General features: G+C 39.9%; 1 long non-coding RNA gene across 1 annotated transcript; it reads left to right on the forward strand.

Annotated features, from left to right (window-relative positions):
- The first annotated feature begins 11,716 nt into the window (after nucleotides 1–11,716).
- On the forward strand, nucleotides 11,717–60,233 carry LOC115303363. Its single transcript, XR_003913996.1, has 4 exons — nucleotides 11,717–11,788; nucleotides 13,430–13,523; nucleotides 14,470–14,501; nucleotides 59,982–60,233. It is a non-coding gene; the product is annotated as an uncharacterized LOC115303363 (long non-coding RNA).
- The last annotated feature ends 4,386 nt before the right edge of the window (nucleotides 60,234–64,619 follow it).

Genomic DNA, 64,619 nt, shown 5'->3' on the forward strand with positions numbered 1-64,619 from the left:
ACTGTTTTGTCTGCTCTAAGTGGAATGGTAAATAGGCCCTCACTGCTCCGTTTTGGCCAGAAATGGAAGTTTCACATTATTTTTCTAGACCTTGGTGTCTTCATCTATATAAAAAAACTATTTTTTAAATATATCTTTTAAGATTTTTATTTAGTTTTGAGAAAGAGCAAGAGTGAGAGAGTGCAGGAATGGGTGAGGGGTAGAGAGAGAGGGGGAAAAAGAATCTAAAGCAGGGTCCGCACTGACAGTAAAGGGCTCAATGCAGGACTCAAATTCAGGAACCTGTGAGATCATGACTTGAGGCAAAGTCAGATGCTTAACCTACTGAGCCACCCAGGTGCCCCATGTAAAATAAAATTATTAGATTAGGAGTGGCTTATAAATTATCATTACTCTATGACTTTCCCTCAAAATGATTAGCCCTTCAATAATTAGCTTAAAATTTTTTAAATGTTTATTTATTTTTGAGAGACAGAGCAAGTGGGGGAGGAGCAGAGAGAGAGAGAGAGAGAGAGAGAGAGAGAGAGGGAGTCACAGATTCTGAAGCAGGCTCCAGGTCCTGAGCTATCAGCACAGAGCGTGACACAGGGCTTGAACCCATGAACCATGAAATCATGACCTGCGCTGCAGTCGGATGCTTAATCGACTGAGCCACCCAGGTGCCCCAATAACTAGCTCCTTTAAATAAATCACCGAGAGTGGCAGACTCTGTAGAACATGCTGTACCTTATACCTGACTAAAACTCACACCCTTCTGCTAATAGGAGGGAGATTCCTTAATAATTCCTGCCTCCCTTCCTTCAAGTCTCTTTCTAGATCTCTCTACATGGTCACTAGTCAGGGAAGGTCATATCTAAGTAAGATTTGTAATTCATCTGTTATCTAAACACTGATGAGTCAAGGGAAAGCTTCCTCCCCCTTTCTCCTTCCCTCCCTTCCTTTCCTCCCTTCCCTGCTTACTCCCAACACACACTGAGCCTCTCCTGTGTCAGATACTCTGCTAGACAGTGATGAGATATCCCTGTGTCCTGGGGAAATAACTGCATGAAAATGATTTCTAACATCCAAGAAGTGTCAGAAGACTATGCTGTGTGGGCCTTGGCCCCCCTAGCACCCATGAGCAATGAACAGAAACACTCATTCTCTTAGTCTTACTCTCTTACCCTCTGTGGGATAACTCAACTCAAAAGGCAAAGGGAAAAGGGTAGCAAAAAGAAATACAGACAGGGAAAGTCTATTTTTAATTTCTTTACTGTCTCAAAAAAGTATTTTGATATTTTATTTTCTAGAACACTATGATGTGAAACTTTCCAGTTAGAAAACATCGCTTTTCCTCTTCTTCCTCCCCTTCCCTCTCCCCGCCAACCTTCTTTTCCTTTAAGAATGAAACCTTTTTAGATTATTAGAGCTTCGTCATGCTAATTAAAAATTTTTTAATGTTTTATTTATTTTTGAGACTGTGCAAGTTGAGGAGGGGCAAAGAGGGGGACAGAGGATGTGAAGCAGGCTCTGCACTGATAGGAGCAAGCCCCATGTGGTGCTTGAACTCATGAACCACATGACCTGAGCTGAAGTCAGATGTTCAACTGACTGAGCCACCTAGGTGCCCCACATCATGTTAATTTTAAAATGTCATTTCCTTTGGTGACACGGAGGTGTGATGTGATTCTTTACAAGGTGTTTGCCACTCCCTTTGCACCAGAGTGTTGTCTGAGTCCATTGTTCATAATTTTTTGACTAGGTGGGGAAAGAAAGGCTTCCTCCTGGCTAATTATTTCCCGCTGTTTTGTATGTGATGTGTACACATGTGATGTATGCGTGTCTCAGTATACATTTCCCCTTCCTCATGGCGTCCCACCCCCACTGTGTGCAATGTTGGTGGGACCACTCCTCCCAAATGAAGTGGTGGGTACGTGAACTCAGCTAGACCAATTATATCCTGTTTCCCAAGACCTTGAGCAGAGAGCTGAAAGAGTGAACAACCACAGCATCAGAAGATTAGTACAGTAATTCCCAGAGCAATGGTCAGGAGAAGTGTCCAGAAGCAGGATTGATGCTGATTCCAGTCCTCCTTCTGGGTCCATGCCTAGTACTGCAGCTTCCTATCCATCATGATATCCTTCTTTCCCCATCAGTAGATCAAGGGAGCCAGAATTGGAGTCTGTGTCTTGCTGGCAAGAAATCCAAGGTGAAACAGCTACCCTCAGTGTTTGGTACTAAAATAATGAAAATCTTCCCTCCTCCAAACTTCCAGGGAAACACCACTCTGCTAAATGCTGTGATTTACTGCCCAGAATCCACCCTGAGGGTGAGGCACTCATTCTCTGAGCTGCCTGAAGTGTAGGTGGCTGGTCCGTCTCCAGGAATTGCCCTCTGTGGAACACAGCCACCTTACCCAGGGGGGCGACCTACATCCAATGACAGGCATATATGTAAAAGTGCATAACGGCCTGGGCCCCTTTCCTCAGGGCAGGACAACTCTTAGAAGCCACCTCAGCTCCAGAAACCACCCCATCAGGTCTTCTGAGGCTGTGCGGACTGTTCTACCTTCCTTACTTCTCTCCAGTCACTGCCCTGGACTCTCTGTAGCCCTCCAGTGCCTCCTGAAGAACTGACCTCAGACACTCACCCAGGACATTGATACACAAGAAAGAGCAGTATCTGTTGGCATCTGCTGGCACCTGCCTCTCTTCCTTGTGACTTGGGGTCTCCGCAAGCCTCAGGTAAGCTCCAAGAGATGGCTTCCTCAATTTCAGCATCATTCATTTTAGTCAACAAATTGACAGAGTGCCTACTGTGTAGTAGGCTCTGTTCTGAGTATTGAGTAATATCAACGAACACAAAGATAAAGAAAAAACAAATGCCTGCCCTGTTGGAACGTATAGAATAAGGATATAGTTTAAAGGTGTTTCAAGGGTGGGAAGTCCAGTACTTGAAAGAGGCTGGTCCTGTATGGAGCTGCCGATCTTCACCTTTCTGTAAGTAATTCCTTCTTTTCAAGGATGTAGGTACCACTTCACACTTTCATTTCTTTTATGAAACAATAATTTACCTTAAAAGTCTGATTTGCAGTCTGATTACTCTCACCCTGTGTAGTTGTTGCCCTGATGCACAATTTGGGGAGGAGTGATCCTTATCCCAGGAGTAAGGCCTTCTCTGAGGACAGTTATTATTTTTCTTTCTTTTCTTTCAGAATAGGGGTGTGAAGGGCTCCCCAAGTCTGAGAAGTGAAGCTCCAACAGGACAGTGATAAATGTCTCCCCACAGGTGCTTCTTTGTTATTGACTGGTGGCCACAGTCATCCTCATGTCCCCTGCAGGTCAGAGTGTCACATCCTGACACAAAAGAAATAGCCTGACCTTCGAGAAGGCCAAGGAGAGTAGCAGATTTGCTTGACTGAAGTTAAGAGGCAGGTAGGCAAGGAAGAAGAGAGATGGGTGGGGAGAAGAAATGGGGCATGCTGGGGTGCCTGGGTGGCTCAGTAGGTTAAGGGTCCAACTCTTGATTTCAGCTCAGGTCATGATCTCATGGTTTGTGCAGGGTGCGGAGCCTGCTTGGGATTCTCCCTTTCTCTCTCAATCTCTCTCTCTCTTTCTCAAAATAAACAAGTTTAAAAAAATTTAAAAATAGAAATGGGGCATGCCAATTTGTGGTTTCCCCCAAAATTATAAATACCACAGATGATATAAAGGGATCCTCATGGATGACCCAGGTTTTCCCTCTTTCTTTCCTGGCCATTTTATAGAAAGCTGCCATGGATGCAATTCTAAGCAGTTCTTCTATCAGGGACCATGTCAGCTCATGATCGATGTTTAATAGAAGGGGGAAAGGTCAAACCAAAGCCAATCCTCTCAGTTTCTCATGAGTTTCTTTCACAGAAAGAGTAAATACAGCTTTAGAATATCTGTAAATTGCCTTCGTTGTCTTACTCATGCTGTTTCCCTGCACCTTACCTACTACCCGCCCTCAAGAGTTGACCAAATACAGTAGCAGGGATGACAAGAGGCGTGCTGCTAGTTTGCAACTTAAAAGGTCATGGCATCTAATAATTCAGAGGAAGCCCAAAGTTCAACCATTCGGCTCCCTTCTTTTGTCAGATGAGAAAACTGAAGCCAGAAAGGTAAACGGCTCGCTGAAGATCACGCAGCCACTGGTGAGAGGGCTGGTGTTTTTGACACAGTCACCACCCTCTTTGTCACACTGTGATATTGACTGTCACTCAGAAGGATGGGGGCTACCAGGCAAGGCTTGCAGAAGGTGATGGTTTCCTCTTCCCAGCCATCTCTGTGTGTCTGGGGGGACTGCCCATCTCAAAGAGCACCGGTGCCTGCCCATGCGTCTAGGCTTCAAGTGTCTCCTGCAGGCGAAGAGAAGTAGAAAACCTGGAATTGGCTCTTCAGGGAACTTTCTACCAAAATGTAATTCTTTATTACCTTCCTAACTACCACTCAAATTACTCTTCAATTTCTACGTGGGCAAATCAGATCAAAGTTCAAAATAATATAATGCAAGAGAAAATACCAAGTATCTTGGTGTCTAGCTTCACATTTATTAAATTGTTCTGAATAAAATCTTCACCCACTGTGGGTGTTCAGGTTTATTTATTATTTTTTTAAAAATTTATTTATCTTTTGTCCAAATTTCTTTTTAACAGTCACTAACTAGTTTTTCTATTCTGTTGAGGGTGTCTATCAGGGTTAAAATGTCTTTAACTCTCAGCTCTATATTTTGCTGCCACAAGAAAGTTCTTTTAATGTTTAGCAGAAAAACGCATCCTGCTTGTCGTGCTGGGTTTGGCTTTCAGCTGGCCCCTGTCTGTGTCTACACTGTAGGAAGTAAACTTATGTCAGGCCTTTGTGATTGTTTTTCTCTAGAGAGATTTCAGTTTAATTTTATAACTGGTTAAGTTCCCTTTAACTTATTGCCAAATCTCATTTTAAAACAAGCAAACTAGGGGTGCCTGGGTGGCTCAGTTGGTTAAGTGTCTGACTCTAGGTTTTGGCTCAGGTCATGATCTCACGGTTCGTGGGTTTGAGTCCCACATCATGCTCTGCGCGGTCAGCTTGGGATTCTCTCTCTCCCTCTCTCTCTGCCCCCTCACCCCTCTCAAAAATAAACAAACATTAAAAAAGATAAAAAATAAAACAAGCAAACTAACTTCACTAGAAAACTTAAACATTAGCCAGCATCACTAATCACTAAGTAAGCATTTACAAAATGCAAGAGTTGTGACATTTCTCACTAACAATGCTGGTTAATGCCAATAATAATGAGCCCTCTATTAAGTGCTTCCAACCTTTTAATCATTTCATTAACCAATATTTGGGAAAACCCTGTTAAGTAAATATTTTTATTGTGTACAACTTATAGATCATGAAATTGAGGCAGAGAGAAAAGAAGCAGCTTGCCCAAGGTCATACTTTTGTTAGTGGTGGGGCTTGGATTTGAACTTGTGCAGTCTCCTAGTGTCATTCAGGATGCTGTACCACAGCCAGCACCTGCCGCTTTGCCCTGGACTTACTCTCCTCTCACTTCAGAAACTTTAAAAAAATGCTTATTGCTGCTATATAATGATTGCCACTTCAGATAGCTGTGAAATTAGGTGATTAACTAGTTGTTACTTAACCTTCTAATTTCTGTATAAGTCTAATTACATGAAATAGAAGTTGGGGTTCTGATTTTTTACTTTGCTTATCCATTTGGAGTGTCACTGTAACTACTGTATTGTAAATGATGGAAAATAATTGCATATGTTAAAAAATAGTGTTATATTCTAAAAAAAAAAAAGTTACAAAAAAAAAGAAAGAAAAAGAAAATGACAAGAAAAAAAATGCTTATTTATTTATTTTTGAGAGAGTGAGAAAGAGAGAGAGCGCTGTGCACATGGGGCAGGAGCAGAGAGAGGGGGAAATAGAAGATCCTAAGCAGGCTCTGCACTGACAGCACAGAGCCCGATGTCGGACTCCAGCTCACAAACCATGAGATCATGACCTGAGCTGAAGTCGGTCGCTTAACCGACTGAGCACCCTCAGGTGCGCCTCACTTCAGAACCTTTTCAGGGGAGGCTGAGTCCTTCCCCATACCCCCACCAGAGTATTAAAAACCCAACAGAAACACCAGAGTGGCAGGTAACCTGGTTACTAAGTCGTCTGTTAGAAGTAATAGAATACGTGAGAAAGGTAAGATAGCACGAGATTTTTTTTCTTAGCTTTGGAAATGGACTCGTTACCCTCCGTGCAAAAGCTGCTGGGAACGTAACGCTAGTCCAGGGGTCAGCAGCCTGTCCCTGTCAAGGGCCAGAGAGTAAATATTTCAGGTGTTGCGGGTCAGATGGTGTCTGATGCAGCTCCTTAGTCCTGCCTCTGTAGGGCAAAAGCAGCTGTGGACAACTGTGTTCTGATTACGTTTCAACTCTGGATGTTGAGATTGAATTTCATGATTTTCATATGCCACAACGTATGATTCCTTTTGTGATTAAAAAAAACAGGTAGAAAAGTGAGAACCATGCTTAGCTGTGGGCTCTCCAAAACCAGACAGTGGGCCACATTGGCCTGGGGGCCACAGGGTGCCAAGCCCTGCTCTAGCTGGGTGCTTCTCCCACCGCAGGTGGGCACAGCCATGCCTCTCCGCTCACCCTCAGAGTCATTACAGACACTTAGTACAAGTTTGCTGGGTCGAACTGAATTGAACCTGGAAAGAAGGATAAGGAGGGGACATTTTCAGAAACCCCATCCATCCCGCCTCAAGCCCAGGCAGGATCTGAACTCAAACAAGTATGGGACATTCTTCTTTCCTGCATACCTCCCTTGCTTTTCGTAATCATTTTGTTCACTTCTGATTGCACTGGTACCTGGCTTATCCAGGGCTCTGCATGGGCCCTCTCCCCATCACTGTCTGGCAGGTCTCATACTGCAATTTGTAGATAGAGATCTTGACGGAAAGAAGAAGAGGCTAACAGCCTCCTCAGCCGGGCTCCCCGCCAAGCTGCCCCGGCTGGCACTGCAAGCAAGGGGGACCATCCAGGGGATTTAGTGGTTCCTCATTTGGCTGCATAGTAAAGCAGAATGCTTCTTTCTGATTTCTGCTCCTGATAGCATGGCACACAGATCAAAGAAAGAAGTGTTCCGGATAATACTGAAACCTTCTGCCTCCAGCTGCACGGTAACTATTTGGGAAGTATGTGAGTCTAGAAGGTTTGCAGCTCACAGGAGTAGAGGGCACCTCACCCAGGTCCTCCGAAGACGCACAAATTAGAGATCCCTGCAATCCTGGGCCACGTTAAGATCAGGGAAATTCCATTTGTCTTGGGATAGAGACTGACCACTAAAGGAAGTTTTCTCTAGGTTGGGAGACTCAGTTACTAGAGACAAAAGCCTCATCCTCATCTACAGGAAGTGACAGGTGACTCTGGAGACCTTAGTCAATCAGGTTATTGAGCATAAAGCTGATTTTTAGCTGCTTTGAGGGTTTGGGACGTCCAGTGGATGCCTCTTTCAAGTGCCTGGAATTGGTTCTTGACAGGCAGAATGAGGAAAGTGGAGTCTTTAGTTTGGGTGGTACGCTTCCCAGCTGAGCATGAGATTGCCTCTCCCTCTACCCCCACCCCCCACCTATATTCCCCAATAACACCTGCTCTGAACAGTAAACTCCACAAGACAGCTTACACACTGTGGTTTTCCCCTCCTCTCTGTTCAGGTCTGCTTTTCAGAGTGCTCACTTGATTAAGGAGGGAATTTCCCCACCAATGTTGCAATATGTTTCTCTCTTCATGAGACGCACTTCCAGTTTCTTGGCTTTTTTCAACTGAAAAACTTGGCACTCCTTTTTTATTTTCCTGCCCACTCTTACTGTATTTTCTTTTTCTCAGAGTTTGTCCCCGACTAGAATTATGCACACACAGAGTAGGGGGTTGCCCAGTCTGGAGACCTGAAGGGATCCCAAAGATTTTTCCCCAGAACTGCCTGATATCCTACTATCAGTGAGTCACTTGTTTGGGTTAAGCATTGACTCTTTACTGTAAGTTTGAAAACTCAAAACAAAAACAAATAAAAACTCAACAAGTACCCATGGATATGTTTGAAAGGGTCCAACTTAAATTTGGAACTCTTAATGATTTATTTATTGACTTTAACAGTTTGTTTGTTTGCTTATAATCCCAAGGGGGCTCCACAGTGTCAGCACAGAGCCCCACACAGGAATCCATCTCACAAACCATGAGATCATGACCTGAGCTGAAATCAAGAGTGAGACACTTAACTGGCTGAGCCACCCAGGTGCCCCTCATTCAAGTTTCCAAACACCACTTGCGGGTACCCATAGGTGTTCTCCATCACATTGCCTCCTATTATTTTTAGAGTGGTTATTAGTCTCTGACATGATCTTGTCTTTTACATTTGCTTCTTTCTTGTGGTTGACTCTCCTTAGACTGCAGACCCCATGGGAGAAGGACTCTTCTCCACCTTGCTTATTAAAATAAATGAATGACAGAATGAGAGTCTGATCTTCCAGCAAAGACCAAAAGCAGAGATAAGAAGTTCAAGTGGAAGCTTGAGGGGAAGCAGGGCTGTGGCCTAGGGGCCATAGATAGGTGGCCAAGTCAACACCGGGAGCACCAAAGGGTGGTGTTCCTTAGGAGGGATAGTGGGAGCATTAATGTAGAGGTCTCTGAGAGGGTTCCATAAACAAAGCTCTTCTTTTCCATCTCAATTCAGAGCCATCTGAGACATAAGACAAAGGAGGAACTGATAGGGGCTAAACTGTCACTTTAGTATGGATAAATTGGAGAATGTAGTTTATATCTGTGGGCAAGGGGGCTAACTGATATGAAACATCAGCACTGGGCAGACTGCCCACTTAGTCACAGCAGCGTCGAGCCATGCTGCCTTCCCTGGGGATGGGCCTTGTGTAAATCCGAGGGCACAGAGGAGCAGGGCAGAAAGCATGCTTTTGTGGTAGCCATCCAGGTTTTCCTTCCAGACTCACCAGTCAAGTCCACCACTCCACCTCCCCTGTGACAGAATGAGTGGGGGCAGGTGCAGAGAGGCAGGGGTCAGGGCTGCCCTGTGACAGCTCTGGGTGGAAGTACTTTCACATGGAAGAAACAACAGAGGTGGAGAACATTGGCTCTCTGATGCCAACCACCGCTAGTCTCAGAGGTGGGAATGGATGCCTGAGAGGGGATCACTCAGGACAAAACACCTGAGGACTTTGACCACCTGAGTGCATGTGGCACTGACTTCTCTGCCTAACCACAGACTGTTCATTCTTTATTTATTCATTTGTGCATTTGTTCTGCAGACGCTAGAGACCAAGGCTAGAGATGAACAGGACCTACTCGTTGCCTCCTTTGGTGGTCCCTGGCTAGTGGAGGAGGAGATCTGGTCTGGCCTTTACTTTTCTGGTGTCTCTCACAACCTCTTGTCTCTCCTCCCCAGGGCTCCAGTCACTTTGGCATCTTTCAGCCCCCGGGTGTGCTGCTCCCTCCAGCACAAGCTCTACACTCTTCTGTCCCTCCCGCTGTCCTGAAGCTTCTTAGTAACTGCTCGTTCTATCTGAAATCAGGTCACTCGTTGGTTCATCTGAGAAGAGCCCCCCTCCCTACAGGGATCTCCTCAGTGTGTGCTCTTATTGCACCATCCATGTCTCCTTTGGGACACTTGACATAGAGGCAAGTTTGCATTTAGTTGTGTGATTCTTTTATTCATTAAAAAAACCTTTTTTAATGGAAAATTCTGAGCATTTGCAAAAGTAGAGAGAACAGTCAAAATAACTCCACAGATCCACCACCCAGTTTTAACAATAATCAATTTATGACTTTCTTATTGATTCTTCTACTGCCTTATTGCCATACTGGTTCTCTATTGCCTTCTTACCAGTGAGCTTCTAATACCAAATTGTATTTCTTTAAGTTTCTTTATTAGAATTTAAGCTCCAAGAAGGCAAAGAGAGTGTTTTTCTTACCCTCGTATCCCTAGTGCCTAGCACAGTGTAAGGCATACCATTTTGAATGAATAATGGCTTGAATTAACGATATAAATTATGTAAAGGCATAGCCCAGGTTACTATGAGAGCACAGAGGAACAGCATCTAGCCTCAACTGAGGAGTTTGAACATGTCCTAGTTACCAGCCTGTTCTGACACTGAAGCTTTGTCACAGCAGAGGGGAAGGCATGCATGATGCAGAGGGGGGTCTGAAAAGGAGGGTCCACAGGGCATCTGTGTGGCTTAGTCCATTAAGCGTCTGACTTTGGCTCAGGTCATAATCTCATAGTTCATGAGTTCGAGCCCCTCATCAGGCTCTGTGCTGACAGCTTGGAGCCTGGAGTCTGCTTCAGATTCTGTGTCTCCCTCTCTCTGTTTTTCTCTCTCCAAAATAAATAAATATTTAAAAAAAGAAAAGAAAAGAAAAGGAGGTCTACAAAGCACAGGAGAGGGCAATACAGACCTGTTCATGAGTCCAGTCTAGCAGCAATCGAGTCCACCTGCCTTGCCTAATTGATTTGTCTCCATTCTTATTCTTATTCTTCTCTTAGTGTTTTTTTTTAATTTCTCAGAGAGAGAGAGAGAGAGAGAGAGAGAGAGAGAGAGAGAGAGAGAGAGAGAACAAGTGAGGAAGGGGCAGAGAGAGAGGGAGACACAGAATCTGAAGCAGGCTCCAGGCTCTGAGCCATCAGCACAAAGCCCTATGAAGGGCTCCAACCCATGAATGGCAAGATCATGACCTAAGCTGAAATCAAACACTTACCCAACTAAGCCACCCAGACACCACCCAATTTATTGTTCTTTATGCCAAAATTGATATTTGGGCAATGTTGGCCTCTAACAGTAATTCCAAAGGAGTGCTACCCTGAAGAGCTACTTAAAGAAGGGATCATGGGTGTGGTATGGTTGGGAACGTTGCGTACTCTGCTCTCTTCTTGAATATTCACTTTTGCAGCTTTTTCTTTTCTTTTCATTTAAGTTTTAATTTGGTCTAACACAGATCTAGATTTATTCATCACAGAACCCATCACCACTACCACACAACTCTTAATAGCATTGGGAACCAGTGTCTGAAGAATACACTTTGGAATGCATTATAAACATGGTTGCTCCATGACTAACCATTTCTAGAAACTAATATTTAAAAATAATGTTCATTTATTTATTTTTGAGAGAGAGAGAGAGAGCAGGTGAGAGAGGGGCAGAGACAGACAGAGGGAGAGAATCCCAAGCAGGCTCCGCGATTTCAGCACAGAACCTAGCACAGGGCTTGAAATCACGAACCGTGAGCTGAAATCAAGAGTTGGAAACTTAACTAATTGAGCCACCCAGGGGCTCTAGAAACAAACATTTTTAAGTTTGTTTTTTCTTAACCTTTTTTCCTTTTTATTATATCATTAACATGGGGTCAACGCAGGAGAAACAGTAAGTAAAATAAAATAAAGGAGAAACAAAAACTTCTTATGATCCCACTACACAGAAATCATCCCCTTATTGGCTTGGTGCATCCATTTCTGGATTTTTGAAAAAAAATACATAATCACTACACATATTTCTTAAAAGATATTTTAAAAAAGTGATCACTGACATTAATTTCCAGTGACAATGACAAAACACCCTTGAAACTAGAATGTGTTCCCTGACAACTTAAGTAGGGGGTTCTTCCTCAAAAATTCCACTGTGCTATTTTACCCTTTGTTCCTTTGTTCTATTTTGAGTGCATTCCACTTGCTTTCCTCTGTCTACCTGACATCCCCCAGGCTAGAATTAGTCCAGTTTAACCAACAGATCGCTAGCTCCAATACAGGTAGGTCGCCAAACTTTTAATCCCGGTAAGGGTTTGGGGAAAGAATGCAAACTGCTTCACTTCTTGATACTGAATGACTTGAAAAGTTTCCTAACAGTCTTTTATGGTGGAGCATCGGGGGGGGGGGGGCACTCCTCTAACTATGGTTATTCGAAATGAGACCAGGACCCTTGGGAATGAGCTTCAGTTACTTCCCCAACGTTCGCTTTTGTAGTACCCTAAAAGTAGATCTCATCTTGCATGGCCTCCTTTCCCTTGGTAGCTGGGTGACCCAGCGTTTTTTACTTTTCAGTGCTTCCTTTTCCTCCCTTGTCTTCTTCGACAATGTTATATAGCATATATTTATTTGTATGTGAATTCAAAGTGAAGAATTTTGAAAACATTATCACAATACCCTGAATTGATGGGAAGCCTATTTTGAGAGTTTTAAGATGAGTCGTGGGCATTTTTCTCTTCGACTTCGCACTGTGGTAGGTTGGTCACCAGTCTCAGCCCTCCACTCCTGGTAATGACATCATGCACCTCTCCCTTACTGCGGTCTCATTGTGGTCAGGGTGGACTTCCCTGCCCTGGACCTTGAGCTTGGCCACATGACTTTCCGGCCAACATGGTAGAAAATGTAACATGGGCAAAGGCTTGAACATGCTTAGATGGTTGGTCTTGTCCTCTCGTGCACCTGTCTTTGCCCCGAGATGAATTTACCTCGGAAAACCAGTGGCTCAGGGAGGATGAAAGACACATGGAGCAGCTTAGAGACCAAACCTCGCCCAGCTGAGCCCACTCTCTGTATCAGCTGGGTCCCTGCTGACCTGCAGATGCATAAGCAAGAATAAATTCTCATAGTTGCATGCCACTGGATTTCAGGACGATTTTTCCTTTCTCCCACAGTATCATTGTAGTATTGCTAACTGATCCACATGGGCTGGGTCAGTGCATGTGAAAAGCCAAAATAGGATGTCAATTAACAACCATTAAATAGTAAACATTTAGGAGGACTAGTATTTCCTAATACCAAATTGCAAATATTTGGTCCCATTTCCCTCTGAGACATTTTCATCCAGGTATCTGGTGTCTCACACTGTGCTTTGAGGGGGACGTTGTTTGAAAAGGAAGAAGTTTGAGTGTAGACTGAAGTTGGAAAAATGCAATTTGAAAAATTTTTTTTGTTTATGCTTTTTATTTATTTTTGAGAGACAGAGAGACAGCGCAAGCAGGGGAGGGTCAGAGAAAGAGGGAGATACATAATCTGAAGCAGGCTCCAAGCTCTGAGCTGTCAGCACAGAGCCCGACGTGGGGCTCGAACCCACAAACCGTTAGATCATGACCTGAGCCAAAACCGAATGCTTAACTGACTGAGCCACCCAGGCGCCCCAAGGAAAATGCAATTTTTAAGTTACATTTTTTTTTTTTTTTGCTATTTGCTTGCTATGGGGCCAATGGCAAGCCATTTAACATCTCTGAGATGTAACACACAACACAAACATAATAGAATTTAATGTATCCCTGTCTTGCAGGATGTAAGCATCTGGCACAATGTTGATACAGAGGAGGCACCCAGTAAAATAGTCACTCTAAAAACTATTTTTGTTAATTGTAGCATCTCGAGTTAATGGTCACCTAACATACAAACTTATCTCATAGAAGCACACATAAGAATGTCAAACAGGATATGAGTAGAAATGTTGGCTGAAATGGAAAGACCATGTTGGAGTCAAGAGAGAAAAGCCCTGAAAAGGTAAATGTGGGCAAAAGTGGGTATTTTCATAATGTTAAAAATTTGTAGTTTCAGGCCCCTGCAGTGCCACAAACCCCTTCCAAGACCATGGGAAAATACGATAGGTGTTTTGTATTCTTTTTCTTAAAGAGGGTCCCACAAATTGCATACGCTTCGGAGACCCTCTGTTCTACAGCCCTGGGCATGTCACGCTGCAGAGAGTCTCACGGCCAGTGAGGACTTCGGATTTCTCATGTAAACCCTGAGGGTTACCCAGTGGGGAGGAAGTGGCATGCTGGTGCTCCTGGAAACAGCTCAATTGCTTGGCATCCAGGGAATTTGCTCCTCCCTCTGTGTTGGTAAAGATGCTTCACAGAGCATACCCGGAGGAGCAGACTGAGAGAAAACCCTGAACTCAACTCTCCTCCCTCGGGCAAGCCTCTGCAGGCCTCTCTGTTCGTGTGGGATCTGCTGTGGCTCACCCACGGCCTCTAACAATTTAGGGAATCTAAAGCATGGTGCTGCCTTCCTGCTGGCTCCCAGCAGGCTGACACCACCATCCGGCTAAGGAGATTAAGCAGGCTTTATTTACAGAAGCCTTCTGGTGACAGCAGCGCCCACCACACCCAGGTAGAGCCTGGGAAGAATGAAAGCACATTCCTTTCTTGTTGCCTCTGAATGCCAGGGCAAAGGCTACATCTGCCACAGAGACGATCGACACAGGTACGAAAGAGTTTCAGCCAGAGGCTGCCCTGACAAGGCATCACGGGAAGATCAACTCCAGCGGAGCCATGAACATGATGGTGGCCAGTGCAGAGACAGGGTCTCTCGTCCAGGGAGGCCTGCATCACCTGCACTGTGTTTAGCGCAGGAAAGGGACTCAGTGAACATTTGCAGAATAAACAGATGAATGAATAGGGACGGCCATGACTAACCCTGTTGTCTCTGTGTCATATCTTTCCCCCAGGCTTCATTTCTGGAAGAAAGAGTTTTTCAACAGTAAGTATTTTATAAGCACAAGTATTAACACAAAACATATTATTTTATTAATAAACAATCGCAATCCACCCCTCAGGTGTGGAACTTCCCCTCAAAGAGTTTGAATAGACACAAATCAATGACTCCCTTGTCCCTCCGCCACATGCCTTCCAGTTGTGCACAAGTGGACACACACACACACACACACACGCACATGCACACACATGGAAAGACAGTGCTGTGTAGCGTTCAGAGTATAATCTCTGGAGTTAGATGCTTTGGGCTGGGGTCCCAATTCTTCTGTGTATTGATGTGATGACCTTGGGCAAGTTACTTAATTTTTTTGAGCCTCAATGTTCTTTAAGATGAGCTGATGATACCAACTACTTCACAGGGTTTGTTAGGAGGGTTAATGAAGGCAATATAAAGTGCCATAAACAATGTGAAGGGTTTTTGCTACCTAGAGGGCAGCCCATAATGAGATGAAAATGAATACTCTCTGCTTTGGCTCTTCCTGTCATTCCATGTGGACAAGAAAGGAATATGCATTCATACCCACTCTGCACAGAAGGGGCTTGGTGGATAATGCTGCCACTGGAAATACTTCTGTAGAGTAAGTTTCTAAACCTGCAGGGAAGGAGCCACGAAAGACTTCCTAAAAGAACTGCTTTGGAAGAGCAAATGAGTTGCCTAATCTCTCAATACTTAAGCTCACTTTAAAAAACCCAGATATGTTAGGTATGTCTGACCTCTATAAAGATGTTAGTGCTACATTATGACTTGTGCTTCTGATTTCTATCCTGAGATCCATGTATTTTTAAAAAATTTCTCCTTATCCATGTTTGCAGATTTGTCTGCTGTAAGCTGTGTAGCCAGTGGTTTTCTTTTTAGGGATCCCAGCAAAAACCCTTTTGGTTGTTGTATTAGTTGGCATGAGCCAACAAAATACCAGCAACAGGGTGGCTTAAAGAGCAAACATCTATTTCTTGCAGTTCTGGAGGCCAGCAGTACCAGATCTAGGTGCTTGAGGATTCAGTTCCTGGTGCAAGCCTTCTTCCTGACTTTTTGACATTGATCTCCTTGCTGGCTCCTCATGAGGCAGAGAAGGCGGGAGGGAGAGAGAGATCCTGTCTCTTATACGCACACTCATTAATCCCATCATGGAGGCTCTACTCTCATGACTTCATCTAAACCTAATTCCCTTCCAAAAGCTGCATCTCCAAATACTATCATATTGGGGGTTAGAGCTTCAATATACAAATTTTGGAAGAGATAAAATTCAGTCCATAGAATTCTCTCCAATTCCTTTTGTATTGTAACCAAAATCCTTCCTGCATTTGGCTTAATGTTTTGATCTTGGATTCCTAGCATCCCAGGGCTACAAGTTGACATTTTTTCTTATCATATAGAAAGTCAATATCTTCGTCTGACATTTTTTCAGTAGTTGTGCAGTCTCCTGAATTAGTCCATGCTGGAAGGCAGAAATAGACTATAACAGAGGGAAGCAGTACAGAGTGATCTGCCCTCTCAGAGATTGGTCTGGCTCACCCTGGGACACCCTTGAAAGCCTGATACACAGAAGGAGAAAAGGGCCTACACTTTAATCTTGTTTTTGCTATCAAGTAGCTGTGTGACCTTGGGTGAGTTGACTCATCTCGCCGGTCCTCAATTTGTTTATCTGTGAAATAAAATTTGGGGGTTAGGTACATTCATTCTTGCCCTAAAGTTCCATGATTCATATGTTTTGCAACAGTGAAGGGAAAGAAAGAATCCCTGACCTTTGAATTCCTCCAAGGTACCATCCTTTCCACAGCCCAGAGAGCTGTGGCTTATGCTCTATCAAAAAGTTAATTTTTTTCTATTTAAAATACTGTTTAATTGCAATTCAGCATTAATTAGCCTTACATCTAAGAGCAGTACCAGGTAACATTTATATATTTTCTACAGGATATAGAGGCTCATTTTTTATGCCAAAGCAAGTAACTAGAAGCATTATCAAAAGATGCAAATAGTTCACTGCTGTGTTTAAAAAATATTTATTCATGTCACATTCATTGCATATATATATTACACATTATATATACACATGTTATATATATAGCACACACACAAATATATATACATCTATATCTATATATACATATACATCTATATCATCATTTACTACATAATTTCTACACATGTAGAAACAATAACCTGTGGACTATTCTTTTTTTTTTTTATTTTTTAATGTATTATTTATTTTTGATACAGAGAGAGACAGAGCATGAGAGGGAGAGGGGCAGAGAGAGAGGGAGACACAGAACCAGAAGCAGGCTCCAGGCTCTGAGCTAGCTGTCAGCACAGAGCCTGACGCGGGGCTCGAACCCACAAACGTGAGATCTGACCTGAGCCGAAGCCGACCGCTCAACCGACTGAGCCACCCAGGCGCCCCATGGACTACTCTTTTCTAGAACACTCTCTGTCTTTATGTACATATATATCTATATATATAGATGTAGCATAGCCAAAGGTTATTGTTTCTACATGTGTTCTAATGTAGTATAAATGTTGTAGAACATAAAAAAATTCTCAAATACAGACTCAAGCAACTGAAAATCTCCACTAAGAGATTAAAACTCTGATTTCAGTAGATAGATCTAGAATGAAATTTCCAGGCTGTTTTACCTTTGCATCATCCTACACATATAGTCAAAGAACCAGCTCCAGAACACATGTAGTCAATGCAATTTTTACATACCAATTCACTATCCAGAAATACTTAGGATTATCTTTACCCACCGGATATATTGGATCATTGATTTTACATTGATTTGTGACATGACTTGGATGAAGGGGGAAGAAAACCACCTATATTAAGTCTAGATTTAAGTTGATATTTCCATTAGAAAGAAAGTTAAATGAGAAGACAACAATTTTGTGAAAACTTAAGAAGTGGTAGTTTTCTCACTGGGGGATTAATTAGACCCACTGCTTTCTCTTCTTGCTGCTTTCTAAAGGTGAAAAGATTTTACCCTTTTAAAACTCATAAATCAACCAAGAAATGCAATGATTTTGGCAGATTTGGGAAATTTGGGACATGTTTCAAGTAAACTACACTTTGAATCCTATTGTGACTTTGAGTCTTTATCAAGCTAAAATCATTCTTTTCACGACACAGCTTTTGTTCCCTTCATTTTTCACTAGCTTATTCTTTCCCTTTTGATTTGGTTGTCCTATTTGTTTATTTTTTGAGAGAGAGTGGGGGGGTGGGACAAAGAGAGAAGGAGAATTGCAAGCAGGCTCCACGCTGTCAGCACGGAACCCAGCATGGAGCTCCAGCTCCCAAGCTGTGAGATCATGACCTGAGCCAAAGTTGGTTGCTTACCTGACTGAGCCACCTGGGTGCTCCTCATTTGGTTACTTTATGAGAGCTTCGTTCACTGGTAACACTAAGAGAAAAATACATTACAAGGTTCAAATATGAATCTAGTTATACCTTGAATTCATGCTCTAATTTCCTTTTGATACCAAGTCCCTGGATTCCTGAATTATATATTTCAGTACACTCAGCTCCTTGGCACTGAATATACTGAAATATATAATTCAGGAATATGCTCTACTATTAAATGATTGATTACTATGTTTATGGAGCATTTATCCTCAATGGCATACAAATATCTCAACATACAAAAATTGTTTTTGCCAGAGTTAAACTTAATAATCCTTGTTATGTGTACAAAACCCCTTTGTTGAAAAATCAGGGGATTTCTCAACTAATTAAAAAGGAAGTTTTCAGAACTTATAGTTCACTAAAATGGCCCTTTTTTAGGCAAACAAAGTTACTTCAGATGAAGAAATTTCCTTAAATTAAATGAATCTTTTCTTAAATTAAAAAACAAATCATGTTCCAGTGTATCTTACTGTTATAGAAACTTATCTTAGAAGATGTTACAGCACTCTGTCAATCAATGCCCACTGAAACAATGGAAACCCAAAAGGTATGGTCAATAACCATGGTCAGATACCATAATTGAATTACCAAGTGAAGTGGATATTGAGAAATAAAAATTCTCAAGGAGCTAGTTTCTTGCTCATAGGCAGCACACGGACTTTGCACCGGGTCATATAGGGATAGAGGCACCTTCCACTCATGTCCCATTTTTTCTAGGTCCCCTGGAGCCAACAAATTGAGGATGGTATCTTGTAGGTTTCTATTTGCCAGGCTGAGAAGAAGTATACATCATTTTGTTCCCATTCTGTGGGCCATAATTTACTCCCATGATGATATCTCACTGGAAGGGAGGCAAGAACATGTGACCTAGTTATGTATCCAGGAAAAGGAAGAGAACATGGCCATGGGTGAATGCCAGCAAAGCGGGGATACTGAGGCACCAGCTTGCCTTAATGCAGTCCGAAGTGGATGGCTTTCTGTGAAGATTCTGAATCTCTTTCTTTCTGCATAGAGGCTCTTGCATACTAGTTTGGGCCTGCAAGCTGCAGTGAAAAATACGTTTGAATTGTGGCCGTGCTCATTCTTTCACTCATATGGTCATTCAGCAAATAGTTATGAATATCACATTTAGACTGGAAATTACACTCCTAAAAATAAATAGGGGCGCCTGGGTGGCTCAGTCAGTTAAGCCTCCGACTTCGGCTCAGGTCATGATCCCACGGTCATGGGTTCGAGCCCCACATCGGGCTCTGTGCTGACGGCTCAGAGCCTGGAGCCTGTTTCAGATTCTATGTCTCCCTCTCTCTCTGCCCCCCCCTTCTCATGCTCTGTCTCTCTCTGTATCAAAAATAAATAAAACATTAAAAAAAATAAAGATTTCACAGTCCAACACTTCAAAGAGCTCACAGTCTAGAAGATGAACCAGGACAACTACAAAAACAATGGTGATATGCAGTGGTGTGTGGTAAATAGCATAGAAGAGGGACAATGTGTTATAGGACATCTGGAGATATCTTATATGGAGAATATTGATTTATTTATGCTGTTTTATGCAGGCATCAGAGAACAGTGAAGGTCTTGCAGATGGATTTGTGATCGGGAAAGAGGGTGGAGAGTGAGCAGAGATGGGTAGAGAGGATGGAATGATTTGATGTTGAAGAAACCAGGGAAGCCAACCTCAGGAGGCCTTGGAAGAGTCTGTATTGTATTTGTCAGAACATGAAGGCCACTGCCAGTCTCTAACACTTGGGCAGGTTGGCTCTAGAAGAGAAAGGGGCCCCTAGTGTACCACACTCTATCCTTGGCCCAGAGCTTTGCCTTGCCAATGCTGCCTGGTTGCAGAAGGGGTGACGGAGCAATAGTCATGGTGCGGGTTCTGGGAAAGCAGACCAAGTGTGGATCCACTAACGGAAGGTGGTGGCGGGGGCACTGTGGCTCATCTGGCTGTGGATAGTACCTCTTCCGAGGAACCCACACTCCATTGTTAGCAAACATTCCACTGACCTCTAGTGGTCAAATGGTGGCCAAACGGTCCCACTTAGCTCTGTTCCACAAGTGTCTCCCCAGTGGTATCCGTTGAGGAAGAAATTGCTTAAAGTAGAAGTTTTCTTCTTCTAGCGTCATCTTTTTGGTCCTACAGGGGCTTTTCCCTTTCATTCAACTAAATCTCTTCACCCTCAGTCTCTCAGCCTGACTCAGGCTTCTGGGCTGGAGGAGACGTGACACTTCACTTGTGTCCAAGTTGGTCACAGCCAGCTGAAGCTCTTTTCACCTCATGAAGCATCCTGGTTACAGTAAAGGATGTGCACGTACTACAAGTCAGTGTCTTACTCACAGTTACATTATACTACACTGTGAAGTGGGTCAACTTCCTACAATCACCAATATTTGAAAACCCCTATATGCTGTTCTAAACATTTTCGATATAAAAACTTATTTAATCTTCACAACCCCCCCTGGAAGGATCACTGTTATTCTTCATTTTAAAGATGAGGAAATTAAAGGGCACCTGGGTGGCTCAGTCGGTTAAGCGTCAGATTTCAGCTCAAGTCCTTATCTCGCAGTTGGTGGGATAAACACTGACAATGCAGAGCCTGCTTGGGATGCTCTCTCTCTCTTTCTCTCTCTCAAAATAAATAAATAAACTTAAAAAAGATGAAGAAATTGAGGCACAAGACAGCGGGGGAGTAACTGGTTTAAGGTTACATACATAGCTAGGCAGGGATAGAAAAGACACTGGACCTGAATGGCATAATTGCAGAACCTGTGTTTTCAGAGACCACAGGATACTGGCTCCTAGTGCCATTTCAGAATAGCCCTGTGACATTTCTACGGTCCCTTGGCCTCTGCTTCTTCATCTGCTATATGAAAGGCTTGAACTAGAGTGAGATTTCAGATTTCCCTTAGCAGGGGACATGCGTCAACAACAGAGAGCAGAGCGTCTGATTTAGCAAAAGCAGAAGAGGCCAACAAACCACCACGTGTCTCCTTTCTTCCCTGCGCCCTTTCCCCCCAAGGGGCTCTTAAACTTCTAGAAAGTATCTCAGGACTCCAGATAATTGCAGGACACCAAAGAATTGTTTAGCTAGTATTTATTTAGTACTTATTGTATTTCTGGTGTTGCATTAGATGTTTTAGAAATATTTTACACTTAATCTTCACAAAAATCTCATGAAGTAGTTGTTACTATTCCCATTTGGCAGATGAGCAAGCCAAAGAGACAATTAAAAAACTAGTTCTAAGTCACACAGCTAATAAACAGCAAAACTGACTGCGGGTCCAGGTCTGATCCCAAATCCCACGCCTTTCACAGCAAACGTGGTGGTCCCGCTGACAATGAGACTGTGTCCTGGGGTCTGGTTTCAAGCCTATCCTTCATTCACTATGGAAGCTAAGAAGGTGAAGTCGATCCTACCTGCAGGGCAACAGGGAAAGCTGACGGTAGAGACAAGTTCACAGGAAGAACCCAAATGCCATGGGAGAATTCCCCACTCCAGCTCTGGTCAGCTCAGGCAGACAGCTAGCCACCAGGGCCACTATCAATAAGAATGGAAGCCCTGTTTACCTTTACAGAATGTTTATGTCAAAGAAAACTGCTCTGATCGAAGTTTCTGCTTTTAAAGCCCTTTTCTAGACTCTGGCTCCCACCCTAGAAAGCAGTAGAAGCAGTCAGCAGCCCAGACATGAGTCGCCTCTAGGAGGAAATGGCAAGTCCCAGCCGAGCAGGGCTGTTGGATCAGCCCACGTCGCCTCGCCCACTTGGTGGTTGCCTATCTGCACTTGGCAAATAAGAAGACATTGTTGGTTAGAGCCCCCCTGGGAGGCCCCCTTTCTGGAAGGCATGTGTTGTTCCTCAAGCTTATGGTTGCTGCCCTAAATCTAACGTCTGGATAGTGACTATCAGTGGTCTTTGATGCCCTTTCCCAATTTAAAAAAGACTTGATTTCTAAGCAGAAGAGAATCAAAAGATCTGCATTCTAGCCCTAGTTCTGTGCTTACTAGTTATATGAACTTGGGTAAATCTTATTTCCTCTTTGTCCTCACAGAGGGGAAACAACTGACCAAGTTCACCGGACAAGCTAATGACACAGTGGGGACTTAAAGCTAGGTTCCTATTCCTTCTTTAGGATCACGTGATTGATGGATTCACGACATTATTAGATTAATTCACTAATGCAAAAAATGTTTATTAAGCTCTCCCTCTGTGCCAGGGACTGTGCCAGGAACCAGGAATACTGTGATGAACAGGACACACTTCAAACCGGAGGGAAACTATGAAATCATCAAGTTGCTCATTTCCCATTGCAGTTAAAGAAAGGGGTAGATATCCAAAGGGGGAAGCGTAGTGACTTGATCAAGGTCACAGAGAAAGCAAAGTGGTAGAAATAACCTGATATGCAGTGAGCACAAAAGTGGATTATGTAAAATAATTTAGTATATTTAACTGAATTTTGTGTATGAAGGGGACAAAAGGGCTGATTTAAAAAAATGAGAAGAGAAAAAAAAAAGCCTTATTTGGAGGCCCAGAAGCCATAGGCTGAGAGGTCAAGACTGCCAAATGAACCCAAGCAAGTCTTTTATTCCCCACTGTGGCTTTTTGTTCTCTAAGAATAGTAGGAATTTCTGTGTTCAGAGGACTGTCCAGTATAAGATTTGATTTCCCTAATATGAACTATGGCTGGGAGTGAAAGCAGGGAAAATGATACTGAAACAAAGTTTAGGGACGTTGTTCCCCTATAAAGTCCTTGCTCAAATGCTGGGCATGTGATAAAGAGCGAAATGCCCTTGGGTGGTTTTCTGCCTGAGTCTGGCAAATCCACGATGCATCTGAGAATGGTGAACAAAAGGCTCCTAGGAGACACACAATCTGATGGTGCGTTACAGCCAAGACTTTGTGCTTTGTGGTCACAAGAAACATGTTGCCAGCTGATTTCTGGTGACAATCATTTCTCCCCACTTGTATGTAACCTGAGCATAACAGTGTAAGACTGGGAGCAAGCTGACTTTACCTGAACCGAACCACACACAGTTTTGAAGCTCACCATTTTCAATTAATCTACTGTAAACCCAAACATCACACCTTAATTTATCTTTTCAGCAAATATTGATTTTAATTGTTTTCTTTAATTTTTTAACTGTTTATTTATTTTTGAGAGAGAGAGAGAGAGAGAGAGAGAGAGAGAGAGAGACAGAGCATGCGTGGGGGAGGGGTAGAGAGAGAAGGAGACCCAGAATCCAAAGCAGGCTCCAGGCTCCAAGCTGTCAGCACAGAGCCCAATGCGGGGCTCGAACTCACAGACCATGAGATCATGACCTGAGCTGAAGTTAGACACTTAACTGACTGAGCCACCCAGAGCCCTTAATTTCAATTGTTTTACACTAGATTATTTTTAGTGTCTGAACTATTGGATGTGACCATAGTTGAAATAGACTCTGAGATAAATCCAGAGAGAGGCAGAATAAAAGCTGTGTTCATTCTGTATGAGCTATCAACATAGCTATCCCCTTCATCATTCACTTACAAAAAATGATCAGTAAAGGGCCCTCATCTTTGAAGTGCTCACAGCCTAGCAGAGGAAATAAATGCATGAATAGTTCAGTATGAAGTGATATGTGTTCTCAGAGAAGCATACTCAAAGAATGGTGGTTAAAACCATAGTTTTTAGAAAAGATGAAGCACTTTCACTTCCCTGTATCATTAGCCCTTACAAAAAAGAATGCGTTTTATGCCAACTTGTATAGCAGCCATATGAAGCACAAAGTAATTATGCCCATTAAAGCAAGAATTCAGTGCTCCTGATGCTCTAATCACCACCCCACTCACTCTCCAACAGACTGCCCAGCTGCAATCCAGAGAGCCAGTGTTCCTTCCTGGCTTGGCTCTCCCTTGAGAGTGATGGGCCTTGGCCCAAGGAACTTTGGGGGCTGGCACTGGCTGAGATCTCTTGTCCGAGACCCTGTAATGTTGCCAGTGACGTGTTCTCATCAGTGGTTGCCCATGGTCCTGTATGGAACTAATTTCTCCCTTGAACACTAACCTCAGAGAAGTGATGATGGTGTCTTAAAGTGCCTGAAGAACAAACAGGACTGGAAGTGAGGAAATTGGAGGTGCAGAAGGAAACAGGGTGAAGAAAAGGGGGGTGTCAAGCCAAGGAATATGATTCTATAGTTTCTGAGTCTAGTGATGTCCTACCTGGTTTGCTTAGTGATGATCCACCACGATAAAGGGGTATGTCTTGGTCCTGAGCACTCATGGTTGCGCTGGACCACAGATGCCGTCTCAGGCTGAATCCATCTGTGGAGGTTGGCCCCAGGGTGACCTTGGCCTCTTCCAAAAACCTGTTCAGTCAGACCAGGCTAAAGGAAGGGGGGAATGGCAGGAGGCCAGATGGCAGGGGCTAAAGTCGGCGTGGATGTGGTGGCTGATGGGATCAGGGCCCCTGGGCTGGACTTCTGTCCCTGCCCCACCAAACTCTCTTGCTTGTGGCTGGCAGGAGGAACCAAGTGGCTGTGGGGAATTAGTAATGAGATATGGAGTCATTCACCTCCAGGTCACTAGTTCAAAACCAGGTCAACACTGAATCAAAGTTCCCAACAAGGGGAGGACATGGTAAGTGGCTTGAAGGCAGATATTTGCCCTCCCAGAAGACAGCCCAGGCAGGTCAGTCTGGGCCACAGGGCAAGAAGCTCTGTCCCTGGTGACATGCCATGCAGGCTAGAGAGGCCTCCGTGCGGGGCTTGTCCTTCTGGCTCCATTCTATCCAAGATCCAGATTCTCTGCCTCCAGGCCAGGTCACACTCACAGAAGCTCACATAGGGCTTCAAATGTCAAAGGAATCCAGGTAGCCAGCACTCAGATCATCTGGCAACAGCTCTGCTTCCTTAGAAATCTCTGGCTCTACATATACATATATATATGTATATATATGTATATATATATATATATACATATACATATATATATATATCAGTCACTCTCTAGCACATCCCAATTTTACTGTTATTTTGCCTTATCACTTAAACTAATTTAATTATTTATTTATTTGTCTATTGCCTGAACCTTACCATTATTATCATGTAAGTTCTTCAAAAGCAGAGACCCTATCCATGTCTGGCACTTATTAGGTGCTTAAGAACTATTCATTGAATGGATGAATGTATAAAAGAAAGAATGAATCCCTGATGCCTCACATAGTGTCTGACAGAGAGGATATGCTCAAAGGTAATTTGCTAAATAAATGAATGAATGAATTCATGGATCACAGAATGAAAGTTTTCAGAAACATTAGCTTCCTATATACTAATGATACCATGTCTTCCTGAACACCAAACTAAAATCTCCAAATCAAAAGCACAGTGCTTGGTTCAGAGCAGATGCTTAGGAAATGTTTCTTGAGTGAACGAATGATAAATGGGTGGATGGATGGATGGATGGACAAGAGGATCAAACAACTAAGGCTAGCATACATGAATGAAGCAAAACCCAAAAGATTTATGAAAGTTAATTTTCCCTTTTTAGTCAAAATGTTGGCCTTTTGTGTTCCCACCTTCTGTAACTCTAGATCTGGAATGTTATCACGTGTTCAGGCTCAACCTAATTAAGTTTTTTCAATCATTTATTCATTCATTTATTTTTTCAATATTCCCTGTATGCCAGGCATGTGCAAAGATGAGTAAGACACAATATAAGCAGTGGAATCAGACCAGTCTTGTAACTTTCTTTGCCTACCATTTTGATAAAATATCTTTTCTTTATCATATAACCTCTAACCTACTCATGCATGTGTTCACTGGGCCCTTGCTCCATGCCAGTCCTCTGCAATGGAATTACAGCCCCGAGTAAGACAGTCTGGTTGTGTTTTGTGTGATTATCACTATGTCTTGCAGCTGGGCTTTCTTTCCTAGATTATAAGTGACTACTCATTCAGACACAGAAATGAGAATTAATCATAAATCAGAACTAAGTTCTAATAAAAATTATAGGCAAAAGCCATATTGAGCATATTTGCTCTGCATCATGACTAACCTAGCACCACAGACAGTTAGCTGCTATGTGTAGATTTTCAATATTAAGACTGCTTTAGCACATAAAAGTATTACAACTTCCAGTTACATTTCTCCAGGCAAGAATTGAGTAGTCTCATAATTCAAGAAAATTGCTGTAACATTTAGGTATGTCTGCTATATGGTATATATCAAGCTATGTGTTGCGAATGATGGATAAAACTGTACTCTGGCTCTCTAAAACATCTAAATCTAGTTAAAGACGTAAAAACACTTTGGTCAATATGATAAGGATTATAAATGAGGTACATTTGAATGCAGTGGGAGGAGAGGAGAGCACTTGATGCATTACATTTTGGGAAATTGGAGTGGGTTTTACAGTGGAGCCAATATTTGAGGTTTGCTTTGGTCAAGGAATATGTTTATGAAATGAGGGGCTCCTGAGTGGCTTGGTCAGTTAAATGTCTGACTTCCGCTCAAGTCATGATATCACAGTTTGTGGATTCGAGACCTGCATCGGGCTCTGTGCTGACAGCTCGGAGCCTGAAGCCTGCTTTGGATTCTGTGTCTCCCTCTTTCTCTCTGCTCCTCCCCCACTTGTGTTCTCTCTCTATCTCTCACACAAAAATAAATAAATAAACATAAAAAAAGAAGTTTGTGAAATGAGAGAAGGATCCTTCAGGAGAAGGGTAAGGCATGGCCTAAACATCTGCTGGGTGTAGATGTGTGAAAGTTTGGAGAACTATATGTAACTGTGTGTCTGTGTGGTTAGAATGTAGGCCATTCTCTTCTGAAAAGAATGGAACTAGAAAAGCATTTATGAGCCAGACTAAAGGTCTCCTAAAAGTTATGCTATAGAGCTTGATGTTTAATGTCTAGGTAATAAGGAGTAGTCAAATTAGAGCTTTTGACTATTTAGTCTTGGGGCGGGGGTTCCCCATTTCCAACAACATGGCAGATTACATGACCTTAAAACTCGCCTACCTCAAAATTTCTAGAAATGCTAAACAGAGTATTTAAAAAAACATTCTCCCTACTACCCAAAGCTGAGCTCACAAGAGAATAAGGAGGATCTCCCAGGGGGAAAACAAGTAGGACTTGGGAATGAGTATAGCCTGGAAATGAACAGATGTGAGGCAGCACTGGTTGTTGAGGCAGGTAGAGAAAATTGGGATTTTAGGATTCTTTTAGTCTAAAATTTAGATTGGATTGTTCAGATCCAGAGATATATTGAATATGAGGCCTTGGGTCAATGGCCAGGTGGAGAGTTAAAATTAGGACTTCTGGTAAAGCTAGGAAAAGGTTTATAAGAAAACATCCTGCTCACCTACAAAGGGAGATGCCACACAAGCTTGTCTGTTGAGCCTGGGCTAGGAGTAGAAGGAAAAGAAGTGTCCATCGTAATCTCACTCCCATATGCTCACCTCCTTGTGGATCAGGACTTTACATTTTCATTACTTGAGTGGCCCAGGAGACCCCAGGTCAATGAAGTAATGACTTCTCCTCTTGGGTGGATGATACTGCTGGGACTCCATGGTACATAAAATGGCTCTTGCAGGACACAAGCTCAGTGCAGGTCATTCAGAATTCTCATGGGCAATGTAGTGAATTCCTAGCTCTGAAGTTATAGTCTCAATTGGCAAACATCATCAGACACATGAACAATAGGTATAGAGCTCTAAGAATTGGGGCGCCTCCGACTTCGGCTCAGGTCAGATCTCACATTCCTGGGTTCGAGCCCTGCGTCAGGCTCTGTGCTGACAGCTAGCTCAGAGCCTGGAGCCTGCTTCTGGTTCTGTGTCTCCTTCTCTCTCTGCCCCTCCCCCTCGCATGCTCTGTCTCTCTCTGTATCAAAAATAAATAAAACATTAAAAAAATTTAGAGCTCTAAGAATCATCATTCAGAAAATAGAGCTGTTGGTGAAAGACTGTAAATTTATATATTTTAAAAATAATTAAAGATATGTAAAGGGAAAAAAATTAAAAATCATAGGATACTATGCAAAAAAACCCCAGACTTCTTTGAAAAAACAAATAGAATTTAGAAAAACAGAAGTGTAGTAGTTGATATGGATTAGGCATAGCAAAAGCAAGAGTTAAGAATGAACAGCTTTCAGAAAGTTGGCCCAAATGCAGCAGAGACATAAAAAGATAGAAAATGTAAAAACAAGATTGAGAGACATGGAGGATAGAATGAGGGTAAACATATGACTAATAGGAATTTCAGAAGGAGAATATTAAGAAAATGAGAAAATAAGCAAAGAGAAAAATACTGCGAATTTTCTAGAACCTATGAAAGAAATGAATCTTCAGAGGCAGGAAGTGAGTTCTAAGAAAGAGAAAATGAAATCTGTACCAAGTAACATCATAGAAAAAATTTTTAAAAAGCCCAAAATATAGGGGCCCTGTGTGGCTTAGTAAGTAAAGCATGCAACTCTTGATCTCAAGGCCATGAGTTCAAGCTCCATGTTGGGTGTAGAGATTATTTAAAGATAAAATATTTAGGGATGCCTAGGAGTAAGCATCTTGACTCCTGATTTCAGCTCAGGTCATGATCTCCTGCTTGTGGAATCAAGCCCACATCAGACTCTCTGCCAGGTGCTGAGCCTGCTTGGGATTCTCTCTCTCTCTGCCCCTCCCCTGCTTGTGGTTTCTCTCTTTCTCCCTTAAAAAAAAAAATATATATATATATATATTTAATTTTTTAAATGTGTATTTATTTGAGAGAGAGAGAGCACGCGCAAGTGGGAGGGGGACAGAGAAGGGGAGACAGAGGATCTGAAGCTGGTGCTGCATTGTCAGCACAGAATCTGACGCAGGGCTCAAACTCGTGAACCAAGAGATCATGACCTGAGCCAAAGTTGGTCACTTAAGTGACTGAACCACCCAGGCACCAGGCCCATTAAAAAAAATAAAGTCTTTAAAAAAACAACCAAAAATAAATAGATCTTAAGAGCATCCAGAGAGAAATATGGATTTCTCACAAAGGAATGATAAAAAGACTGATGAATGACTTCTCAAAACCAGCAATGAAAGCCAGAAGTCTGTGAAATAACATATTTGAAGCGTTGAGAGAAAAAAAACTGAGAGAAAAAGCCTTCATTTTTACCTCCTAACTATCATTTAAGAACAAGAGAAAATAAAGATATTTTAAAGCAATAACCAGGAGAATTTACTAATCAAGACCTTTGTGGAGATTTCTAGAGTATGCATTTTAGGATAGAAGAAAATGAACCCTGAAGGAGAAATTCAGAAGCAAGAAGCAAGGGTTATTAAAGAGGTCTATAAGCATCTAAGCAAAGCCAAAAAGTACATTTATTGCTCAAAAATAGCAACAGAAAAGTCAGATGGAAATACCTAAACTGCTGGATGGTAATAACATATAAGGTTAAACTGTTCTTAATTCCTTATCTCATTTGGGAAGAGGTAGCAATGTTAACTTTAGACTTTTGGGCCAGCATACTTGACCCAGGTTTAAGGTTCACCATGAAAAGGGTAGAAATAGAATATGTAGTTTTGAAATTAATAAAGGAAAAGGGAGAGATACAAAAAACTTGGCCCAAAAAGAAGACAGGAAAAGAGCAGGGAAAGGCTTGCATAAAAGCAAAGTACAGAAAGAAGTAGTGAAAATAAATCCAAATAGCTTAAAAAACACAATCCATTTAAGTGCATTTGATTTACTGGTTAAAAGACAATTGTTAGGTTTGGTGTTTGATGTAAAAAAAAAAAGAAAAAGAGAACTTGCTTCTTCTGTTTTCCAAATATATACCTACACCAGAAGGATTCAAAAAGTGGAAAGTGAGAGGATAACAGGAGGAATACCAGGCAGGTAGTACTTAAGACAAAACTGTAGCTATTACAACTGCTGCAGAGTCAAAGTCTCTAAGGCAAAAATAAAAGATCATTATATAATGATAAAAAGGAACAATTCATAGGAAGATATAACAAATACAAATTTGTATCTATTATAGACTCTCAGAATGTATAAAAGCAGAAGTCAACTGAAGTATAAGGAGGAGCTGACAAATCTCTATAGGATATTAAAATTTTTTCTTTATAAGCTTTTTTATAGAATATTTAAAAAATTTTTAATGTTTTTCTTTTATTTATTTTTGAGAGAGAGACAGACAGAGACAGAGAGAGATAGCATGAACAGGGGAGGGTCAGAGAGAGGGAGACAGAGAATCCAAAGACAGGCTCCAGGCTCTAAGCTAGCTGTCAGCACAGACCCCAACGTGGGGCCCAAACCCATGAACCACGAGATCATGACCTGAGCCAAAGTCGGACCCTCAACCGACTGAGCCACCCAGGCACTTTGTAGGATATTTTAAAATACCCTTTTCTGGTAATTGATTGTTAAAGTGACATGAAAATTGGCTTTAGTTTACAAGATTTGAATGATACCGTGAACAAGATTGATCTAATATATCTATAATCTTGCACCCTACAACTGAAGAACATACATATTTTCAAATACCCAAGAAATGTTTGCAGAAATAAAGAAGGTTCTAATCCAGAAAGCAAGTCTCGACAGACGCCAAAGAATCATACAACCTACTCTTTCTGACCAAAATCAAAGTAAGTTCTAGAATGCCTGGCTGGCTCAGTGTCTGTTGATCTTGGGATTGTGAGTTCTAGCCTTAATATGGGTGTAGAGATTACATAAAAATAAATTATTTATAAATAAAAAACCCCCAAAGCAGAGTAAGTTCTAAATGAACAACAAAAAGATAACTAACAACAAATGTTCATCATTTAAAGCATTTCTACATGATCCACAGGTCAAGGACAAATTGTAATAGAGATGTACTTAGAACAAAAGTACTTAGAACAAAATTTGAAATCCTACTTAACAAAACTTAAGGGATATAGTTCAGAAGTATCAAAAGCAGTGGGCAACTTTGCCCCTCAGGGGACATTTGGTAATGTCAGGAGACATTTTTGTTTGTCACAACTGGGGGCAGATACAACTACATTGAGCAAGTTGAGGTCAGACATACTGCTACCCTACCGTGCAAAGGCCAGCCACCTACAATAAAGAATTATCTGGCCCCAGATGTCAATAGGACCAATGTTGAGAAACCTGACTTAGAGGTAACTTTATGGTCCTAAAGATTAATCAGGAAAAGAAGAATAATGACTATATTGGCAAAGTGGGGCTTGATTAGAAAACAGAGCCAGTTGGCAGAGAAAGTTAGTAGGTTATTATAATAGTTAAGGTGGACAATAATGGGGACTTAAACTGAGGCAGTGGCAACTGGGCCAGAGAAAGAATTTTAGGGTGAATTAACAGGATCTAGAGATGGGTAAAGGAGAGAGAGGCAAAGAAATGAGATGCCTCAGTAGGACATCTCAGGCTAGAAACAAACTGCAAAAGTTCACAAATTTCTTAGTCAACCGTGATAGTCTCTTTGTGGGGCCAGTGTTGACTGGGCATCCACAAGTGTCCAGCCCAGGGAACAGGGTCAGAGATCCGTGGCTGAGTGCCATGGATCCCCAAAGAGGAAATGAGGTCGAGGTCACACCCTAGGAGGTGGGAAGCTGGTGGACACCGGCTCCCAGAGAAAGGAGGAGACAGCAGGGAGATCAGATACAAGAGCACCTGAGGAAGGGGTGTGAGTGGTGAAATTCACCAGCTCCCAAGAGCTCGCCTTGTTCACGTGGACTTGGTGCAAGCCACTGAAGAAGTTTCCAATTCCACCATGGTAAAGAAAAAGAAAGAGACCTGCCCACACATACCACAGCTCAGAGTTTCAAAGACCACATTTAAGGTTCACTTCAAACAGCCATTGTGCAGTCAGAAAACGCCCTAGACTGGAGTCAGTGTAAACAGAGTTATATTTACTCACAGGAGGCCTAAAATAGTAATCTTGCATGCAGCAAGCTCTTTTTCATTAACACTGTCTCTTAAAAAAATTTTTTTAAATGTTTATTCTTGAGAAAGACAGAGTGTGATCAGGGGAGGGGTAGAGAGAGAGGAAGAAAGGGAGAGAGAGAGAGAGAGAGAGAGAGAGAGAGAGAGAGAGAGAGAGAGAGAGAGAGAGAATCTGAAGCAGGCTCCAGGCTCCCAGCTGCCAGCACAGAGCCTGATGTGAGGCTCAAACTAGTAAACTGCTAAATCATGACCTGAGCCAAAGTCGATCCTCAACTGACTAAGCCACCCAGGTGCCCCAACACCGTGTCTTTACATTTAAAAAAAAATGCTTATTTATTTTTGAGACAGAGAGAGATAGAGTGTGAACAAGGGAGGGGCAGAGAGAGAGGGAGACAGAATCTGAAGCAGGCTCCAGGCTCTGAGCTGTCAGCACAGAACTTGATGCTTGGCTTGAACCCAGAAACAGTGGCTGGTGGGCAATTCTTTCTCACATTTTATGGGGAAATTTGAAGGGCACCAGCCATAGTCTGGCAACAGCATTTGGTGGAAATGCTCAGATATTTCTCTCTTTGGATCTAGCTGGTCTCCATGGGTTGATGTTCAGTATCTGAAGAGCCTCAAATGGGTGGCTGAGGGAACTTGTAGGTTCATTGTTCAAAAGAATGTTTACAACAGTCACAAAATTAACTTCTCTGAGCCTCTTTCAGGGTCCTATGATGTTTCTGACCTACTGAGGTTTTGGGTTTTTTTCCATCTAGATAAAAGACAGTCTATTGGTCAAAGTAACTGGTAATTTTTATTCATTTGTTTCCCATCAGATGCTCTCTGACATACACGCAGACCTAGATTTGGTTTGTCAGTGTGTGGGAGAGATAGACACACAGACATAGGGTAGCTGACACAAAGAAAGACAAAGCGACAAGGGACTCATCTGTTTGTGTTGCCTCCTCTGTTCAGTTGTCTGTCCTTTGAACCATCTTCTTTGTGAACCTTAGAATGAATAGAACTTCCTCTAAGTAAATGGTGGTGGTGGTGAGGAGATGGGAGTGCAGAGAGAAAGACCAGGGCATGTGAAGGGAGAGAGGCTGAGGAAAGGCGATCATAGAATTAATAGACCCCAGTGTAAAATGAAAATGTAGGGTTCCCTTTCAAAATGTATTAAGAATTTCAAGATGATGAATATGTATATATATATGTAGATGTATATATATATATATAACCAAAAATATTTATTTATAATAGCTTATTTATTTACCTGGTAAGGAAAAGAGAGAGCATGTGAGTGTGTGCTTGGAGGAGGAGCAGAGAGAGAGGGACAGAGAATCTCAGGCAGGCTCCACTCTGTCAGCACAGAGTCCAATGAGGGGCTTGAACTCATGAGCCACGAGATCATGACCCAAGTCAAAATCAAGAGTGAGATGCTCAGTTGACTGAGCCACCCAGGCACCCCTGCAGAATTCTTCTGTAGTGTTATAATCCTCTCTTCAATATTTTATAATCATTTTACTCACTCCTAAGCAAATTTTGGTGTCTTATCTTTATCAAGTCTTCTAAATTATTCAACTTAGTTTTCATATAAATGAATACCTTTTTGTTTTCACATTTCATTGGCTTGTGTAATATCAAGTTTAGTTACATAAATTACAATAGCATGTACAATTAGTATGAGTCAATTTGGGAACAAATACAAATGACTCTTGATAAAAAGACTAAATAAGAGAGAAATAGAAATATCCAACCATATTAAAGAGTGACCTACCAGCTTCCAGCATTCAGGGCACTGTGGGCATTAATCAGCATGCCTCTCAGAGAGCTGGGAAGAGTTGGTGAATCTGGGAATTCAGTTAAGTGGAAGTTAGTTAAGAGAATTTTTACTGTCATTAATGCTATGACAGCATACAATGAAATTCAACTAGGTTTCAGAGATCACAGATGGCTTCCCTGAGGTCTTTATGATTAGGAAGAACTCTTAAAAAATAAAAATAAAGAGTAAGAGTTGCTTAGATGAAGAGAGAGGAGTATTCTAGGCGGTAGGAACAGCATGTACAAAGGCCTTGTTAAGGGGAGGGGCAAGGCATACTTAGAGACCTGAAAGAAGGCAGGTGTAGCTGGAACCTACAGATTTAGGAGAAGAGGGCACATAATGAGCTGGAGCTATAGGAGATAAGGTATGGGACTAAAGGTAAAGCAATTGCAATTATCTTTCTATGAGGGAAATAAGATTTCTTTCTATGAGGAAAAAGAATTAAACCACCTAAAGTGAGAATACAGAATGAGAAGGGAATCTCTTAATGAAGTCCAATATTTAATTGCTGGATAAAAAATAAAGAGCCTATAGGGGAGAAAGAAAAATAGCTGCCAAAGAGGTTGGAAGAGAGTTAAAAGGTTTTGGGTAGTGAGAATCATGTACAGAGAGTAATCTTAGAAGGAAAGAGGTCAAATGCCTCACAGACTTTAAGTAAAATAAGGACTGTACCAACAACAAACAAAAAGCAAAAAAAAAAAAAAAGTCCAGGACCACATTGCTTCATTGGTGAATTCTATCAAATATTTAACTAATTCTTCTGAAACTCCTCAAAATGGAAGAGGTGGGAATGCTTCCAAACTCATCTTATGAGGCCAGTATAACCCTGACACCAAAACCAGCCAAAGACACTGAAGAAAATTATAGGCTAATATCCCTGAGGAATATAAGTGCAAAAATCTTTAGTGAAATATTAGCAAATAAAATTGAACAGTACATAAAGGATCACATACCATGCTCAAGTGGGATTTATTCCAGAGATGCGGGGATAGTTCAACACCCGCAAATCAATAAGCATGATACACCACATTAACAAAAGAAGGATAAAAATCATATGATCATCATAATAGATGTAGAAGAAGCATTTGACAAAATTCAACATTCATTTGCGATAAAATCTCTCAACAAAGTGGGTGTAAAGCAAATGCATCCCAATGCAATAAAAGCCATATATGACAAACTCATAGCCCGCATCATGCTCAATAGTGAAAAGCTGAAAGCTCTTTAGGATCATTGAACAAGACAAGGATGCCCACTCTTGCCACTTTTATTCATTATTGTATTGAGAGTCTTATTCAGAACAGTTTGGCAAGAATAAGAAATAGAAGTCATCCAGGGGGGTCTGGGTGCCTCAGTCAATTAAGCATCTGACTCTTGGTTTCGGCTCAGGTCATGATCTCATGGTTTGTGAATTCAAGCCCCACATCACGGAGCCTGCCTCAAATTCTCTCTCTCTCTCTCTCTCTCTCTCTCTCTCTCTCTGTTCATCTTCTGCTCTCTCTGTCTCTCAAAATAAATAAACTTAAAAAAAATTTTTAACAAAAAAAAGCCATCCAAATCAGAAAGGAAAAAGTAAAATTGTCACTATTTGTAGAAGACATGATATTATATATAGAAAAGTCTAATGACTCTGCCAAAAAACTGTCAGAATTAATAAACAAATTGAGTAAAGTTTCAGGATACAAAATCAATATACCAAAATCTGTTGTGTTTCTATACACTAATAACAAACAATTATAAATAGAGATTAAGAAAATCTCATTATAATTGCATTGAAAAGAATATAATACGTGGGAATAAATTTAATCAAGGTAGTGAAAGATCTGCACAATAAAAATCATAAAATATTGATGATATTAAAGAAGACACAAATAAATGTAATGATGTACTGTGCTTATGCATTGAAAGAATTAATATTGTTAAAATGTCCATACTATCCAAAGCAATCTATAGATTCAAGCAATCCCTATCAAAATAGAACATTTTTCACAGAAATAAATTTTCAAATTTGTTTGGAACCACAAAAGACGCTGAATAGACAAGGTAATCTTGAGAAAGAAGAACAAAGCTGGAGGCATCATAGTTCCTGATTTCAAACAATATTACAAAAACTATAGTAATTAAAGTGGTGTCATATTAGCATAAAAACAGACACACAGATCAATGGAACACAATAATTAGAATAGAAACAAACATATATGCTCAATTAATTTATGACAAAGGAGTCAAGAATATACAATGGAGAAAAGACAGTCTTGTACATAATGGTGTTGGGAAAACTGGACAGCCACATGCAAAAGAATGAAACTAGTCCATTATCTTAAAGCATATACAAAAACTAACTCAAAATGGATCAAAAACTTGAATGTAAAACCTGAAACCATGAAACTCCTAGAAAAAAACATAGGCAGTAAACTCCTTGACATTAGTCTTAGTGATAATTTTTTGGATTTGGCACAAAAAGCAAAGGCAACAAAAGGAAAATAAACAACAGGGACTACATCAAACTAAAGAGTTCTTCACAGCAGGAAACCATCAACAAAATGAGAAGGAAATCCTAAATGGGAGAAACTATTTGCAAATCATATATCTGATGAAGGATTGATATTCAAAATATATAAAGAACTCCCACAACTCAATGGCTCAAAATTAATCTGATTAAAAATAGGACAGAGTATCTGAATAGACATTTTTTTCAAAGAGAGCATACAGATGGCCAACTGGTACATGAAAAGGTGCTCAACATCACTAATCAGGAAAATGCAAATCAAAACCACAATGAGATATTACCTCACATCTGTTTGAATGGCCACTATCAAAAAGAAAAGAAATAACAAGTATTGGTGGGAGTGGAGAGAAGGGGACCCCTGTGCACTGCTGGTGGGAATGTAAATTGGTATAGCTACTATGGAAAACAGTATGGAGTTTTTTCAATTAAAACTGGAACTGTCATATGATGCAGCAATCCCACTCCTGGGTATATATCCAAAGGAAAAGAAGACATTAACTTGAAAAGATATACACAACCTCCCAGGGTTCATTGCAGCATTATGTACAATAGCCAAGACATGGAAACAGCCAATGTGTCCACTGATGGATGAATGGATATGGAATGTTATTCAGCCTTAAAAAGAAGGAAATCTTGCCATTTGTGACAAGGATGGATATTAAGGGCATTAGCCTAAGTGATGTAAGTCAGTCAGAGAAAGATAAATATCATGTGATCTCACTTACATGTGGAATCTAAAAACAAAACAAAAGAAAACAACAACAGCAACAACAAACAAACTCATAGATACAGAGAACCAATTGGAGCTGCCAGAGGTAGGGGACAGTGACTGAATAAAATGGGTGAAGGGGATCAAAAGGTACAGGCTTCCAGTTACAAAATAAGTAAGTACTGAGGATGTCATATGCAGCATGGTGACTATAGTTAGCAATACTCTATTGTATATTTGAAAGTTGCTAAGAGAGTACATTTTTTAAAATATAATTTATTGTCAAGTTGGCTAACATACAGTGAACACAGCGTGCTCTTGGTTTTGGGGGTAGATTCCCATGATTCATCGCTTACATACAACATCCAGTACTCATCCCAACAAGTGCCCTCCTGAATGCCCATCATCCATTCCCCTCTACCCTCCCCCATCAACCCTCTGTTTGTTCTTTGTGTTTAAGAGTCATTAAAAGAGTATATTTTAAAAGTTCTCATTACAAGGGAAAAATTTTGTAACTATATGTGGTGATGGATATTAACTAGACTTACTGTGGTGATCATTTCACAATATATACAAATATTGAATCGTTATGTTGTACACTTGAAAATAATATAATGAAATAAGTAAGGACTATAAATACCCATTGGAAGCAGCAACCTGGAGATCACTGATAACTTTAGCAAAAGCTGTTTCCTGGAGAGATGAGATAGAAGGCAAATTGGAGCAGGTTAGTCAGGGAATGGGGGTATATACACACACACACACACACACACACACACACATATATATATATATATATATTTCTATCTCCTTATCTCCTCCAGAAGGATTTTCTGGAGGACTTTCAGCAAATCATATAATTTCTCAGAAATTGTTTTTTCAGAAAAAAGTAGCAATTTCTGTGTGTGCATAAATATATATGGATATGTATGTATATGCATACGGATAGTCATATCCATCTCTGTGTATGTATACACCTGTACACACACACAGATCCACAAATCCCTATTTTATTGTTGCTAAAACAGTTTCAAGGAAATTATCCTATTTGTTAAAAGTCACACCGAAAACTCATAGTCAATCTCTAACTATACACTCATCAGAGATGGCTCAGAACAGGGAATGAAGATTGGATTTCAGAGCTCTGGCAAATCACTCATTTTCTTCAAGCCTCGGTTTCTTTCATTTTACCTCATTTGTCATGAGGCTCAAATGCAATAACTGTGTAAGGAACATGACACTAGGAGCATTTGGTGTCACTTACCCCAGAATTGCCTTCTCACCTTTTCTCCTTAGTCTAAGAAGAGAAGGATCACATGAAAGGAGAGAAGGCATTTGGATACGTATTTTGAAAAGGCTGTTGAGCTGGAAATTAGGCTTAAATCAGCTGGAGAGATGTAGGTTAGATGAAACAAACAAGATATTGGCTGCCAAAGAAACAAAAGAGTACAGAAAGTGGCATCCAGGAGAGCTAGAAACTGTCTTTCCCTGGAAGTCTTTCAACTAAGGCAATAATTCCTTTTTGGGTTCTTCAAGCCATTTGTTTAGTGCCACTGTCTCTGGCCTTCAGAGGCAGTGATACATTAACAAGTCTGAGAACTTTGTTAGCAATTCTGAAATCAACTCTTCATTAGCATTTCAGAGGAATATCTAAATGCCACCACTAAAGTGCAGGCTTTCTTGGCCTCCTCAAAACACATGCGCAGATTCCTGTGGAGCCAGGCCACTAAGATGAGTCTCCAAGGGTGACCGGAAGGAATGAGGCTGCTCCCTCCCATGTGCCCCACCTCTTCATTCTGTCCCAGAGTCCAGAAAACTCCAGTTACCCAGGCACCTATGACCGGTTGTCCTCTGCCTCAGCCCAAAGATGTTAAACCAATTTCGATGGCTGGGTTTGGGCAGAGGCATTGATTTGTTCCAAGTCATTTTCAGACATGTTGTTATTTCCCAAGTGTAGCCCATTTTAAGAAGAGAAGAGTTCTTTATCAGCCTAAACCAATAAATATATAGATTTACCTAAAGGTTGGAATTGAGTTGAGGGTGGCCGCTGAATGACCCAACACAAGGGGCATACGTGTTGCAGCCCTGCAGACTGCATTTGAGTTTTCCAACCCAGTGATGTTTTGCTTTTGTTTTTCATGAGAACCAGCTCCAGAAGTTGCAAATTCCATTCAACATGCTTGAATAAACTATTTCCAAATAATTCATTCCACATCACAAGTTATAGCCAGGGGCTTTATTTCCTTCTGGTTGGGGGAAGGGATGGAGGGAGAATTGGAGGAGTAAAAAGCCCAACTGGATGTAGTTAGAATGAATTTGAGAATGGAAGAGATGCATGGCTGGTCAGAACCTGCTTGTAGGAAAGGTTAAGTAAATAACCTTCAGCTACAACCTGAGTGAAACAGGAAACTCAAACCTCCCATATCAGAGAGGTGTCTACAGTTCACGGATTTAGCTATCCTTAAGCCCCACCGTCCTCCCACAACACACATGGATGTTTTCTTTTTACCTCACAAACACTTAGGCTCAAAGCATTCAATCCTTTTTTTCATGGCTTGGGTACTCAACCATGGCCTCTTTTTCTCTGGTGAATTTTAGGGAGTGGTTCACCATTTGGTTTACAGTTTAAACATCAACCTTAAAAAATAAATGTAAGTGCTTACAATCAGGTAATGCTTAGTCTTCTCATAGAATATTAGAGATAAAGAAGGTCTTAAAGAATATAGGACAATTTGAACATAAAAATAAATAATAATGCTAAAGAAATATAACCCATTATTAGGTAAGAATCCATGAGTCCACTGTGATAGGAATAAATATAGAAGAAATGATGGAGAGTCACCATTTGGCAACCACCAACACAATAACTGAGGCAAGAAATCTCAATGGGTGTTGAAACTCATAGGTGAAAGTTTGAGGAGTATTAGAATTTTATACAATCTGTGTCTTTTCATAAGACACAAGAGGGGGAATGGTCATTTACAGTGGAGAAACCTGGCAGACACCACATTAATGGAGCAATCAAAATTAACATCACAGTAATGGAACAAATTGATGTTATGTGCCTGCTGAAATAATGCATTAAGAAGAAAACAACATAACTTCTGTGGTGTTTTTGCCAAATATGTTAAATCTAATCACCAGGAAGCAGTAGACAAACACAACTCCAAGGGCATTCTACAAAAGAATTCAGCTGTATTTTACAAAAATGTCTATGCCATGAAACACAAAGCCAACTGAAGAACTATGCCAGATCAAGAAGACTAAGTTAGAGATGTGATAAATGAATGCAAGTCTGGATTTTCTTTTGCAATAAAGAACATCATTGGGGTGATTGGTGGAATCTTTATAAAGTCTGTAGTTTAGATAGTAGTGCTGTTATCAATGTTACTTTTTTTATTTTTATACTTATATGATGATAACATCAGAGTATTCTTGTTTTTAGGAAAGATATTCTGAAATATATAGTGATGTGGGGGCATCATGTCTGCAGTTTATTCTCACACAGTTTACACACATGTGCATACATACACACAGAGAAGGAAAATGATAAATCAAATAGAGTGAAATGTTAAGCTTTGAAGAATCTGGATGAAGGGCATATATGAATTCTTTGTATAATTTTTTGCAACTGTTCTGTATATCCAAAGTTATATTTTAAAAACTTTTAAAGAACATCTTATAGGCCAGCTGCCAAATCCTCTTATCTGATGATGGAGGTCATTCCTAAGAACAATCAAGGAACTGGTGGTAGAGTTAGGCTCAAAGCCTAATTCGGGTCTCATGCCATACATCCAGAGAGACAGAGATGCAACCTATATTTATGATTTTTATTGCCAACCACTTTACGGGCTCTCCTTTGAGGCCTTTCTGGATCCCTATGACCTGGTTTAACCTTGGATAAGGTAGCCTATGACAAAAGAGGACATGCAGAGCAGTACTGGGGACTCACGTTGAGATCAGGACTTCTCTGATGATTTCTCCTCAGAACTGTTCTTGATTCAACGATTTGTAAGTGCACCGTGGGGCTGCGAATAAATCTATTATTTAAAGAAAGAATGTTTGGGGCGCCTGGGTGGCTCAGTCGGTTAAGCGTCCTGCTTCGGCTCAGGTCTGATCTCATGGCTTGTGGGTTCAAGCCTCACATCGGGCTCTGTGCTGACAGCTAGCTCAGAGCCTGGAGCCGGCTTCAGATTCTGTGTCTCCCTCTCTCTCTGACCCTCCCCTGCTCGCACTGTCTCTCTCTGTCTCTCAAAAATAAATAAAAAACATTAAAAAAAAGAAAGAATGTTTGAATCCTCTCCCTGGCATTATTGTAGGCAGATCCGTGACCTTGGGCAAGAAATTGAATCTGCGCTCCTTAATTTCAACTCTGCAAAATGAACACTTTTCTTTTTTGCCCTCGCTCAGTTATTCAGGCACGCCTTGATGTGACATTGCTAAGATTTAAATGTGTTCAGGTCCTTAGAGAAAGACACTTCTTAAAACAAAGTGTAAATGAATGTGGCCTTTGTATTCAGTATCCTTAAGGAACTACCCACATATGGTTTTTCTTCCACCACAAAACATCCTGGTAATGTCTATATTTTATCTTCATTTGATTTGGGTGGAAGAGTTAGAGAGAAGGGAAGTGATGGAAATCCAATTCCCAGCTGGACTGTGAAATCTGCACCACATGGCCCTTCCTCCTCAGACCCTCCTACTGCCATCAGCAAAGCCAAACTCCCTACCAAGAGCTCAGAACTTGTGGTCAACTGTTTTTCTTCTTTCAGCAACTGGGATGGGGGAAAAGTGAAAATGGAAACAGCCTGCCACCTGTATAGCAGCCTTTCCTTATCCACCCACCATTCCCTTCCTAGTCTGTCACCTTTAAACTCTTGGTTGAAGTACACTTTTTCTATGGAGACTTCTCATTTTCACACCTCTCTATAACAGCAGTTCACATTGACTGCCTTGCAATTTGTGACAGGTTTTATGTGCATCCAGTGAGCATACAAAGCAAAGGGTGAAGCACCAGGCTGAGAAAATAACAAGTATTTCATACATTTTAGCATTTTCAGGTGCTTAGTCCTTAACCAAAACCCTCAGGACCAATTGAGTTTGGGAATTAATTAATTAATATTTATTTTGCAGGTATTAGGAAGATAGTGAGATGCCTGTACTACATATTAATAAAATGTGTAGCACAGTTGGGTCTGGGGCAGCCTTCTCTAATCAAATGCATTCATATTGCTATGGTGAAATGTATGACTATTCATATTCAGTGGAATAAATAAAGAGTGTAAGTAACTTTATTTCAGGTCACTCAGGTTGTGCAACCAATGAATTGCCACTAAACTCACAGCAGAACTTTCTTTCAGAGCTTTTGGGGACTGGAGATAAGATTGTGGTATATTGGTCCTCCTGTTTTACGAATGGAGGACCTATGGTCAGAGAGAGGAAGAGATTCTTGCAGCTGAGGCAGGGCTATAAGGCAAACTCAGATTCTTGCTGAACCGGGAGCCCTCACTCTGACCAGTGGGTTGCTCTTCTCCCCTCCAGCTATTTTGGCCTTCTTTTCCTTTGCAAGTGGATTTGAAAGTCCTTAGATTGTGAGCCAGAAGTTCTGCCTTTAATGGGCATTCTCTGACGACGCATGGAGGATTTTCAAAACTGGTGTGTATACTTCCCCAGTGAAACTGAGGGCCCAAAGAAGCTCAGCTCCACGATTTCCTTTCGTTTTTTAACATATTATGGAGAATTTACAAATTTTTATTGGCAATTCACAGAACACAAAATTAATCATTTTATTTTTTTAAGTTCATTTATTTACTTTTGAGAGAGAGGGAGAAGGAGAGAGAATGCAAGCTGGCAATGTGTAGACAGACAGGGAGATAGAGAATCCAAAGTAGACTTCAGCAGAGAGCCTGAGGTAGAGCTCAAACTCAGAAATGGTGAGATCATGACCTGAGCTGAAGTCAGTCAGATGTTTAACCGACTGAGCCACCCAGGCACTCCTAAAATTAACCACTTTACAGTTTTTTTAAGTTTATTTATTTTATTTTAAGGAGGTGCAGAGAGAAAGGGAGAGAGAGGGAGAATCGCAGGCAAGCTATGAACTGCCAGCACAGAACCCGATGTGGGGCCCCAACCCATGAACCCTGAGATCACAACCTGAGCTGAAATTGAGATTCAGACACTTAACCAACTGAGCCACCCAGGTGCCCTTAAAATTAACCATTTTAAAGTGAACAGATCAGTGGCACTTAGGACATTCACAATGCTGTGCAACCACTAACTCTAACTAGTTCCAAAATATTTTCATCACTCCAAAAGGAAATCTCATACCCATAAAGTTACTACTCAGTTCTCCCTCCCTCCACCATTTAGCAGCCACCAATATGCTTTCTGACATGCATTTACCTATTTTGGATATTTCACATAAATGGAACCATACATTATGTGATCTATAGTGACTGGCTTTTTCACTTAGCATGATCTTTTCAAGGTTCATCCATGTTGTAGCCTATGATAAAACATCATTCATTTTTACAGCTGAGTAGTATTCCATTGTATGGATATACCACAATCCATTTATCCATTCATCTGTTCATGGACATTTAGATTGGCTATTATAATAATGCTATGATGATGAGCATAGGTGTTAAGAAATTGCACAACCCTTGGGGCACCTGGGAGCCTCAGTTGGTTAAGCGTCCAACTCTCGGTTTTGGCTCAGGTCATGATCTTATGGTTCATGAGATCAAACTCTGTATTGGGCTCCATGTTGACAGCACAGAACCTGCTTGAGATTCTCTCTCTTCTTGTGCCCCTCCCTCACTCACTTTCTCTCTCTCACTCTCAAAATAAATAAATAAACTTAAAAATAAGGAGAGAAATTACAAAATTCTTCTTTTAAAAAATAAACAAACTATTCCAGTTATGTGTCTTCTTTTCCATTTCCCATCTGTCTCCGGGCTCCTCTGCTAAGGTTTGGTATAGGCTGGAGTTGGTTGCTTTGTCTACACCCAGGCAGAGAGTGGGAAGGTCTGAGAAGGAGTGAGCAGGTGGAGGAGAGAGACAAAAGGTGCTAGTTTGTGTTGCCTTGGCTTTAAATTGTATTTTTTAAATGCACCAAGTAATGCATGTTCATTATGAAAACTTTGAAATATGCAGAAAACACGGAAAAGAGACACTTGAAAATTCTTTTTAAGTCCATCATTCAAGGAGAGCTTTCTGGTCTTTGGCAATTTGTATTGTTTATACTGTTTGTTCTTAAAAATAGACTTTACTTTTAAGGACAGAAAACATTGAGAAGATAGTACAGAGAGTTTCCATATACCACCTGACCCAACTTCCTCTCTTACTAATATCTTACATTAGTATCACACATTTGTTACAATTCATGAAGCCTTGTTGACACATTATTATTAACTAAAGTCCATATTTTATTTATTTTTTAATGTTCATTTATTTTTGAGAAAGAGAGACAGAGAATGAGTGGGGGAGAGGCAAAGAGAGAGACGGAGACACAGAATCAGAAGCAGGCTCCAGGCTCTGAGCTATCAGCAGAGTCTGACATGGGACTCAAACTCATTAACTATGAGATCATGACCTGAGCCAAAGTCAGACACTTAACCGATTAAGCCACCCAGGTGCCTTATAGTTTATTTATATTTCCTTGGTTTTTACCTATTGTCCTTTTATTTTTCTAGGACTCTATCTGGAGACCACATTACATTATTTAGTCATCACATCACTATGTAATTTTCTTGGCTATGACAATTTCTCATAGTTCCCTTGTTTTTGATGACCTTAGCAATTTGGGGGGGGGGAGTGCTAGATAGATATATTGTAGAATTTCCCTCTATTGGAATTTGTCTGACGTTTTTCTCATGATTTAACTTTAACTATTGCTATAAGTTAGGGGAGGAAGGTCACAGGGGTAAAGTGCCATTCTCATCACATAATATCATCAGTATATATTATCAATATAACTTATGACTCTCAATGTTGACTTGTGTAGTGTTTCTCTGGTTTCCCCATTAAAAAGCCATTGTTTTTGCTCTTCTTCTCATGTGTACTCTTTGAAAGCAAGTCACTATGCATAGCCCACACCAAAGGAATGGGAAGTTCCCGTAGTGTTTTAAACACTATGATTTTGAACAGAAGTTTACTAAAGGAAGCTACACTAATATGATTAACCTACTCTCTTATTCTACCAAGTATAACAAGTATATCACATGTTGAATACTCACTGATTGTAGTTACTGTCCAGGACACCGACATTATTCTGCTACTACTCATTGAGCTATATGGCTACCAGTCATTTCTATGTATTCCCAAACCTACAAATGTTAATTGTATTTGTCATTATAACTACATTATTTAATTTTTAGGCAATTCAATAAACTGAGAGTGATAAAACCTATTAACAAAGCAGTGAACAAGCCAAATTGAAATTCATTAAGAAGCCTCTATGGTAGGGGCACCTGGGTGGCTCAGTCAGTTAACTGTCTGACTCTTGATTTCAGCTCGGGTTATGATCTCATGGTTCATGAGATTGAGCCCCGTTTGGGCTCCGCACTGACACAGCGAAGCCTGCTTGGGATTCTCTCTCTCCCTGTGCTCCTACTCTGCTCTCTCTCTCTCTCAAAAACAAACAAACAAACAAACAAATAAACTTTTTAAAAAGCCTCTATTGTAATATTGTTTTAGGTTCAAAAAGTCTTGCCTATATTCATTTGTTTTCTCTGGTAGATAAATTTTAGAATCAGTTTGTGATTCTAAAGATACATTAAAAATTCTGTTGTGATTTTCAATTTTGTTTCTGTGAGGATGAAATTGGATGATTTGGAAGGAGCCCCCCCAAAAAGGTCATTTTAAAATCACTACTTAAATTAGAAATCATTGGCACAACCATATCTGCTTACATTCTCATTCTTAAAAAAGAAAAAACCAACAACCCTGAAACTGAAAATTGTATGTCATATTATGTGTATGATTTTTGCAAAGAAGATTATGCAGAATTCCAACCAGCAGGCCTACACTCATATTGGCCTCAGCCAAGTTTGGTGAATAAATATGCACATATATGTTTTAAGTTAAGGTAACATATTTAAAGTAGATATTAATTATTTTTTGTTATTTCCCATTTTATTAATTGTGCTTATTAACCAACCAGTTAGTAGGCCTAATCAAAGTTCATTACGCAGTTTCTTTATGTAATATTGTTCTATGTCAAAAATGCTTTGACAAATTTATTTATTTTCTCTGCTAGATTTAATTTTAGAAGCAATTTGTCAAGATATGTAAAAAATTCTGTTGCAATTTACATTGGGATTTTTTAAAATTTATGCATTAATTTGAAGAAATTGACTTTAAAATATACATTTTTCTGATGGCACAGATATCTCTCTCCTTTTATTCAACTCTTTTTTATATTCTTTAGTAAAGTATCATAGTTTCACCACATAGCTGTTCTATTTTTCTTTTAAAGTGTATTTATTTATTTTGAGAGAGAGGAAGTGTGAGCAGGGAAGGGGCAGAGAGAGAGGGAGAGAGAAGATCCCAAGTAGGCTCTGTATTTTAAGTGCAGAGCCCAATATGGGGCTCAAACTCATGAAATACAGGATCATGACCTGAGCCAAAACCAAGAGTCAGACACTTAACTGGCTGAGCCACCCAGGTGTCCCATGTTCTATGTTTTTTATTAAGTATATGCTTCAGTATTATAAAAATTTTGTTCTTATCATTAATATTATTAGATTTTCTAAGTGGTAGTTGCTGATTTACAGGGAAACTATTGATTATTGTGTGTTGATCTTGTACCTAGCACTGACATCTATTGACTTTAATAATTAAAAAATATATTATCCTGAAGTTTTAAACTAGATGATCATGTAGGCTGCATGTAATGACAGTTTTGTTTTTTCCTTTCAAATATTTGTATCATTTACTGTTAATGTACTGAATTGGTCTGGATTTCTGGTAAAATTTTGAACAGCAGCAGTAATTGAGACATCTCTGTTCCTCATTTTAATGGGCAAACTTATGTTCAATATTTCTGGTAGATACTGCACATAAATGGAAGAGTTTCCTTGTATCTCTATTTTGAAAAATAAGACTTTTCTTCATGATGTTAACATATAAATTATACCCTAGTGTTGAACCATTTTTGCATTCCTGAAATAAATCCTGTTTGGTCATATTATTCCAATATTACATGGCTGAGTTAAAAAATTTTACATCTAGTTCATAGGTATGATTGGCTTATAATTTGTCAGGTTTTGTCATTAGGATTACTATAGACTTTTTAAATGAGTTTTGCGTCTTTCCATCTTTTTTCTTCTGTTCTGGAACAATTTATATGTCATAAGGCTTATCTGCAACTTTTAGGATAGGTAGAGTTTACCCATGGATACACCTGGGTCTCATGACAAAAAAACGTTTTAAACATTATACTTCATGAATATCATACACAGATAATTACTCAATTTATAAGTGTGTGGCTTGATGAATTATCCCAAAGTTAACATACTCCTATAACCACCAATAGACCAAGAAATAGACCATCACTTATGTCCCCAAAGCCCTCTCCTGTCTTTTCTCATTTGCTATCCCCACTTTCCTCTCCAAAGACAATTACTGTCCTGACTTCTATCACTTTAGATTAGTTTTGTGTGATTTTGCATTATAAAAGGAAACATATAATATATATATACTTTTGTGTTCTTTTGTTTGGTGAGATTCATGTTGTGGTATGAAGCAAGACTTTGCTCAGTTGTCACATGGTATTTCATTATATAAAATTTGCCACAAGTTATTTATCCACTCTGCTATTGAAAGATATTTGAATGAATACTTTTCAGTGTTAGACTATGAGAAAATCCTGCTTTGAATATTTTTGTACATGTCTTTTGGACATACATATACATATTTCAAGTAAAAAAGAAACAATAGGATCAGTGGGTAAGCATGTGTTAATCTTTAGTAGGTCCTAACAACCACTTTCCAAAATGGTTGTATAAATTTATATTCCTAAAAGTAATGTATGAGAATTTTAGTTGTTTGGTATGTCGACCAGCACTTGGTATTATGGTCTTTTTAAATTAATATTATAGTCATTCTGGTGGATGTTTGGTTATATTTCAGTGGGTTTAAATTTGCCACCCCTGATGACGGAGTTAAGCATGTGTTCTCACATGCTTTGGCAGCTTGGAATGCCTATTGGTGACATTTGTCCACTTCTTTCCCACTTGGTTGTCTATCTTTTTGTTAGCATGTGTAAGATCATTGATTTTCAAATTAACTTCATTTTCCCCCAAATATATGCACTTAAGGCCACATACTTTCCCCTATTCGCTGGGTCCAACATATTTTTATATGCCATATTTTCATAATAACTTTTTATAATATTTACTATTCTTTGTCCTATGGGTTAGTTAGAAGCATATTACTTAATTTCAATTATATACAGATTTTATCATTATCTTTAATTTCTAGTGTAATGTACTGTGGTCAGAACATAGTCTGCATGATTTGAAAATGTTTTGAGACTTGCTCTACAAACTAACATACAGCCAATTTTGGCAGATATGTCTTGTCAAGACCGTGTACGCTTGAATTCTACAGTTATTGGGCACAGCACTCTATGTATGTAAATTAAGTCATTTGTTCATTATGGTGTTTGAATCTTTTATATTCTCATTGGTTTTTGTCTGCTTATTTTCTGTTTTTTAAAAACACGTCATAACTTCCCACTATGAAGCTTTCTTTATACTTATAATTTGTGTACTTTTCTGCATAAGATATATTTTGATAAAATATTTACTAAATATCTCCCATTGAAGTTGTTAGTTTGTCTATTCCTCCTTTAAGTTTTGTCAATGGTTGCTTTATATATTTTGAGATTATGGTTTTCTTTTGGTAAATGCAAATTTATAATTTTTATATCTTTCTGGCAAAATGACTTTCTTGATCATACTAAAATATCTTACTTTTTCCTCTGCTAAAGCGATATCTCTGTATTTCTCAATTTAAAATTTACTTTTTCTGGGCACCTGGGTGGCTCAGTCGGTTAAGCATTCGACTTTGGCTCAGGTCATGATCTTATGGTTTGTGGGTTCGAGCCTCGCGTCAGGCTCTGTGCTGACAGCTCAGAGCCTGGAGCCCACTTCAGATTCTGTGTCTCCCTCTCTCTCTGAGCCTTCCCTGCTCATGCTCTCTCTCTCTCTAAAAAATAAATAAAAATAATATGAAAGAAAATAAAAAATAAAATTTACTTTGTCTGATATTAGCACACCTGTAAGTTTTTTTTTGGTTAGTGTTTTTATGGTATCTTTTTAACCCACTTATTCTTAACCTTTCTGTATTATGATACTTAATGTATTTATTATGTAAGGAATATGAATTTGAATTTTGTTTTTCATTCAGACTGAGCATAGTTGTTTTGTCAGCTGGACATTTTATGTAATTATAGATCTGTTTAAGTCTAAATATATCATCTTACTACTTAACAGCAGATTAGATACAGCTGAGAAGAGGATGCTTGAATGGAAAAATAGGTCAGAAAATAATTAAGGGTGCAAGTAACAAGAAACAAAAGGGCACACAATATAGAGGGAGAGTATATAACAACAGGATAGGTGAGAGGCATAATATATGTGCAGTTGGAGTTCCAGAAACAGCAAATTCCATGTTTTTCTTTTTTCAACTTTTTGGAAAGTACTTGATTTATTCAATTTATATTAGTTTGTAAATATATATACTTAACTATATATGTTTTGTTAATATGTTATTTAATACATATATATGTTAATATGCATATAAATTTAACAAATTAATAGAACACACACATGTATATATTTACTGCTTACTCTAGATATTATAACCTGCAATCTTTACCTTATATATACACCTAATATATATATATGTACATATATATATAATATAAATGAGTACTTTCTCTACTTTGAGGAAAATCACAGGTCCTTAGAGCACTTTAACTCCATTTATCCTTTTGTAACTTTATACTATTATTGTTGGTAAATTGATTTCATATCTATTTGAACTTAAAAAAATTATATTTTATCCAGTTAATATTTATTTAAATTTATCCACATATTTTTCCTTTCTATGACTTTCATTTCTTTCTGAAAATCTGTTTCCATTTAGAATCATTTCCTCCCACCTGAAAAATTCCCTTTTCTGTTTCTTTTAGCATAGGCTTGTTAGTAAAGTTTCTCCAATTATTGCTTGCCTGAAATTTCTTTAATTCACCTTTTAAATTTTTTTAAAAGAGTTGTTTAATTTTTTTTAATGTTTATTTTTGAAAGATAGTGGGGAAGGGGCTCTCAAAGTCAGCACAAAGCCTGTCGCAGGGCTCGAATTCATTAACCATGGGATCATGACCTGAGCCAAAGTTGGATGTTTAACCAATTGAGCCACGAGGCACCCCTCACCTTTATTTTATTTATTTTTATTTAAAGTTTATTGTCAAGTTGATTTCCATATAACACCCAGTGCTCTTTCCCACAAGTGCCCTCCTTCATGACCAGCACCCCCCTTTCCCTTTCCCCCTCTCCCTTCAGCCCTCAGTTTGTTTTCAGTATTCAAGAGTCTCTCGTGATTTGCCTCCCTCCCTCTCCCCCAGTTTCCCTTCCCATAGTCCTCCATTAGGTGTCTCCTGTTAGACCTATGAGTGACAACATATGGTATCTGTCCTTCTCAACCTGACTTATTTCGCTTAGCATGGCACCCTCAAGTTCCATCCACTTTGCTAGGAATGGCCAGATTCCACTCTTTCTCATTGCCATATAGTATTCCATTGTATATATAAACCACATCTTCTTGATCCATTCATCTGTTGATGGACATTTAAGCTCTTTTCATGAAAGAGCTTCGCTATTGTAGGAAGTGCTGCTATGAACATTGGGGTACATGTGCTCCTATGCATCAGCACGTCTGTATCCCTTGGGTAAATCCCCAGCAGTGCTATTGCTGGGTCATGGGGGAGTTCTACTACTAGTTTTTTGAGGCGCCTCCACACTATTTTCCAGAGCAGCTATGCCAGTTTACATTCCCACCAACAGTGTAGGAGGGTGCCTGTTTCTCCACATCCTCACCAGTATCTATAGTCTCTTGACTTGTTCATTTTAGCCACTCTGACTAACATGAGGTGGCATCTCAGTGTGGTTTTGACTTGTATTTTCCTAATGATGAGTGATGCTGAGCATCGTTTCATGTGCCTGTTGGCCATCTGGAGGTCCTCTTTGGAGAGGTTTTCTATTCATGTCTTTTGCCCATTTCCTCACTGGATTTTTCGTTTTTTGGATGTGGAGTTTGGTGAGTTCCTTGTAGATTTTGGATACTAGTCCTTTATCCTACATGCCATTTGCCACTATCTTTTCCCATTCTGCTGGTTGCCTATTAGTTTGATTATTTCCTTTTCAGTGCAGGAACTCTTTATCTTGATGAGGTCCCAATAGTTCATTTTTGCTCTAATTCCCTTGGCTTTGGGGATGTGTCAAGGAAGAAATTGCTGCGATTGAGGTAAGGAGGCTATTTCCTGCTTTCTCCTCTAGGGTTTTGATGGTTTCCTGTCTCACATTCAGGTCTTTCATCCATTTTTAATTTATTTTTGTGTATGGTGTAAGAAAGTGGTCTACTTTCATTTTTCTGCATGTTGCTGTCCAGTTCTCCCAGCATCACCTGTTAAAGAGGCTGTCCTTTTTCCATTGGATACTCTTTCCTGCTTTGTCAAAGATTAATTTGCCATACATTTGTGGGCCCAGTTCTGGGTTCTCTATTCTATTCCATTGGTCTATGTGTCTGTTTTTGTGCCAATACCATACTGTCTTGATGATGACAGCTTTGTAGTAGAAGTTAAAGTCTGGGATTGTGATGCCTCCCGTTTTGGTTTTCATCTTTAATATTTATTACTTTGGCTATTTGGGATTTTTTTGTGGTTCCATACGAATTTTAGGATAGTTTGTTCTAGTTTTGAGAAGAATGCTCATGCAATTTTGATTGGGATTGCATTGAATGTGTAGATTGCTTTGGGTAATAATGACATTTCAACAATGTTTATTCTTCCGATCCATGAGCATGGAATGTTTTTCCATTTCTTTGTGTCTTCTTCAATTTCTTGCATAAGCTTTCTATAGTTTTCATTGTAAAAGTCTTTTGCATCTTTGGTTAGTTTTATTCCTAGGTGTTTTATGGTTTTTCGTGCAATTGTGAATGGGATCAGTTTCTTGATTTCTCTTTCTGTTGCTTCATTATTGCTATATAAAAATGCAACCGGTTTCTATACATTGATTTTGTACCCTGGGACTTTGCTGAATTCATGGGTCAGTTTTAGAAGACTTCTGGTAGAGTCGATCAGGTTTTTCATGTAAAGTATCATGTCATCTGCGAAACGTGAAAGTTTGACTTCTTTGTGGATTCTGATGCCTTTTATTTCCTTGTGTTGTCTGATTGCTGATGATAGGACTTCCAACACTATGTTAAACAACAGTGGTGAGAGTGGACTTCCTTGTCATGTTCCTGATCTCAGAAGAAAGGCTCTTAGTTTTTCCCCATTGAGGATGATATTAGCTGTGGGCTTTTCATAAAGTGCTTTTATGTTTAAGTAAGTTCCTTCTATCCCAATTTTCTCGAGGGTTTTTATTAAAAAGCGATGCTGTATTTTGTCAAATGCTTTTTCTGCATTTATCGACGGGATCATATGGATTTTATCTTTTCTTTTGTTAATGTGATGTATTACGTTGATGGATTTGCGCATATTGAACCAGCCCTGTAACCCAGGGACGAATCCCATTTGATCATGATGGATAATTCATTTTATGTGCTGTTGAATTCGATTGGCTAGTATCTTGTTAAGTATTTTTGCATCTGTATTCATGAAGGATATTGGCCTGTAATTCTCTTTTTTGTTGAGTCTCTGTCTGGTTTGGGAATCAAAGTGATGCTGGCTTTGTAGAATGAGTTCAGAAGTTTTCCTTCTATTTCTATTTTTTGGAATACCTTGAGAAGGATGAGTATTAACTCTGCTTTAAATGTCTGGTAGAATTCCCCTGGGAAGCCATCTGGCTCTGGGCTCTTATTTGTTGGGAGATTTTTGATAACTGATTCAATTTCTTCACTGGTTATGGGTCTGTTCATATTTCTATCTCTTCCCATTTGAATTTTGGTACTGCATGTGTGTTTAGGAATTTGTCCGTTTCTTCTAGATTGTCCAGTTTGTTGGCATATAATTTTTCATAGTAATCTCTGATGATTGCTTGTATTTTTGAGGGATTGTTTGTAATAGATCAATTTTTATTCATGATTTTGTCTATTTGGGTGTTCTCTCTTTTCTTTTTGAGGAGCCTGGCTAGAGGTTTATCGATTTTGTTTAAATTTTTAAAAAACCAACTCTTGGTTTCATTGATCTGTTCAACTGTTTTTTTGAATTCTATATTGTTTATTTCTGCCCTGGTCTATATTATTTCTCTTCTTCTGCTGGGTTTGGGGTGCTCTTGCTGCTCCTCTTCTAGTTTTCTTAGGTGCTCTGTTAGATTTTGAATTTGTGCTTTTTCTAGTTTGTTGACATAGGCCTGGATTGCTATATACTTTCCTCTTAGGACTGCCTTTGCTGCATCCCAGGGAGTTTGGATTGTTGTATTTTCGTTTTCATTTGTTTCCATATATTTTTTAATTTAGTCTCTAATTGTCGGATTGGCCCAATCATTCTTTAGTAGGGTGGTTTTTATCCACATTTTTGGAGGTTTTCCAGACTTTTTCCTGTGATCGATTTCAAGTTTCACAGCATTGTGATCTGAAAGTGTGCAAGTATGATCTCAATTAGTTTGTATTTATGAGGGGCTGTATTATGACCCCGTATATGATTGATCTTGGAGAATTTGCCATGCACACTCGAGAAGAAAGTGAATTCCCTAAGTACAGGGTGCAGAGTTCTAAATATATCTATCAATTTCATCTGTTCCAGTGTGCCATTCAGGTCCATTGTTTCTTTAGTGATTTTCTGTCTGGTTGACCTATCCATTGCTGTAAGTGGAGTATTAAAATCCCCTGCAATAAGCACATTCTTGTCAATAAGATAGTTTCTGTTTGTGATTAATTGTTTTATGTATTTGGATGCTTCCAAATTCGGTGCATAGATGTTTATAATTGTTAGCTCTTCCTGATGGAGAGACCCTGTAATTATTATATAATGTCCTTCTTCATCTTTTGTTACAGCCTTTACTTTAAAGTTCAGTTTGTCTGATATAAGTATGGCTACTCCAACTTTCTTTTGACTTCCGGTCACATGATAGATCTTTCTCCATCTTACTTTCAATCTCAAGGTGTCTTCAAGTCTAAGATGAGTTTCTCGTAGACAGAAAATAGATGGATTTTGGTTTTTTATCCAGTCTACTACCCTGTGTTGTTTGATTGGAGCATTCAGTTCATTTATTATTATTGTGTTATTATTGGAAAATGTGGGTTTAGATTCATTGTGTTCTCTGTAGAGTTCATGTTTGTAGTGGTGTCTCTGGTACCTTGCTACATTTCCCTCATAGAATTCCACTTAGGATTTCTTGTAGGGCTGGTTTGGTGGTCATGAATTCTCTCAATTTTGGTTTATTTGGGAACACCTTTATCTCTCCTTCTATTTTGAATGACAGGCTTGCTGGACAAAAGATTCTTGGCTGCATATTTTTCCTGTTCATCACATTGAAGATTTCCTGTCATTCTTTTCTGGCCTGCCAAGTTTCAGTAGATAGGGCTGTAACCACTCTGATAGGTTTCCCTTTGTATGTTAGGGCCTTTTTATCCCTAGCTGCTTTCAGAATTCTCTCTTTATCTTTATATTTTGCCAGTTTCACTATGACATGTTGTGCCGAAGGTCGATTCAAGTTACATCTTAGGGGACTTCTCTGCACCTCTTGGATTTCAATGTCTAATTCCTTCCCCAGATTGGGGAAGTTCTCAGCTATAATTTTATCAAGCACCCCTTCAGGACCTTTTTCTCTTTCTTCTTCGGGAGATCCTATGATACAGATATTGTTCCATTTGATTGTATCACTCAGGTCTCGAATTCTCCTTTCATGCTCCTGTATCAATTTCTCTCTCTTTTTCTCAGCTTCCTCTTTTGCTATAACTGTATCTTCTATTTCACCTATTCTCTTCTCTGCCTCTTCAATCTGTGCAGTGGCCACCTCCATTTTATTATTCACCTCACTTATAGCATTGTTTAACTCGTCACAGCTCTTTTGAAGGTCCCTAGTCTTTGTATCAATGGCTTCTCTGATGCTTTTTTCTAAATTCATGTTCAGTTATGTTGCTTATGTCTGTTTTGAGCAGTTCTGTGGCTGTGATTTCTTCCTGGGATTTCTTTGGAGGAGAGTTCTTTTGTTTTGTTATTTTGGCTAGCTTTCTGTCCCTTGTCAGTTTTAAAAGCTTGTTATGCACTGTGCACCTATTAGTATTGCTCTATTAAAGGAGGCTCATTGACAGTCCAAGACCTGTCGTTTCAGGAAGTGTTCTTTTAATGGTGTCTCTCGGTTTCTCTTGTTGTGGCTTTGATTATTTTATTTCCCTACTCAGTGATATTTGGGACTCTCCACCAGTGTAATTTGGCTTGTTTCTTGAGGTAGACCAGGCGCCTATGAGGCTGTCATTTGTATAGATTCTATGTGTTTTATTCCCACTCTAGCAGATCAGAGTATGGTGGCTTCAGTCCTTCTCAGTTTGATAGTTGTGGGTGGGCGGAGATTATAGAGCTCCCTACTTCTCTGCCATCTTGCCCCTCCTCCTCTCATCTATATTTTTGAAGTATATTTTGCTGGATATAGAATTTTACATTTCCAATCATTCTCTTTGAAGACATCATTCAATTATTTTCTAGCTATTACAATTTGTATTGAGACATTAGGTATCAGTGTTGTTTTTGCCCTTTTGTAGGTGATTTGTTTTCCTCCTGCTGCTTTTAAGATTTATATGCATATTTTAAAGGTTTCCTTTAATGGCCCTACATGTGGATTTCTTTGGTTTGTTCTGTTTAATGTTCAAAAGGTTTCTTAAACATGTGGCTTGATGTTTTATTTTACAGGGAAATTTTCATCCAGTATCTCCTGAAATACAATTTGCCTCATTTTTTCTCTCTTGGGATTTCAGTTAAATATATACTAGTTCTTTTTCCCATTTCAGTAGTCTTATATATTCTTTTATTTATTGTCAATCCTTTTTTCACACTTCTTCAATTTGGAAATTTTTTCTTTCAATTAATCAATACTCCCTTTGACTGTGTTCATCTAATCCAGTCTGCTGTCCAATCTATTGCATTCTTAATTTCGATTATTGAATATTTCAATTCTAAATTTCCACTTTCCATATCAAATCTTTTATATGTGTGTGTGTGTATATATATATATAGTTTTCAGGTCTCTTTCAAAGTTGTCATCTTCTCATTTGATTTTTTTTACATATTTATTTTTTTAAAGTAGGTTCTACCCCCCTCCCCAAGTGGGGCTTGAACTCATGGCACTGAGAGCAAGGGTCTACTGACTGAGACAGCCAGGCACCCCTACACCCCTAACTTATTTTACATATTACTCATGTTTTTTTTTTTTTTAAAGTCTGAGGGATGCAAAACTTGAGAGACCATTGAATACTGAAAACGAACTGAGGGTTGAAGGGGAAGTGAGGGGGAAAGAGGCGCTGGTGATGGAGGAGGGCACTTGTGGGGAAGAGCACTGGGTGTTGTATGGAAACCAATTTGACAATAAACTACTTTAAAAAAAAAAGTCTATCTGATAAATCCACTATCTGAATGCCTTGTGGGGTCCATTCATATTGTCTGCTATGTTTCTGTCTGTTATTTTGAATGCTTGTTTATTTGACAGGAGAGGGGGAAGTAGAGACAGATTTTTTTGCATAAAACATTGGAGAGATAATTGGACTTCCTAGATGGTATCTTCCTACATAGAATTAGTGTTGTTGTTTCTTGTAGACATTTAGATTAGGGCTGATCAACTAGTCCAATAAAAGATTTGAAGATGGGCTAATGTTTGTGAAGCCTGGTCCAATACTGGTTCACTGCTATTCTTGGGTATAGCCTTTTGATATCCCAACCAAAAACCTGGGAGGCTAAGTAGCACTTTCCTCTTGGGGAGTTATTAACTTTAAATACCATTCTCCAGAACTTAAGATGCTGCTGAAAGTTCTTTACTTAGCTTCTTAGCCACAATTTTTGATCAAATGTCTCTAGGGGGAAGAGACATATAAAATGTTGAACTCATCAGTCTGGACTTCCTTTTTCTCTAGGTCCTTATTCCTATAAATATTTGCTGCCCTGATAGCTCTCCAGTGCCTTGAGTAGATTATTTATTTATGTGATGCTTAACCTAGCTCTTCTAGTTGTTTTTGCGGACAGGTTTGGTCTAAAACAGACTGGAAGAAGCTTTTGTTGTTGAAAGTAGGAAAGTTATAGCACTTCCTGATGCCATTAAAATAATTTTTTAAAAATGTTTTTATTTTATTTTGAGAGAGATAGAGCATGAGAGGGAGAGGGGCAGAAAGAGGAGAGAGAATCTAAAGCAGGGTCTAAGCTCCAAGCTGTCAGCACAGATCCTATCACAGAGTTTGAACTCAGGAACTGTGAGATCATGACCTGAGCCGATGTCAGATGCTCAACCAACTGAGCCACCCAGGCACCCCAACCCCCACTCTTGATGCCATTTTAAAAGTTATCTATTACTACCATTTCAATTTTTGGTGTGATTATTGTTCTCAGATTTTCTACACCTTTGAGTAAGCCTCCTAGAAAATCATCCGTTTTATTTAAGTTAAATTTTATTGTTATAAAATTATATATAATATTCTCTTATAAGTTAAAAAATGTTAGTGTATCTTTTGCATGTTTTCTTTCTCATTCTTAGGTTTCTAAAAATATGTATTTCTTCTTAATCAGAGTTGGCAAATATTTATCTACATTATTGTTCTGTTCAATAACCTGGTTTCTTGTTCTATCAGTTAAGTTTATGGTTTAAAACAATTTTAAATGTTTCTTTACATATTTTGAGTTCAAGAGAGAATGAGCAGGGGAGAAGCAGAGAGAGTGGGAGAGAGAGAATCCCAAGCAGGCTCAGTACTGAAAGTGCAGAGCCCCACTTGGGGCTTGAACCCATGAACCTGAGTTGAAATTATGAGTCAGATGCTTAACCAACTGAGCCACCCAGGCACCCCTAAGTTTATGGTTTTTAATTTAAAAAAAATTTTGTCTTCTAGTGGATGTCAGGTTTTTTTTGTTTTTTTGTTTTTTTAGGGAGAAAGAACGTGGGCATGAGTGGGGCAGGGGGCAGAGGGGGAGAGAGAGAGAAAATCTTAATAAGCACTCTCCATACTCAGCGTGGAGCCCAAGCAGGGCTGATTCCATGACTTTAGGATCATGACATGAGTCAAAATCAAAAGTTAGCTGAACCGACTGAACCACACAGGCGCCAAGGATCTCAGTTTTAAGCCAAGTCAAGATGGCAACTTGAGACATGATATTTAAACAAACAAAGAAATAAGCCTTCCCTTTGTTGTAAAAGAGTCAGGTTCCAATCCTGACTCTATCATTTACTATCTGTCTCTTAGGCAACTTGCTCCAAGGGTCTGACCTTCACCTGTGAAAGGAGAATAATAATATCTATTCTATAAGATATTGTGAGATAGTGTATTGAAGAATTCAGTACAGCTCAAGTTGTTATTTGACATGTGAACAACTGAGTAACAATGTAATTAGAATAGTCATAGGGCAGATAGCACAACTGCTGACAAATATTTGGGATGTAATGTGAAGTGATTACTCTGACAATAATGGAATATGGAAGCTAAGAGCTAAGATTTAATTAGACAGACTTGGGTTTGGATCCTGGCTCTACCACTTACTTACCTGTGTGAACCTGCACATGGTCCTTAACATTTCTGAGCCTCAGTTTTCTCCATCTGTAAAATGTGAATAATATAGGATTATTTCAAGAGCTAATCAATATAACACACACAAAGTTATTAATGCAGAGCCTGGCATATAGTCTTTAATACATTTTAGCTATTGTTATTAAATTGTTAATTCCAGAAGACAGGGCTAGAAACAATAGTAGAGATTTCAGTACAAGAAGGATGTTTCCAAAGATTAAAGTTATCAAAAAATGGAAAGATCTAACATTGCAAGTAGTAAGTTACACATGAGCTAAATGCTCAGTCTCCAAGATGTTTTCAGCTCTGAGATTCTATGACAGTATCAGTGTTCCAGGTCCTTCCCCCTTTCCAGATTCCTAGGCTATTTGCCTTTGCTGTCTCACTTGGCAGTTACTTTGCTATGTATGATATGTGTTCTTTTTGGCTTGTTTGTCTCTTCATACATTTAATCACAATGCAGGAAGCCCCATGCCAGATGCTGAGAACCAACTGAGAAGCAACACCAGAACCCCCTCCCTTACCACTGAGGCTACGGTCCAGCAGGCAAGAGAGACATTAATCAACCGACCTTACTTACTACTGAGTGTGTGACTACAGCCTGAGATAAGAACCCTGAATATGAGAGAGCATGGAGAACCTGACCCAGACCCGCAGCTCAGGATTTCCATGAGTAAATGACATGTGAAGTGACTAGGATGGCTAAAGTAAACCAGGGACTGAGCAAGTCTTGTCTTAGATGTTCATCCGCTGCTTCTAAATCTCACATCGCTCGACTTGGGATCGTGCTGTTCTCACACTGCACCCACTGCTCTGGCATCTCCTTATGTGGGGCATCTCTCCTGAAACCATCCTCCCTGACTTGCCCCTATTAATCAGAACCTATCTGTCTGGTGTCTCATTTCCTTATGCTGGGCTCAGAGCTAAGTTAAGATTAAGAAGACACTTCTTTTTGATTAAATCTTTGTATTTTATCAGAGGCTTTAAAGAAGTAGGATGAGTAATGAGTCATTCCAGCCATTGTTGGTAGAAAGGATATTTTTGGGCAAAGAGCCTTTCTCTTCCTCTAAACTACCTGATGTCATGGTTGTATACTTGACCTACACTGAAGTCCCACTCCGCCTCTCTACACCCCATTCCCTACCTCAATGCCCCTCCAACTTCTCACACCCACAGACTCACCACAATCAGCGTGAATCCCTCCTACACATGCATTCACACTCACAATGTGCTTTCTGCAGGTTTCCAAGGTAAAACAGCAAAGGAATCTCTTCCACCTGACCGAAAGGAGACCTTGTCGAAGAAGGAACAATCGCTCGCCTCTCCTCCTGGCAGCAATTAGTATCAGTCACAGTTGGCTCCTCCTTCAAGGAAGAGAGAACGTAAGGGGAACTGAAGGGTGCCTGCCCTGTCACCTCTGTGTCTGGCTCAGTCAACTTAAATCATCTTCCTCAAACCTCTCTCTTAGGCATTGGAACACACAGAATTGTTTTGGTTTTGGAGCAAATTGACTATGAAATGACAAATCATTCATAAGGGTTCTACTGAAATAAATGTGAAAGGCTTCTGTCTGCTCTAAATCATGCTATGATATCAACTGTTCACCTTTTTTTCTCTTTCTCCTCATAAAAAAGAAGGGCAGGCAGTACCATTTGGTGGTGGTGTTATTGTCAGTATTAATTTTATAAAGAGTCACGTTGACAATGATTATCTGTGCACATGCATGTTCTGCCTAGAGTCATGGAAGAATTATTTTGTGTCACCAATCACAAACTGACCAGTGGGTGTGAGGGAGAGGCCCAAGACTGGTTGTCTCAGAGAAGAAGTCAACCAGGGCTATTAAATAAAAATATAGGGGCACCTGGCTGGCTCAGTCAGAAAAGCACGCAACTCTTGATCTCGAGATTGTAGGTTTTTATTTATTTAAGATTACATAAATAAATAAAAATCTTTAACAAATAAATATAAATTAAAAAATTAAAAAGTATATTCACAGGTAGATAATCTACCTCTTCAGAAGATTTCAATCGGCTATCAATATAGGAATTGAGAGAAGTAGTGGGCAGTGTGGTGGACTAATGGTATGGAGTGCTGGTTTGCAAGGCAGTGGAAGGGATTGCACCTATATGCAGGATGAGGGCCTCTAGGAGATCTGAAAGAAAGCTCCAGAATTGATCAAATATGCAGAACATGGGATTTTGGAAGCAAGATATCAAAATCACTCAGTTCAGAGAAGAGACAATTGAGAAGTCTTCAAGGGTGTGACTGAGCCTGTAATCACTGATGTACTACTGCTGTTCTGGAATCCAACATTGTTTTGAGATTCCATCAGTAGACATTTAATTGAGACATTTATGACCAGAATTGGTGCTTGGACCCTGGCCTGCACTGACAAGGCAACTAACAGCAAAACAATCAACATCTGAATGGTTAGTCACATCTTTGCTTAGAAGCAGGAATATGGAGGGGTGCCTGAATGGCTCAGTCGGTTGTACATCTGACTCTTGATCTCCACTCAGGTCATGATTTCACAGCTTCATGAGTTCGAGCCCTGCATCCAGCTCTGCACTGGCAATGCAGATCTTGCTTGGAATTCTCCCTCTCTCTCTCTGCCCTTACCCCATTCCCTCTGTCTTTGTCTCTCTCAAAGAAATAAATAAACTTTAAAAAAGTATCAAAAATAAGAAATTATCTTTGACTTTGAAAAGTAGGAGAGCATCACAAAGGAGACATTTGGGATGGGTTTTGAAGGGTAACTAAGAGTTTGCCAGGTAGTAAAGAAAAGAGAGGGAACCAAGGGTTTTAGGTAAAAGAAAGAGCATATGCAAAATATGGCTGCTCTGAAGGACATTATTTGTTTGGAGACTAATAAGCAGTTCTGTAGGTGAGTTCTAGCCCTGCATTGGGCTCTGTGCTGCCAGTGTGGAGCCTGCTTGGAATTCTCTGTCTCCCTTCCTCTCTGCCTCTTCCTGGCTTACATGTGCATGCTCTCTTTCTCTCTCTCTCAATAAATAAATAAATAAATAAATAAATAAACAAACAAACAAACAAATATTAAAACAAAAAGAAGTAGGGATATGGAGAAGCCACTTTCATAGTAGGTGTTCTAAATGTTCCTGAAACAGGATTGCCTATGGGATAGGCTAGTGGAGTACACAGGTGGAAGAGTTAAAGCCTCTCTAGACAGCAAAGAGCTGCCTGCCCTCCTGTCTGCCTGCCTCACATCCCTTTCTCTTTCAAATTTTTTGCAGATACATGTTCATATATTAAAATGTTCAGTTGTATGCCTTAAATTTATACAATTTTTATATGTCAATGGTATCTCAATAAAGTAGTTAAAAACTATGGATAGATCTTTTAAAGGCTTAGAGCTAGAGGCATCTGGGTGGCTTGGTTGGTTGAACGTTTGACTTCAGCTCAGGTCATGATTTCACAGTTCATGAGTTCAAGCTCCACATCAGTCTTCGTGATGGCAGCTCAGAGCCTGGAGACTATTTCGGATTCTGTGTCTCCCTCTCTCTGTGTCCCCACTCTGCTCACTCTCTCTTTCTCAAAAATAATAAAAATATTAAAAATTAAAAAAAATAAAGGCTTTGAGTTTATGGGTTATCAGACAAGTAAGGGGCCAGGGGAGGTTCTAAGTCAGAGCAATATTGAGAATGACAGGCCTGGAGTGTGGGGACCCCTGAGCAGACAAAGAAAATGTAGGTATTGGGTGTCCAGAATATGTCAAAACTCTGAGAGACATGTTCCAGGAGGGAAGGCAGTGAAGCCAACAACCACTGATTTCACAGCTTTTCTGTGGATCCTGCAAGCTAGTGGGAGCAGAGTCCTCTCTGGCTGCCACTGGGTCATCATCCCAGGGCTAAACTTGCAGCGCGCCCTTTCAGCTGAGACCTCTTTTATCATTCATAAGCACCTCTTGCCCTCTGGTGGGCATTTCTTTTGTTTTGTTTTGTTTTTTTGCTTTATCACTTTGGATTTTTTTTTAGTTTATTTTTTTCAATAGTTTATTTTCAAATTGGTTTCCATAATACATCCAGTGCTTCTGCCCACAAGTGCCCCCCACCATGACCATCACCCCCTTTCTTCCCCCCCATTTCTTTATAATAAAGTCTAAAGTTAACCCTCTCCCAGTTTGCAACCAGATCATTTTGCTTTCTATCCTTTGTCACTTCATTTTACCCAATAAGCATTTTTTGCATGACTTTCCTATGTCATGGTTGTGTGGATGTATAGTTCGTTGCTGGGCTGAACAGATTCTCAGTTTTAGGTGGTAAAGCCATGACAGAGGTATGTATTGAGTGCCAGAAAAGTATAAAAAGTGATAGGGTGCCTGAGTATCTCAGTCAGTTAAGTGTCTGACTCTTGGTTTTGGCTCAGGTGGTGATCTCACAGTTTCATGAGTTCGAGCCCCATGTAGGGCTATGCACTGGCAGTGCAGATCTTGCTTGGAATTCACCCTCTCTCTCTGCCCCTACTCCACGCTCTCTGTCTTTGTCTCTCTCAAATAAATAAATAAACTTTAAAAAAAGTATAGAAAATGAGAAATTATCTTTGGTTTTGAAAAGTAGGAGAGCATCACAAAGGAGATATTTGGGTTGGGTTTTGAAGGATGACTAAGAGTTTGCCAGGGAGTAAAGGAAGGAGAGGAGACTAGGGATTTTAGGTAAAAGAAAGAGCATATGCAAGATACAGCTGCTCTGAAGAACATTATTTGTTTGGAGACTAATAAGCAGTTCTGTAGGCCTGTGTCAAAGGTTAAAGTAAAAAATTATTAGACTGCTATTTATTGTACATTTACTAAGAACTGGGCACCATCTAAGTGCTTTAAGCATATTAACCAAACTAATTCTTACAACAGTCATGTGAGCTTTATTATCCCCACCTAACTGATAAGGAAAAGAGGATAGATTAGAGAATAAAATGATTGTACCTTTCCATGTAGTTTTATGAGGAGAAGAATTTAGATGGGGGACAGAGTGCAAAGAACTGGCTTCATTTTCAAGAAAGAAAACGCATGTTGTTTAGTATTCAGGAAGCCCCTCTTATCAGGTATTTGCCAATGGCTCTTATTAACTTCAACTTCCAGGAAAGGCATCTTCATGTTTATGATCCAGGCTTCATGCCTCTGATAAATCCAAAACATACACATCTGTTCATCTCTGTTTGAATAAAAAGTGGGACAATTGCATACTAAGTAAGATATTTACAAAAGCAAAGATTTGTTTTTCTTTAAGTACATTGCTGTCCCCCTTATTCAGAATTACTTATTCTACAACTTCCACACCCTAGAATCAGGAATACTTCAGAACAGTCAAAATAGACATGATATTGACTATGTACTAAAAACGGATGGATGTTATTCAGACCCATTTCTTCTTACCAACATACAATTCTTATAAGCTATGATGCTTTATAAACTGCTTTCAAGTATATTATGTCATTTTAATTTTCACTCATTTTAATTTTTGTGTACTTTCATACTTTCTGGAAACATAAGATGCACCAGGCTCATTTGGGATATTTCTTGACCCAATGCTAAAATCGACTGTCTTCAAGAAGCGGGGCTCCTTTTTGGAGCACCTGGGTGGCTCAGTAGGTTAAGCCTCTGTCTGGAATCTGCTTCGGATCCTGTGTCTTCCTCTCTGCCCCTCTTCCACTCGCACTCTGTGTCTCTTTCTCTCTCAAAAATAAATAAACATTAAAAAAAAATTTTTTTAAAGTAGCCTGGTTCCCAAAGGAAACAATCAAGAAAACTAATAGGCAACTGACAGAATGGGAAAAGATAGTTGCAAATGACATATCAGATAAAGGGTTAATATCGAAAATGTACAAGGAACTCACCAAACTTCACAATCACAAAACAAATAATCCAG

Source organism: Suricata suricatta, chromosome 10 (assembly GCF_006229205.1).
Source record: "Suricata suricatta isolate VVHF042 chromosome 10, meerkat_22Aug2017_6uvM2_HiC, whole genome shotgun sequence".
Classification (NCBI taxonomy): domain Eukaryota; kingdom Metazoa; phylum Chordata; class Mammalia; order Carnivora; family Herpestidae; genus Suricata; species Suricata suricatta.